The sequence below is a fragment of the Schistocerca gregaria genome, chromosome 4 (genome assembly GCF_023897955.1).
Source record: "Schistocerca gregaria isolate iqSchGreg1 chromosome 4, iqSchGreg1.2, whole genome shotgun sequence".
Classification (NCBI taxonomy): domain Eukaryota; kingdom Metazoa; phylum Arthropoda; class Insecta; order Orthoptera; family Acrididae; genus Schistocerca; species Schistocerca gregaria.
Genome location: NC_064923.1, coordinates 210314250 through 210386338, shown reverse-complemented (window position 1 = coordinate 210386338; position 72089 = coordinate 210314250).

Genomic DNA, 72089 nt, shown 5'->3' with positions numbered 1-72089 from the left:
CTACAGGGGCGTCCTCGCATGTTACCAGTAATTAAAACAGAGAGGATAATAACTGCAGTATGTATATTACTTGAGCCGGCCGCTGTGGTCGAGCGGTTCTAGGCGCTTCAACCCGAAACCGCGTTGCTACAACGGTCGCAGGTTTTAATCCTGCGTCGGGAATGGATGTGTGTGATGTTCTTGGGTTAGTTAGGTTTAAGTAGTTCTAAGTCTAGGGGACTGATGACCTCACATAATAAGTGCCATAGTGCTTAGAGGCATTTGAACTATTTATATATTACTTGAACCTCATACACAAAAATAGTAATAATGACAACTTTAAAGATAATAATAGAAATATTAGAGGCCATAATGGTTGTACTATACTACAAAGATGGAAGTCTAATTGACACTGTGTGAAGTGATTTCTTCACCAACTTTTTCCGAAAGTGGCTAACGACTTTATATAGAAGTGTATTGCAGCAAAACAGAAGGAATCAAATTTGCAGAAATTAACTTATCCGGAATAGAGCAAGTAGTTACAAAGAAAAGTTAGTCAGCAGGCGAGGTGCAGGAAAGATAACAGAAATAGACAGGGAAGAGGAGAGCATTAATAGTGTTGACGATGTGATGAAAATACTGGTTCAGTGTTGGCCAGAACGTGACGTCACAGTATAGAAGAAAACGCATCACACTTTTAGTGTTTTCAGAACAGTTGTGCATACACACTGTAAGAAAATAAAACGGAGGAAAAAATACAGCGCACCACGGGAGATGTATCCGAATTCAACGGAAATCTGTAGATGTCATGTACATGTGCAGACAAACAAACGTCTGTGATTTATTCCAATGAAGGAGCTTCACAAAATGAGCGATTCCGTTACGCATTGGTACACCTCTACACTTTTGGCCCTTATGCAAGCAGTTATTCGGCTTGGCATTGATTCATAGATTCACGGACATTCATTGATTCATGGACAATCTGCGCCAAATTTTGGAAAACAAATGAGAATACAATAAACCAGTTCATAATCTTTTCATAGATGTTACAAAAGCATATGATTCAGTATTGCAATCAAAATTGTACAGAATTCTTTTGGAACTTGGAATACCAAACTAGTATGTTAGACTTATAGAAACGAGTTTGAAAAACACAAAAGGTACAGTACACGTGGGGAAATTGGAGTCAGAAGAATTTGTAATAAAGAACGGACTTATGCAGGGAGATGCCCTGTCTCCGCTACTTTTTAATTTAGTCCTAGAATGTATTGTACGAATGGCAGCAGATAATACAGAAGGTTTGGAGTTAAACGGAAATATTAAGATGATCTAAACATCATTTGCGATAGGAAAGAATCTTTAACAGCAAATGCGAATGCTTTAATCAAGGTTAGTGAAGATGTAGGTTTTGTGTTAGCAGAAGAAAATGGTTCAAATTGCTCTGAGCACTATGGGACTCAACTTCTGAGGTCATCAGTCCCCTAGAACGTAGATCTACTTAAACCTAACTAACCTAATGACATCACACACATCCATGCCCGAGGCAGGATTCGAACCTGCGACCATAGCGGTCTCGCGGTTCCAGACTGCAGCGCCTAGTACCGCTCGGCGACTTCGGCCTGCTTAGCAGAAGAGCCAACACCGTGTTACGAGTGGAGGCCGAAATGCAGGCGTTTTAGCTCACGCAGGCTGGCGTGAAGATGGAAGAATTATACTGATGTGAGGTGTGGGACATAACAAGGAATGAAAATTCAGAAAGCGGATATATTTAGTTTGATACTTAACTTTAATCCATTAATGATGAACGTCGCCCTTGATGGTACATGAGTCTCAATTTTATCTGTTCAGAATACATTCTTGAAGATGTTACTTATAGTAACTGAATATGGCGCCTTGCTAGGTCGTACCAAATGACGTAGCTGAAGGCTATGCTAAACTGTCGTCTCTGCAAATGAGAGCGTATGTAGTCAGTGAACCATCGGTAGTAGAGTCGGCTGTACAACTGGGCGAGTGCTAGGGAGTCTCTCTAGACTAGACCTGCCGTGTGGCGGCGCTCGGTCTGCAATCACTGATAGTAGCGACACGCGGGTCCGACGTATACTAACCGACCGCGGCCGTTGGTATACCACCTAGCAAGGCTACCACGTAGCAAGCCTGGTGTCTGGCGGTGACACCACAGTTGGTCTAAGGATAAATGAAGACAAATTTAAATACCTGGTTACAACTAGAATGCCAAAAGCAGTAGATCAGGAAATGATAAGAGTTGGAGACATGCAGTTTGAAAAAGTGAACACATTTAAGTATCTAGGCGTGGACATCACTTCGAGAAATGAGATTGAATCCGAACTGAAGAAGAGAATACGGGCGGCAAGTACGTGCTACTTCTCACAGAATAGATTACTTTCATCACGGACATGGTCTAGGAATTGTTCTACCAGTTATGCTGTATGGGTGTGTGACTTGGTCTCTCACTATGCAAAATGAAAAGCCGTATCGAGTATTTGAAAACAAAATTTTGAGGATAATTTTTGGAACAAAAGGGGATTAAATTAGCGGAGAGTGGCGAAAAGTGCATAACGAAGAGGTTCACGAACTCTATTCAAGCCCTGACATAATCAGTACTATTAAATCTCGTAGGCTGTGATGGGCGGGTCACGTGGCTCGAATGGATGAGGGCAGGGCAGCGCCCAGAGTACTGGTAGGGCACCTAGAGGGAAAACGTCCTGTGGGGAAACCGAGGCGTATATGGGAGGACAGTGTGAAGGTTGATTTCCGGAGCCTAGGTATTGAAGGTGAATGGAAGGAAATAGCTCAAGACAGGAACAGATGGCGAAAATACGTTGCTGCGGTAATGGACTTTCGAATCCGGTATGACCAGTGAGTGAGTGATTGATTCATAGGGTTGCTGGATATTCTTCTGAGGGATATCTTGCGATATTCTGTGTAACTGGCGCGTTAGGTCGTCAAAATCACGATCTTGTTGGAAGACCTTGCCCATAATGTTCCAAACATTGTCAGTTGTGGAGAGATCCGGCGATGTTTTGCTCCAACAAAGGCTTTGGTAAGCACGAAGACAAGCGGCAGAAACTCTCACTGCGTGCACGCGGGCGTATATTGGTGAAATGTAGGTCCAGGATGGTTTGCCATGAAAGGCAACAAAGTAGGGCGTAGAATGTAGTCGATATACCGCTATTCTGTAAGGTTTCTGGGGATGACAACCAAAAGGGTCTTCGTATGAAAATATATTGCACCCCACACTACCATTCCTGCTTATCGGACCGTATATCGAGCGACAGGCGACATCTAAGCTGGTGTCCCACCGATGTTAGGGTCGTCTTTGATGGTCATGAGCGCTCGATTCGAAGCAGACAGTTCTGCTCAATCAATGCGATTTCAGGGCACAGACGTGTATGGAGGCGCCCCTGACAAAGGTTTGATGCCCCCATACAGCCCCATAACGAGGATGGCTCTCTGTACAGAGCTGCACCCCCTTTGTCGTCAGCCGTGCTACCCTTACAGCATTGCGGTGCGTCGACGATGATCTACGCCCAGTTTTATTTTCCTTCACGTCAAGCAATTCGAGGCTTACTTTTCGCCGACCTCTATGGCCGAGCGGTTCTAGACGCTTCAGTCTAGAACCGCGCTGCTGCTACGATCGCAGGTTCGAATCCTGCCTCGGGCATGGACGAGTGTGATGTCCTTTGGTCAGTTAGTTTTAATTACTTCTAAGTCTAGGGGACTGATGACCTCAGATGTTAAGTCCCATAGTGTTCCATTTTGAGTTTACGTTTCAGGGAAATAATTTCCGACCACACACAGTGGGAGTTTCTACTGCTTGTCTTCGTGTTTACCAAATCCTACCTGACCAGTAAGGTCGCCGAATCTTCCCCGGTTGATACCGTTGAGCTTTCATGAGCAGGCTCCTCGAAAATACTTCTGAAAGGCTTTAAAAAAGCGGAAGAAAATGATAAAATTCCTAGAAAACCACTGTGTTACAGGAAAGTAGTTTCTGTAGATGACTTCGGTACAGCACGTATTCGAAGAAAATTTTTGGAGTATTATGAGCAGGAGGAGGAGATCCCAAAGTTGCGAAAACACTTAATATTTTCAAAAACTGAGGTAAGTTTTCAGGGGAGAAGGTAAACATTTCAGAAAAGTTTGAAATATCTAAGAATAAGAGGACCATTCTATCAGGACGTTACGACATTGTTGTACAGTGCGCGGAATAGTTGAAAACAATCACAAATAACGAAAACGGAACCAGTTACTTAGTAGGGTACATGGACGAAAGGTAGACACTATAACTGCCCACGTCGTGTTGTTCCGACTCCACTGTAGCTTGAATGGATTCTTATGTTTGTTTTACAAGTGCGACTTCTAGTTTCACCACACAAGTCTCCAGGGTTGAGCAGTTATTGCCCGATGACGACACGCAATACAGTTTGTTAAAGCGGAGTTCGCCGTTATTAATTATGTTTTTAGATTTAATTTTATTACTCGTACAGAGACTCAACGTTCCTTAGTTTAACAGCGCGTCGTCAAAATAAGTTTGAAATGTAATGTCTTTGTAATACATAATATTGACTGTTGAGTTATAGTTCGTACCTATTTCGCCATTTTAGAGAAGAGAAGCCTTAAGCGCTTCTGCTTCTATAGTCTCAGTATCAGATGTTCACTAATTTCAATTTACTTCCTATCTCAGTTCAGTGTTTAGCACAAATTATATATCAATGTCATTTCAGAGATATTACGTTGGTTCCACACTAACGGAATAACATGTAATTGTCATTTAACATTACTTTTATTAATAATCATTTTTCTTATGACGTAAATGTTAATGAATGATCACTATCTAGGAGGAAAAAGGGATTGATCCTAATCATGAGACAATAGCATTTAATGAGCCCGCAATCGTTAATTAAATAAAAAATCACGCTCAAGGATGATATGCGAACAACTTTCGTTACGTCCATTTTCAAATATCTGCCAAAACTAATCCTGTCGCCCAAAATTCAAATTAACACTGACGTTAACCCCTTTTGTCGGAATATCGAATCGTTACTATTACGTGAAAGTTTATGATAATCCCCGAATTAATTCCTTTCAGATACGCGCACGACCGAACAGCAGAACGGAACACAAACGACTTGTTTTAACCACCGAACAACGCAATGACGTTACATTACGACAATGTCCGCCCAATCAAAATCTCTTTGACTTTATCTTCTCTACTCTATTAAATTATTCCTAATTACAATTTATGCAGCTATTTAACGGAAACATCGAACAAAAAATAAATAAATTTCTCCCAAAGTAAAATATCCGTTATAACGCATACATATTGTACATTGAAAAAGTATTGGCAGCATGAAGAAGTTTCAGGTGAAATGACTAGTAGTTGAGCTGGCCAAAGAGCTATTGTTCTCCACACAGGAGGAGCAGTTGAGTTCGTAGATGAAGCAGAGGTAATTTACGGTTAGAAAACTAACACCCAAATTACCACGGTGATGTGAAACGGAATTATTATCGTAAATGGTTAGAAGAGCAACTGCTTCAAAACATCCAGTCAGGTAGCATCGATTTTCTTGATAGCGCACCGTAACATACTCTTGAGATACATAAGGCCCCCACTTCTGGAACTCGGAAAAAGAACGGAACTTAATATTTCATTCATAACTAAGACAGTTTGGAACCGAGTTCAGCAAATTTTTCGCACGTAGGCACACATAACCACCCTTCTTATTTCAGTTATTACATTAGAATCCAAAATAGTGTATGATGACCTCACAGTAAACAAATAAGAAATGTGGCGCACTTTACGGCGCGTAGCTCAGTGTTTCGTGTGCGAGCACATTGTAGTAGATATCTCATCACTTGACTGTAATCTATAATTGGACATGTATGTCACGTCAGCAGATATGTCAGATCATGATGTTTGAATTTGACACAATGCTTCGTAGGAGAGTGTTCTTTTGGTGAATCTCATAGCAGCTACGTATATCTGCAATTAAATTAACATGTCTAGATAATTAATTTGTCAGATCAAGATGTTGAAATTTGACAGGTGCCATAATTCATTGAGGTACTATATGAAAGATATTGTCCACAACAGCAACACCAAATAGTGTGATATAGTTGAGTATCCGAATTTCAGTATTCGTCCTCTGTAATTTACCACAATAGGAATCGCACGAACGGATATGCGGATATGATCACAGTACAAGGCAATTTCAATGCAGTAACGTATCACGAGAATCGTAATGAATCTGTGCCATGAGATTCTTTTTAATAGTACTAGTTAACTGTTTTTCCCAAAATGTCTTCGCTAAACAAAAAATATGTATTGTTTTTAAATGTTTTATGTAGTATGTAAACTTTTTATGTGTGTGAACCTTTAGATGACAACCATCTGTATTTATATTGAAGCAACAAGTGTGCTTTTAATTATTTATTTTTTATTGTTTTTTATGATGATGACGGGTTAATAAAAGTGTTGCGATGCCTCTTATTTAACTCATTGCGCCAGTTGGCCGTGTTTCGCAAGCATATCCATAGTACTTACGGAGATGATGGCTGATGCCTGATGGAGATGGCAGCGTTTGTCGACTGCGAGAGTCATCGGTGAACATTTTATAAAGCACAGCCATTTTACGTTTATTACTAAGATCAGTCTCTTTCAAATAATTTTTGTTGCATTGAAACAGTTTATATTGTAGTGCCGCTGTTCACTGACAACTATGTACCACTTTGGTAGCCGGCCGCGGTTGTCTCGCGGTTCTAGGCGTACAGTCCGGAACCGTACAACTTCAGGTTCGAATCCTGCCTCGGGCATAGAAGTGTGTGATGTCCTTAGGTTAGTTAGGTTTAAGTAGTTCTAAGTTCTAGGGGACTGATGACCACAGCACTTGAGTCCCATAGTACTCAGAGCCAGTTGAACCACTTTGGTAGCTCCAGTAGGCCGTGCTTCAGAATGAACCAGCTGGTTACAAAGTAGTCGCGAAACAGACGTACTGCAACTGTTACACCCTGTTAATCAATCATTTATGAAGTAAGAGACATGTTGATCTGAGGATCACACTTTTATTTCAAACCTATAGAACTTGTCTAGGACAAAATAAAACACAAAACTTGCAGAAAAAAGTGTTTCTTCCATTAAATTAACTACCCTAAAATAGTAACCAATGAGACTTCGTCTAAGATAACTCAATGATGGGTTAAAGGCTTCGAAACACGTGAAAGGGACTGAAAACGAAAATTGGTGCTGAAATGGGGTAATGTAATAAGCAGTACAGTATATAATAATTGACGTTGGTCTGGAGTGTGAAAATGAGTATACAAAACATAACGACGACATCGATACGGAAACTGACACAGAGGTTTTAACTGCAACAGACTGCAGTGAAACAAATGTAACACTTGAAGAACTTGGCATCTTCCACTTCAAAACTCTAATAATCATGGTTTATTGCAGTTTTCATTGCAACGCCGATGACACGCCTATCATAGCGCGCCACCCCCAGGTGCTGTAATACTGTGGTCGTCCAATATCTTTTGCAAACACCTAGTTGTGGGCACCTGATACAAAATTTCTGGTGAATCTGTTTACACACTTTCGTTCGGATTCCAGGTTTATTTTCACGCCTCGGGAAACGTCGGGGACAGATCACAGTCCCGGAGTACTCAACGCCTAGGGCCACCGGTCATTTCTGTTTGCCGGCAGCCCTCCTCCACACAAAAGCCGAACACCGACAATCAAAACGTCTCCTTTCCACACCGTCGGCGATTGCATGAAAATTTCACAGCGCTCACCGTAGTGCTGCTTATTGCAGCTAACGAACCACGCAGTATTTCCGGAGCGCAAATTTCGCTGTGGAAGCCAGTCACAGTAATTAAACCGATTACAGTCACGGTAACAAGTACCTGGAGTCTGAATAACGCAGCATTGTAAATGTCACTATACATGTCCGAACAGTCGGATTTTGTGGCCATCTGATGTTAGAATTTGATCGGCAAGTGTGTTCAGTGATGGTATCCTAAATACATGGCCGGACATAATATACTTATTCCAATAAAAAGCATCACGAAAGCAAAAATTGATGACAACAGACATTAATAATTAATGCCAATAGATCCATAGTACCTATTTTCACTTATTTCTGGTAGTAGGATATCCAAAACCTATTAGACTTCTTACGTACCTTGTTTAGATGTTAATACTAAATCTTTCGATTCATACTTGTTCTAAGGGTCCCGTACTTCAATCGGTAAAAACTTTGTTGGTCTCTCTGTGTGTTTGTCCTACTGTTAAGACATCTTTTCCTCAGGAACAGATCGAAGTATCAATTTTATCTTTGTCACGTATCGGTTGGTTATAATTAAAGTGCAGCTACTCACTGACACCTAGTGTGGGCTGTAACTATCGTATGGTAGCGAAACATGATCGATATGCCAATGCGTTAAAGCGGAACCGATATATGGTGAAAAAAAAGTTACATTTTTGTGCGCCCGGTGCAAATCTCGCACTGTGAATGCAAGAAAGACTTATTGGAATGTTTCCTTATGTAACGGATTGTGAACGGAACCTGGACAGAAAAGGCTAATCACGTGAGAAATCCATAACGTTGGTTTTGTTATTGACTGCCGCTTACCAGTTTGTTCGATATGAGCACCGGAGATGTCAACGAGATGCTGGATCCGAAAAACGAAGTGATCATCCGTTACTCGCAGCAGTTCCGGTGGAGTCTGAGCAATCTGTTCCTGTATATCGGCCTTAAGATCAGGTAAAGACTGAACGTTTTCCGTGGTAAAAATGGTTCAAATGGCTCTGAGCACTCTGGGACTTAACATCTGCGGTCATCAGTCCCCTAGAACTTAGAACTACTTAAACCTAACTAACCTAAAGACATCACACATATCCATGCCCGAGGCAGGATTCGAACCTGCGACAGTAGCAGTCGCGCGGTTCCGAACTGAGCGCCTAGAACCGCGAGACCACCGCGGCCGGCGTTCCCCTAGTAAACTTCTTATTTTAGATATTCCTACAGCTAAAAGACACATGAATTCAGACCAGATGACCTTGCAGGCTTTGGATGTGGAAAACTTCTAAAGATAACACATTTTTCACTGGGCAGGCGACATTACGTGCTGACCCGTCTTTCATGAAAACAGTGGTCTCCACACAGTTGCATTCTTCCAAAGCACAAATCGCATGCTCCACAAGGAGGTCTCTCTAACTTCCATACGTCAAATACCTTCCTCTTGTAATCTCTTCAAAGAAGAAAGGACCGAGAATAAAGGTGCTTGTGAATCCACAGCAGACAGTTACGTTCAGTGAGCTCAGTTTTTGTTCGTGCAGTACACGCGATTTAACAGTCCCTCAAATTCGCCAGTTCTTTGTATTCACTGCACCCTTTAGAGTAAAATGTGCCTCTTCACTCCAGTGAATATTGCCTGGCCACATGGTATCGACTTCTATCCGTACCAGGAACCGAAGACGAAATTCAGAACATTGCTGCGGATCGTGATGTTTCAGCTGCTCCACCACCTGGGTTATGTGCAGGTACCAGTGTAATTTAGGCAGAGAAACAGCCCGCATCTCGTGGTCGTGTGGTAGCGTTCTCGCTTCCTGCGGCCGGGTTCCCGGGTTCGATCCCGGCGGGGTCAGGGATTTTCTCTGCCTCGTGATGGCTGGGTGTTGTGTGATGTCCTTAGGTTAGTTAGGTTTAAGTAGTTCTAAGTGCTAGGGGACTGATGACCACAGCACGTAAGTCCCATAGTGCTCAGAGCCATTTGAACCATTTGAGCAGAGAAACTTTCCATACTGTTGACCATGGGATGGACCATTCTCGTGGCACTTCACGAGCATTAGCACTTCCAGTGGCACGTGCCACATGGTCTGTTACAGAAACAGCAACGTCGTCAATAACTTCCCCAACGATAGGATGCCTTTCTCTTCCTAGTGCAACACCAAGTTCACCCGTGTTTTTGAATTTCATTACCTTCTTCTTTAAACCATTAAATGACACAGAACTTCTTCTCAGACCCTTCAGTTGGCAAAATTTCTCAATGCAGCACTGTAATTGCTGCCGGTCACATAAAAGAGTTTCGCCGAAAGCGCACTGTCTCTCTCCTCGATAGTCGTACCGCTCACTCACGTTATGGCTTGTCAAATTGCAACGTGGATGTCATACCGTCAAACAAATAGTGAACAGCGCCAGAGTTTCAGTTTTGCAGCGACTATGACAGCTGTCGTCCCCTTATTGTTCGTCATAATATTCTTGAATGACTTTCTGTCACAGTTCCTCAACACACGCTTAAGGGAGGATGTAGGCGAAATTGGTCAAGAATGATAAAAAAGAATTTTTACCACGACATAGTTCTGTAGCCATTTCTGAAAGTATTTGTATGGAGTGTAGCCAGGCATGGAAATGAAACATGGACGATAAATAGTTTAGACAAGAAGAGAATAGAAGCTTTCGAAATGTGGTGCTACAGAAGAATGCTGAAGATTAGATGGGTAGATCACATAACTAATGAGAAGGTATTGAACAGAATTGGGGAGAAGAGGAGCTTGTGGCGCAACTTGACTAGAAGAAGGGATCGGTAGGTAGGACATGTTCTGAGGCATCAAGGGATCACCAATTTAGTATTAGAGGGCAGCGCGGAGGGTAAAATTCGTAGAGGGAGACGAATAGATGAATACACTAAGCAGATTCAGAAGGATATAGGCTGCAGTACGTAGTGGGAGATGAAGAAGCTTGCACAGGATAGAGTAGCATGGAGAGCTGCATCAAACCAGTCTCAGGACTGATGACCACAACAACAACAGTTCTGTAGCATGTTAGAAATACTGTCTCCAATTTTCACAGATTAATTCGAACTATAAATAATAAAAAAGTTGTCTTGTTTCAATCACTGCGCAGCGCCAAGCCCACTATACTAGACAGCACTCTTCTTGTTTGTGATGTTTTATTACTTCCTGCTGTCATGAAAGCACCGGAAGAGTATAGAACGCTTTGGACCCGTTTACGTCGTGTTATCTTTGCCTCCCTCTTGTAATCTTGTAATCTTGTAATCTCTTCAAAGAAGAAAGGACCGAGAATAAAGGTGCTTGTGAATCCACAGCAGACACTTACGTTCAGTGAGCTCAGTTTTTGTTCGTGCAGTACACGCGATTTAACAGTACCTCAAATTCGCCAGTTCTTTGTATTCACTGCACCCTTTAGAGTAAAATGTGCCTCTTCACTCCAGTGAATATTGCCTGGCCACATGGTATCGACTTCTATCCGTACCAGGAGCCGAAGACGAAATTCAGAACATTGCTGCGGATCGTGATGTTTCAGCTGCTCCACCACCTGGGTTATTTGCAGGTACCAGTGTAATTTAGGCAGAGAAACAGCCCGCAGTACACATCTTTGACATCTGTTATTGTGTGTAGGGCAGAAATATAAATATAAATATTTCTACAGCGACTGTGAAATTACGACTGCGTTCAAGCTTTTTTGTATGATTTACCGTTTAAAGTGCAAAGACATAATTGGAAAGTGTTTAAGAAATTGGCCAAACCTCGCCATTTATGTGTGACTAAACTGTTTGCAGAACTGACTCAACATTAATTCAGCGGAAGATAATTGTAGGGCTAAGAGGACGAGTAGTTCACAGAAGAAACATGGAACTGGTGTAGAGTTTCAGTCCACTAAAGACGAAGTGATACGGGTATTAGGATAATTGATTTAGAAATTGTGTGTTCTGTTATTAGTAATTCTTGTGCATGTGGTAGCTGTGGCAACAAATCTTGAAGAGTATATGACAGCAACGTCATACATGGTGTTGTGTGTAATATTCACTTGTTTTGTGACAGCTGTCAAACTGACATTCCGTCGAAATCATCAGCTGCTATGAATAGCAGTGTTGGTATTGGAAGGGAAGATAGTAATTTATTTCGTGCAATAATGAATATACCATCTTCGTCTGCCTCGAACTCAACAGTAAACAATCATCTCCTGAACTCCTTGGAAACACAATGCATTAGCAGTTTGTCAGCAGCAGCGAAAGAGGCACTTTCATTTAACAAAGACATTTAGACAGAAGTAAATGATCCTTTGCCTTCTACGGATCTATGTGTTTCATGTGATATCACATGGATGAAAAGGAGCCACACCTCCTTACAAGGTGTTTCATCAGTTATAAATGTTGACATAGGAAAAGTTTTAGATTTGCAGGTGATGTCCAAATATTGCTTTATTTGTGCGCAGAGGAAGACGTTAGACAATAAGGAAGAAGACAGGCAGTAGCAAATAAAACACAAAATAATTTGAAGCAAAAACTTTGACGGTTTTAGTGGTGGCATGGAGCCAACAGGAATGAAATTAATATTTCATGGGAGCGAAATATGGTATGCAGTTAAATATGTGAAATATCTTAGAGATGGAGAATCTAGTGCTTTCAAATCTGTTGTAGAAAGCAAGCCATATGGACATGGATGCGAAACTGAAAAGCTAGAGTGTATGGGGCATTTTCAGAAGAGAATGGGCGGAAGACTTCTGAAACTGAAAAGAGAACAAAAAGGTATAAAACTCAAAGATGGAAAGCCACTGGGTGGGCCAGAAAGCCTGACTGACAAAGGGATCCACAATTTGCAAATATATTATCGCAAAGCAATAAGGCAAACCCCTAGAGATATGAAAGCAAAACAGATGGCAGTCTGGGCAATATTTTTTCACAAATTGTCAACTGATGAGAAGCCAGTACATGAATTGTGATATGTCTTTATACAAATATAATTCAAAAGCAGAAAACAAAACCTATTCACATAAACACAGTCTTACTGAAGCGGTGTTAAACACCTTAAAGCCAACTTTCCAGTTTCTACCTCATCCATACTTGTTAAAGAAATGTACCCATGGAACAGAAAATCCGAATGAGAGCTTGAGCAGTCTCATTTGGAAGAGATGCTGAAAATACAACATTTATCTCATGTACTGTTGTTAAAATTGCCACACATGATGCATATCTGGTGTTTAGTAATGGTAACATTAAAAGAATAAGGACCCATACTGAAATAGGATTTGTTGCCAGTTGCAACGAGAAGCTAGTAAAGAAGATACATACTGCTCGTGCTGCACGTTCTGAAGTGTCCGCGAACATATAGCTAAAAGGGCACGCCAGGAACACCAGATAAAAAGGAAACAGGTACACGAAGTGCAAGAAGACCATATGTATAGTTAAAGTCAACATTAGGGTACGAGAATAAGATTTTCACGCTGCAGCGGAGTCTACGCTGATACGAAACTTCCTGGAAGATTACAACTGTGTGCCGGACCAAGGTACTGGCGGAATTAAAGCTGTGAGGACGGATGGTGAGTCGTGCTTGGAAAGCTTAGTTGGTAGAGCACTTGACCGCGAAAGGGAAAGGTCCCGAGTTGGAGTATTGGTCTGGCACACAGTTTTAATCTGCCAGGAATTTTCTTTAAGTTACTAGTTTATGGCGTAAATCCTTACAAAATCTTTTATGTGCATTTCCCGGAATTTAATTTTTCAGTGTTTAGGACACACTTTCCCTTAAACCACTGGAGAGAGAAAAGTGTAGTTTTCTGTGGACATTATTCATGGTATAACAAAACTTGCTTTGATAAAAATGTTTCCTTTTGTATCTCTGTCAAAATTATTGACTTTTCTGTGAAATTGGAATTCCTTTGTTTCATAAGCATAATTTTTAAAATAAATTGTAAGAGCTGTAAAACTGATATTGAAAAACTTATCTGATTACTAATAATTATCTACCACAATATAAAAGTTGTATGTAATGTAATTTTTGTGAATATCTTCCTTGTGTGTTGAGAAAATTTCCAACAATGCCATGGTAACATTTTTTGAGAAAAAATTTGAAAACGTTCCAGAACGTAGCCCATAATATAATAGCTCAACTGCAAAATTCCATTATATTACCCTTCAAGTTCCAAAAACTGTCTTACATTATGTAAACACGTCAATGTTCTCCTACTTATCCCTTAATGGTAATTTTTTTCTGCATTCCCTGTATGCGGCATAAATCATCGATAGGATGTGTTGAAGCGACAAACATAGCGATTACCTGGTTACAGAAGCACCCACCATAAGAGCACCAACAATATGCCCGTGTTCGAAGTCACTTAGACCGGACCCTGGCACTCACAACAACATAGAACACAGTTTTGACCACGACTGACACTTGTAACGTATGGAGGATTTTGCACAGGTGGCGTTAATGCTCAACTACAACAGAGCAACCTGGAGGCTTTATGTTCAAGCATGCATTTCTCGCGGCGTTTTCATCTTTTTGTCCAATCCGTTTAGAAATACACCTCATGTTCATTAATTAGTTTATACGGCAATAATTAACATCATACATCTCACAAATGTTTGCCCACAAGCGACAAAAGAACTTTCGAGTTAAAGTTTTTCGCAAAGGTTTGTTGTGGTTTTGGCAGAGAGCATATCCTGCTTTTGAAAATAGTTTCTATGAAGTTACCGATGTGGCTACTCAGCTCAAATATTTAATTGCTGTCTTTGTAGCTACTGTACAAATGAATGCGTAGAGACGATGTGATCCCATGTGTCTAATGTATCTCCTTTAATCTAGAATTCGACATTCCAGATAACAATTTAGCTGCGAGAGTAGCTCAGTTTCTACTGCAGTTTGCGAACTACTCTTTCCATGTGCTGCTTCATAATGCTGCCCCCATAAATCAGCTTTCGTTTCTCTGTTTCCATGCATGTTAGCAACGCAACTTTGCAATACAAGACACCAGTCTACCCATTGACACAACAATAAACAATGTTGCTGCCTTAGTAGGTCGAAAAATATTACTCTACCACTCTCCCATTTACACCTCTCCCTTTCGCCTGCAATGCCCCGTTTGAAGCAAATACGTTGCACTGCTGTGGATAGCAGACACGTCAACAGATACAATCACTTAAATGTCTAAAGAATTACTAACAGTGGTAATAATCAGCCGGGATTTTTGCAGACAGTGAAGATAGATTTTCTGCCCTTAACGTCGATGTTACGATGTCTCAAAGACTTAGTTGTTAGTATTCAAATGAACAAACATCAAGTTTTGTAAATACCAATGATCATAGAACATCCCTGTCACCAATGTCGATGAGGTAGTCCATGCGATATTCGTGTATCACGAAATTTAAGATGTTAAGAGAAATTTACTTAAGTCACATTTTTCATTCTAGGACGTTAGCCGTTTCTGACCATTAGTTCCTTATTCCTAATAGTTTAAGATGCTGTATTATCAGTGATAAATAGAAATCCTATTACATTATTGCAGCACTTGATACTTTCCAGAATATAATTATCTCGAAAATAAATCTTTTTCAAATCTCGATAAAGGTCCTAAATATTGTATAACTTGAATACGTTATCTCGTCCCAGGTTTTGGACATAACTAAATGCCTTAATACATGACCTGATCGAAAGTATCAGGACACCACCATGTAGTGCAGAATTGACCACTAGATGTCACGAGAGGCAGACAGGCAAGCAGACTAGTACAAGAGGAGGCGGGCAGTATTGCGTTGTCAGTAGAGAAGTCGGAACAGCAGAACAGGTCGATTACGAGAGCTCAGTGACTGCGAACGTTGAATAATCACTGGATGTCACCAGAGTAAAAAATCCATCAGAAACATGTTGACCCTTCTAAAACTGTACAAACCGGCCCTTGGGTATGTGACTGCGAAGCAGAAAAGGAAGGAACAACAACAACAGCTAAACAGCGACCAAGAATACCCCATGTACCGGCAAACAGCGACTGTCGACCATTACGTATGGTGAGAGTAAGAAATTGGGTATAAACAGTGTAAGGACTTTCTCGTGTGTTCCAGTGTGTTACCAGCAGTGCAGCTAGCCCAATGTGCGTAAAGAGTTAGAAGGAATGGGGTACAGGGGTCGACCAATCTCTATAAGCCTTTCTGTAGTGATCTCTAAGCGTGTTGGTCAATGGGTGACTGGACAAAAGATGACTTGCAACAAGTGATTTAGAGCGATGGATCTTGCTAAATACTGTGATAGTCCATACGCAGGATTTGTATTTAGTGAATGAGTGTATCACGTTTCCTGCCTTCATGTTTAGTGTATAACGCGAAATCCTCCTCTAGCATTACTTTTCCTCAACAGTAGTTAACGGTAGCAGGATTATTTTTCGAATTTTGGACAGGTCAATATTACCTCAGTTGCTTTTTTGAAAACTTTCATATAATTTTACACACACATATTTCAAGCTAAAATTTATTAAAAGTAATTATTTTATAATATGTTTTAAATTCCATGTGGTAATCGATATGTACTAGTTCTGAATGTACAGTTAAAATTACTTCTTTTTTAGAAACATTTTAATCTACGAATTATTTGCTACCTTTAAAATTTCTATTATTACTTACACAATTCTATACTGTTTAGTACATTTATTTCTGGTGTCATTTATGAAAGAATAATTGACATTAATAATGTAAAGGAAACTAGCAGAAATTCATTTCTTAAGGAAAATTGTAAATCTTTTCGAATATTGTTATTTTCGCAGAGTGTGGGAGTAGTAAACTTGCCTCTGATGTGAGCGGACGTGATTTTATGCGAACAATGTAATTTCGGCTTCGTTAATGCGAAAATCCAAACTTTTGCATGATATAGTAAAATGTGACAAAATATATTTAAATATAAAATACTGCAACAACAATCTTCAAATTTATTTAGTTCAACCGTGAGGACTTGATGTGAAATTTTCAGCTTCAAGAATCAAACCCCTAGACAAGAAGAACTGGAGCCACCTCAACATGACAAGCTAATTGGAATTGATAGTTTATTATAATCTTCGCTCGTCTCAAATCTTCATAAAGGACTATGCTTATTAATTAATGGAAATCGTTTAACGTGGGCAATAAATGGAAGTTGAGGGAGATTAAAAGAACCAGCAGTGAAGTACCGAGAAGATGTTGTTAAGGTATAGACGTTTTTTCGTGTTTAGGGTGTGGTCCTCTTATTGCACTTAAGAAAACGTTAAATCATATGGCTGTGAACACATTTTAGAGCAAAGTAAACTGCGTACGGTAGGGAAACAGTATTATGACGATGACAGTTTTAGAATGACAGTGCATCCAGTCATAAAGCAGAATCTCTGAGACAGTGGTTTGTGGACGACAGCATTTCAGATATGGACTGACCTGCCCAGCGTTCCAAGCTGAACTCAACAGAACAACTTCGGAATGGGTTACAATGTCATCTATGTACCCGAGCATACAACATATCTGTCTTCTCTTGAAGAAAAATAGGCAGTCATTTCTCCAGATACATTCAGACATCTCAGTGAAAGTGTCCCCATCACAGTTCAAAGCATCTTATGGCTCTGAGCACTATGGGACTCAACTTCTGAGGTCATTAGTCCCCTAGAACCTAGAACTAGTTAAACCTAACTAACCTAAGGACATCACAAACATCCATTCCCGAGGCAGGATTCGAACCTGCGACCGTAGCGGTCTTGCGGTTCCAGACTGCAGAGCCTTTAACCGCACGGACACTTCGGCCGGCCAAAGCATCTTAGCAACGGCTAGATAAAGCCCATAATAATCTCCAACACTTGTGATCAGAAATGTACTCATACAGTTTCAGCAACAATATTCTCAGTAATACTGAAATAAACTATTATCATTTTACTTTAATTTTTGTTGAAACCCTGTTAACTTCTCTACTGTGCAGCGATTACTTCTCGTATTATCAAAACACCTTAACCTAAAAACTTGGAATTTCGAATCTAATAACAGCAGATAATTAGCTCTTTCTTGCAGCGATGCCGCTGCAGTGAAAACTACAACACCTGTTTCAGCGTTAATTAAATTCAGCTACTAATTAAAAATGCTTTGAAGCAGAAGTCCTCTGACGCCATAGTTTACATCTTTACTAACCAAGTGCTGCGTCTTTGTTATTAGAGTACTTCGTTTGTGGCATATTTCGTAACTGTTACACGCTGTGCAAGTGACAAAATCATATTCTCCATCACGACTGCGATCGACATTTTGATAATCTTGATGCGGCACACATAACGTAACCATCTTCCGCCTCAGTTGTTTAGGAAAGTTTTTTTTTCATTTCATGCAGATGTTGATAATGCTTACAGACACTGAAAATGTCTGCTAGTGAAGCTGTGTTTAAATATTTATGAAATCAAAGCTGCCCGTACAACGCAACGGATATTTCTGTGAACCTTCATACGGAATTTCGAAAAATTGTTATACGAAAAGCAGTTGATGAATAAAGGAGAAAAAATAAGGGAAACAGAAGGTATATACTTTTCATCAAGTAGACGAAGAAAACGGTTAATATATGATTGGGGAAGAACGTTGGGAAGGTACCTGATAAACTGCAGTCAGTCGAGTATCAACTTTTGGTGTACGAATAACAGTTATAAAAATTACTTTATATGTTGACAACGAAAAATGTATGAAGGGAAAGAGCTCGATAGAGAAGAAATTTTTACCTTCGTAAAATGCAGTACCCGTTTCCAAAAAATAAAGTGATGTAATTGTGAATTTACGTGAAAAAAGTGAAAAATAGAGGAAACGAAAATCACTTTATTAAACTCGGCAGTTGAAGGTAATACTAAAGATAAAAGACCCATGTCTTTGTCATGAATTTGGTACTGAAACTCGTGAAGAAGCGTGAGTCGTTTCTAACACAAAGAGCTGCTCGTTTATTGTACTTTTTGTTTCATGTGATTTATGAAAGATGTCGACCAAAATGTCATAGAACGTTTTACAGCAAACAGACTTAAACTATTAATGTATAGGATCACTTTGTTGTCAGTGCACTTTTAGAAACTAGCGGTCAGTGCTAACGACACCTCTGTGATTCCTAACAGGTATACCATCACTGTGTTTTACGTTGAGACGCCAGGATGGATACCGTCTACGCGTACGGTCGAAACCATTACCTCACAAAACGACGAGATAAATGTTGAGTAAAACTTTCGTCTGACGCAGCCTGTTACGTCCATAAATTATAATCTATTAGAAGTTGAGGAAGCGATGTTACCGCGTACCATGTCGCCTCTCATACCTCTCTTTCGTGACCTGCCCACAGATTGAATGCAGTTTAATTCTAGTTCCCCTTTTCTTCTTTTTCTTCTTCTTCTGCGCATGGTGGATGTCCATTGCTCACGGCGTTCACACATGTTGGACACTCATTTTTCACTTTCTGCCGCCTATGTTTCCTACTGCCACGGTCATAGGAAGGAAAGTTCTGAATGTCATCTGCGTTTGTCGTTAATAGGGGTTAATGACGAACTACATATATCCTCTGAGTCATTCGCGGCAGCATGGGTAAAGTCTATTGTGTTTTCAATCCACATCATATGTAGAAGTTTACGGGAAAAGCTTAGAAACATCATAATTCACTCTATAGTCCAATATTTAACAGGTACGGTAGTAAACGGCGGCTAAGATCAAATGGTTCAAATGGCTCTGAGCACTATGGGACTTAACATTTGTGGTCATCAGTCCCCTAGAACTTAGAACTACATAAACCTAACTAACCTAAGGACATCACACACATCCACGACTGAGGCAGGATTCGAACCTGCGACTGTAGCTGTCACGCGGTTCCAGATTGAAGCGCCTAGAATCGCACGGCCACACCGGCCGGCCGGCTAAGACACATCTGGGTTTTAATTGTGGTATTGCTACTAAAACAGAGACTGCTTTCCGAGTGAGACAGTGTACAGCGATATCGAAAATCTCCCAGAAAGTTCAGGTGCTGAGCAAGGTCAATCAATAACTTTAAATTTTCCATCCAGTCCCTTACCTGTTAGATGGAGTAGATGCTGAAACCGATAAAAGCAAACAAAGGGAAGAAATTTTAAACAACCACTCTAAAAAATGCATTAATGAATGCTCATCAGTAGCATATGATAAAATAATCCTGCAAACATAAACAATAATCGATTCTGAAAGACAAGTGACTGATAGAAACTTACGAATTTATAGATACTGAACCACCAACCACTTCTACATTGTCTGAGATACTGAAATAAACATTAGCAGCACTGAAAACCTGTTCAACGCAAACAAGGCCGGCTCTGACGATATTCTTAACAGGTTTTACGTTTCTTACATGTTTGTAGTGAATCCCTCACGTTACCGACAGTTTGACGAGAACTGGAACGAGCATAGGTCATTTTTGCTTATAAAATGGGTAAAAAGTGTAGAATTACAGGGCAGTATCCATAACGTCTGTCTGTGTTCTACGGCGCTCTGGAAGACTCAAATGCATGACGCTCTAATATAAAAAGAATACAGCTTTTTGGTACTGTGCGCGTGCATCCAACAAATACGACTCGTGTGGAATACACTCCGCTGTTTTGCTACGTGCAACATGTACATTCAGTCCGCCTCAATTTCCGAAAGGCGTTTGACATTGTTCAGCACTGTCGACTCATTACCATCAAGATAAAACACAGGACTTAAAAAAATATGTGACTCGAAGAACTTTCCTCTGTTAGAGCTGACTATTCTACTTTGTACTTTGGATGAAGAATATTCACTTAAACTGTAATATTGGGGGAAACAAAAGAACTTCAGTAACTCTGATATTCTGAATGTTCATGAACGATGAGGTCAGCAGTATACTCAACTGACGGTACTGCGTTATAGAAGTCAGCATCGTCTGTAAATGACCAGAAGTATTTCTGTTAGTGCTGAGTGGCAGCTTCCGTTATATGAGCAATATGCGAATTACTCGAAACATTTGATAAAGAACAGCTTCATGTTCACAATGAGCTGCCCTTCAAAAGTATTTATTTGCCAAATCAGCATTCAGACATACGACTCATCAATCCCATCATCACTGGCATCTGATACCACAAGAATATTTTATATACACTAGATGGAAACACAAAATTATTTACACATTTGTGCACCACTACAGCAAACGATGTGTTTTTCAAGTATAAAAGCTTTGTTATTGTCAAGAGTGGTGTGAATTTAGAAAGCATAGAATATGGTGAATATTTGAAATCCAGCAACAAAACCCACACATAACCATCGTACATGACCACGATATGGTTCGTTATCTGGCTTACCTTTGCAAATACAGAGAGAGTCGTGTGTACATGTCGTAACTGAAAAGCTAAAGGGGGGCAGAGCTCCTGGTCGTATTAGACATCAGAGGCACAATAAGAAAATATGAAATGGTGGTCGGGACGAAAACTCTCACAATAGTGGCCTCCTTTTACCACTGAGATCACAATTAGATAGAACTGTGACATGCGCTCATTGTGTAGACTATATAGAACACAGCGTTTCGACAACAAGGATAAAATACACTCCTGGAAATTGAAATAAGAACACCGTGAATTCATTGTCCCAGGAAGGGGAAACTTTATTGACACATTCCTGGGGTCAGATACATCACATGATCACACTGACAGAACCACAGGCATATAGACACAGGCACAATGTCGGCACTACTACAGTGTATATCCACCTTTCGCAGCAATGCAGGCTGCTATTCCTCCATGGAGACGATCGTAGAGATGTTGGATGTAGTCCTGTGGAACGGCTTGCCATGCCATTTCCACCTGGCGCCTCAGTTGGACCAGCGTTCGTGCTGGACGTGCAGACCGCGTGAGACGACGCTTCATCCAGTCCCAAACATGCTCAATGGGGGACAGATCCGGAGATCTTGCTGGCCAGGGTAGTTGACTTACACCTTCTAGAGCACGTTGGGTGGCACGGGATACATGCGGACGTGCATTGTCCTGTTGGAACAGCAAGTTTCCTTGCCGGTCTAGGAATGGTAGAACGATGGGTTCGATGACGGTTTGGATGTACGGTGCACTATTCAGTGTCACCTCGACGATCACCAGAGGTGTACGGCCAGTGTAGGAGATTGCTCCCCACACCATGATGCCGGGTGTTGGGCCTGTGTGCCTCGGTCGTAAGCAGTCCTGATTGTGGCGCTCACCTGCATGGCGCCAAACACGCATACGACCATCATTGGCACCAAGGCAGAAGCGACTCTCATCGCTGAAGACGACACGTCTCCATTCGTCCCTCCATTCACGCCTGTCGCGACACCACTGGCGGCGGGCTGCACGATGTTGGGGCGTGAGCGGAAGACGGCCTACCGGTGTGCGGGACAGTAGCCCAGCTTCATGGAGACGGTTGCGAATGGTCCTCGCCGATACCCCAGGAGCAACAGTGTCCCTAATTTGCTGGGAAGTGGCGGTGCGGTCCCCTACGGCACTGTGTAGGATCCTACGGTCTTGGCGTGCATCCGTGCGTCGCTGCGGTCCGGTCCCAGGTCGACGGCCACGTGCACCTTCCTCCGACCACTGGCGACAACATCGATGTACTGTTGAGACCTCACGCCCCACGTGTTGAGCAATTCGGTGGTACGTGCACCCGGCCTCCCGCATGCCCACTATACGCCCTCGCTCAAAGTCCGTCAATTGCACATACTGTTCACGTCCACGCTGTCGCGGCATGCTACTAGTGTTAAAGACTGCGATGGAGCTCTGTATGCCACGGCAAACTGGCTGACACTGACGGCGGCGGTGCACAAATGCTGCGCAGCTAGCGCCATTCGACGGCCAACACCGCGGTTCCTGTTGTGTCCGCTGTGCCGTGCGTGTGATCATTTCTTGTACAGCCCTCTCGCAGTGTCCATAGCATGTATGGTGGGTCTGACACACCAGTGTCAATGTGTTCTTTTTTCCATTTCCTGGAGTGTATATACAGAGATCAAAACGGATGCCTACTGTTACGATTATCACACAGGAATAAGGACAAAAATGTAATTGTACCCATATAATTTGGCTCAACCTGTATCTAAGGATATACCACATTTTTTTCAAAGATCAAATTTAAATGTAGGATGTAGAGATTACACTGACTTGAACTTATTAAATCGTTATGTTCAAAGTTCTTTTGTTACGTACATGTGTTCATTAAGGCAGTTTCAAGGTCTTTCGCCATGCGAGTGTGTATCTCTACTTCTTCTAAGATATTATACGGTCAAAGCGATTGTTTGATGCAAGCTGCACAAACCCCAGTGCACAAGACTTTCAAATGAACATTCATAATAAACAGAAAGAATTCGGTCCCCATATTACATAGGCTAAGCATTACTAATAGACAGTATAATAAAGCGATATCAAATGGGATGAAACCATGAAATGAACAGTAGGGAAGGCGACTGAAAGTGATTTATTGACTGAGTTCTGGAAAAAATGGCTCATCCTTAAATGAAACCGAATAGAAGATAATAATGTGATATATTTGGGAAGTATCTTTTCCTGTTTATCGAAACTCATTCGAGCACCGACTCAAAACTCAATTTAGGATGTCTGGATTTTCTCCTCTTGGATGCTTAGTGGTACTAGCTATCGTCTAAATCTCGGTTTATACAGCAGAAAATAGCTTTATTTATTTGTATCTCTTGCTTCTAATCACTTTTGTTCCTCTTAAGTTTAATTTAACATAACGCAAAGCGTTTTGAGCATGTTCAGTTCATCTTTAGGAGTTTATACGCACAGGAAATTGTCAAAATAAACCGAATCAAATTATTTTAACTCAGAACTGTTTTCTTACTGTTAACTGCTTGAGGGGGGGGGGGGGGATTCTGTTTGGGAATTTGGAATAACAATGGGGTTGGGGAAAGTGGGGGGGGGGGGGGGGAGAGACTAAGCGGTTTAGCTGTTTAGCTGTTTGCGAGGAACTGAAGTCCAGTGATGTCTCCAGCCTGTGTGCAGATGTATCTCGTTGTTTATAATGATGGACACTTCTGGCTTGTTCGGATGCAGACAGTTCTCCATCCACAATATAAATAGTACAGAATGTTGCTTACACAACTTCTTTGCCAGTGTACGAAGAGTGTAAGACGGAACTTTGGGACGCATCAGTCGTAAATGAACAACTGTCATATAGATAAGTAAGAGTACCACAGGATTTTTGAAATATAATATGAGCCGTGGTAAAAATTGCTGTTTTGAAGAGCGCGCCGCAGCGCGTAATGTGAAGCAGTCGCCCACCGTTTCTGACGGTGTCGCCGCTGTGGCAATCGCAGCTTTGGTGTCTCCCTCCGGTGGGAAAGGGGAAAGGTTGGCTGTTCACGTGCATTTAAGGGGGGGCTCAGTGAGCTCGCCAGTCAGTCAGTCTGGGCCAGTCTCTCGTACCCAGCATGGTAGTCTGTTCTCTTATGCATTTGTCAGGCAGTTAGTGTCTTGTCTGTCGTTCGGAGTGCTAGTATGTCTGTCGTTCAGATCAACCTTTAAAGCCGCAAAATGAGAGTCTTTCCACTCCGCCAGTAAAAGAACTCAGCGAGTGGTCGCCCGGTCGGGGTTTAGTTCCTGCATTTGAATCTGCGTGTTAGGCCGCTAATCTGCTCGAGTTTGCTCAGGCAAAGATCATTGGCGGTTGGATCGATCGGTTGGTCAGTCGCGCACTGAGACACAAGATGACTTGTCCGTCTTGAGCGTCGGCGCATGTGAGGTCGCCACGTGTGTCCAGTGGGCCGCGGCGTATAGCGAGGGGTAGTGGCTTAGCGGTCGACACGAGAGCAACAGGAGTCAACCCACGACATCAGTCTAGCCGGTGCGAGCCGCGACGCCGTGAGACGGGAGATCGGCGAGCCTTCCTACGTCCGCTGAAGCGGCTGGCAGCGGACGGTTCGGGAGAGCTATTTGGTGGTGCTCCGCCAGGTCTTCTCGAGAAATGACAGTTTATTAGAAGTTAAGTGATTGGTGATATTTTGTTTGATTTACTATTGTTAAATTCTACTTGTTTTCTGGGTGAGGTCACCAGACGTTTTGCTTTGGGGTCCTCCCCCCATTCTTCCCTGTTTGCCCACCCGCAGGAAGATGGTTGCTTATAAATTGGGTGGTACGTTTTTTGCGGAATATGGGTGGGTGAGAGAAACCTGCTGTTCGGGTTGTTCGGAAATCTCCCTATCAATATATCGTACATTAGTAGCTGCCTCTGTCATGTTCGTCGGATTTGGTGTGTTAAGGAATTTATTGCTTGGTGTGTAACGGCCTATTAACTGAAATATGTTTTGATCTTTGGAAACTTTGATATTATTGACTATGATCTTGAGAGGCGGTATCTGTGTACTGTAGAGCATCTTAAATATTGTTTGGCCAACCTTGTAGAATTTTATATAAGATTGCATTTCATGGGCTTTGATTTAAATGATCATTTTAGTATATAAAGTTGCCACCCTTTCACCGTAAGACTTTTCTTAGTAATTAAAATCAAGCTGCACCTTCGGTGGCAAGGTTAATATTTTAATTGCTAGTGTTTTGTACCATTTCCATCCCTCGTACGGGGGGTGCATAGTTGTGTGTTTGTGTAAATTGTTAAAACGCTTAGTTTAATGTTATCTGGTGTGTTGCAGATTTGCGTCAGTGTTGTCTTTCAGAGACCGTTGTGAGCGGTCGTAGCTAAGGCCATGTCAAAAGGGAGCGGCAAGGTTCTCTGCCCAAAAGCTCATACAGTCAAAACTTGTTTCTTTCTGGATCTGAAGAAATTGTAACTTTGATAGTTAGAGGGTACTTTCTGATTATAATTTTAAATATGTTTCTTTTAAAAAAATGCTTTTAGGAACTATTAAAGTGAATAAAATTTCCATTTGTTAAAAGGAATGTGGTTATGATTTCATACGTTACTCCCTGGCACTACTTCCATGCTTACATAGTGTGATTAAATGTCTTAGTGTTCTTGCTGAATCGCTATTAAATAAATAAATTCTTAAGGATATTCTTTGAAAATAAATCACGGTTCATAATAACTTGTGAATAACTTCCTGTATCTCACATATGCTGTGGTATTAATCATAATAAACAACGAGACAGAGCTTCACGCAAGCGGAAGACATCACTGGACATCAGTACCTGACCAAACTACCTCCTCCCCCACGCCCTAAATACAACAGACCCTCCAACAGCGAACAATAAAAAAAATTTGTCTGTCTAGTTTAAGTCAATTTATCTTGAACTAATAACATGCATAAAAGTCTGATCATGGGCAGAACATGCTCGACACGCGGTTCTTTATGTTAGATTAAATATAAAACAAATAAAAATGAATAGTAGCAAAACAAATGCAAATAGAACATTATTCCACAAAGTCACGGTTCCAAAAAGTAGCCAGTATAGCGACAATTAATCAAGCAAATAGCTTTTTTCTCAAATAGACGGTGATATACTGAACAACCATGGAATAGTTTTTTTTTCGATTTGACGCTTCTATATTTCACTCGACTACTCGTCAATGGAAACACAGGAACACCCTGGACCGTCAGCTGCACACATCAATGTCAGTACACCTAGCTGTCGTCGCCTCAGTGATCGACTCAATTACTCTGTGCAATCGTGCAAAGAGTTCTCGACATGGCGCCCATACTGCCAATCGCTAGCGCCTCAATCACGAGCGGTATTCAGATTTACGTTACGCATCAGTGGTTTATTGTCGGGCTGGATGTCACCGCCCGTATTGTCGTTCTCGAGTTGGTTGTGTACCCTGTCGTCGCATACCCATTTTCATGCGTCATATTGCTGCAGGCTGACAATTACAAACGTGTTTCCTAATATAAGTTATTTGTACAGTTTTACGAACCTTTCATACGCTGCCCAGTTCGGCCACACTGGTAATTACAATGGAGGGTATGTAATACGGATAATTTTTGCGAAACAGCAAACAATTTTCTGTACTTTTCTGTTTAAAAGTTTAAAATAGACGTATCACTCAGATGCTTGTAGGCAGCTGCCGAGCGTGATCGGTCTCGCAGTAAGTAGCAGTAATTAATGACGAATACATATTACCTGCAAAATGTAAGTGGAACAGCGAACAGTGCAGTAACAAAGATGTATATGATTTACTCTATAGTCGCAATTTATTTATTTTGCCTACTGGCTTCCCGTTTCGTGTCAAATACACACGTACTACTGATGCGAGCATGATGACTTTGTGCCAGGTGACGGCTTGAGGATGGCAGTGTGTACCGATACGTGTAACCAGTCAGCAAAATAAACAAACTGTGACTATAGACAAAAGGATATACTTTTTCGGTAACGACGGAGAAGACCACAGTCAAAAACGTTTTATCAAAAAATGTGCGCTAGGATCCAGATACAAACTGCGCCGAGGAAGTTTTGTGAACACTGGGCAACGTAGTTCAAAAGTATTATTGAATGATGAATGACAAGGAGCCCTGGAAATTTTGTTACGTTTAGAACGACCAGTAAAGACTTTGAAAGAAAAAGTACATCAATTCCATGTTACGGTAATAAGAGTTCGACGCACTAAGCGCATAAGAATATACTGCCCACATGAAGAGATGGTATATTGTTCGTGATAGAAATAAAATGCGTGAGTGAAAAATAAATGCATGAGTAAAAAAGTGCGTACGAAGAAGCAGATATGAAACAAAATGATAAAGCATAAGAAAAATTCCAGAGGGAAACAATGTTTTTTGAAAATACTGAATCAGTCTGCTGCATCTGCGGCTTCATTATATAACTGTACCCATAAAGTGGGTACTCAGGAGGCCAATCTGCATTAAGTACTAAGACTCAGCGAAAAAGAAATTATTTCATCAACAGCAAAAATTTAGCCATTTTTTGGTTTTTCGTTTGCAACAAGTGTATCACCACGATCGGCTCTATCTTGGAGAACCAGTGATTTGCTCTTATTTCTTCATGTTTTTGGAGAACTGAAACATGCCAGATTCCTCTATTTATTTATTTATTTACTTCGTTTATTTACTTTGCAAAAACAGTCTCACGATGTTACTTGATTATAATCTCACAATTCCAGAGTAACATTTTCTCGATTGGAGATTTTTTTCTGCCTATTTTCTTCGTAAATCTCTTTAGTTTTCCTTTGTATATTTCATTGTAGCTTTATTACTCACATATATTGGTCTCGTAACGTCTAAGAAACGTATCTACCCACGTATGTTAAAAGAATAACCCATTAGTAACACACTAAAAAAATATCACGTAATAGTAACAGAAACTGGAAAGTCGATTATTTAACGGATAGTGAGTAATTATACACATTATAAAATATTGTGAAGCATATAGTTACGTTTGAAGACTATGTTTGGGTTACTGATGCATTCCTTTTAAAAGTGAGAACTTTTGAGTGAGACATACACCCGATACTATGATAACGAATACCACAAAAGATAAAGACAAAATTATGACACGTAGGAAACAAACAAATTAGAAGTGCATAGTAACCAAAGCAAAATAAATGCAGCCAAAAGGGGAAGAACCTAAAAAGAAATGGTAGCGGAAGGCCTGATACGGCATACAGAGAAGTCAAAACAACCTACGTGAAATTATAATTAAAAGTTTTACTACTACTATTGCAACAGGAATTCGTATCTTACACCTAGAGGAGAGCGCGGATAGGTGGGAAGAATTCACTGAAGATTTCTAAGGAGAACCTGTCTGATGAAATGACGCAAGTAGAATATGTAGTCCCAACGGAAGATGTAGAAATTCCAGTTTTAGAGTTCAAATGGGCTTTGGAAGAGTAGCGATCAACTGAGGAGAAAGGCATACGTAACATTCCTTCGCAATTTCTAAAAGCATCAGAAGAATTTGCAAAGAAACGCTTATTTAACTGGGTTTGTGGACTTTATAACCCCGAGGACGTGCCATCAGATTCGGATAAATATTGTTCATACAATATACCAAGGCAGGGAAGTGCTAGATCGGAATAGGGAACTGGAGAACGGAGCATCAGTTAGATGACGATCATTTTGACATTAGGGGAAATAATGGGACCATAGTAGCAGTTCTCACGCTGTGCTCCATAGTGTATGACTCAAGACACTGTCACAGGAATGGACGTCGCTCAATAACACTAAATCGTGCAAGATATTTCAAATACTCAGAAAAAATATGCATGCTTTAGGGAACATCGTGTGATACATCAGCTGTAATGGAATCAAGAGGGAAAAGTTATAGTGCCAGAAACGAAGTACTCAGGCTAGAAAGGATGACAGGGATATAGTTTTTTGATCCTGCTGTTCAATATACACTGAAGCGCCAAAAAAACTGGTATAGGCATGCGTATTCAAATACAGAGATATCTAAACAGGCAGAATGCTGCACTGCGGTGGGCAACGCCTATATAAGATAACAAGTGTCTGTTGTTAGATTAGTTAATGCTGCTACAATGGCAGGTTATCAAGATTTAAGTGGGTTTGAATGTGGCGCACGAGCTATGCGACACAGCATTTCCAAGGTAGCGATGAAGTGGGGATTTTTGCGTACAACCATTTCATGAGTGTACCATGAAGATAAGGAATCAAGTGAAATATCAAATCAACGACATCGCTGCGGCCGGAAGAAGATGCTACAATAACTGAATCAACCAACGACGACTGAAGATAATCGTTTAACGTGACAGAAGTTCAACCCTTCCGCAAATGGCTACAGACTTCAGTGCTGGGCTATCAACAAGTGTTAGCGTGCGAACCATTCAACGAAACATCATCGATAAGTGCTTTCCTAGCCGAAGGCCCACTCTTGTACCCTTGATGACAACACGACACAAAGCTTTAGGCCTCACCTGGGACCTTCAGCACTGACACCGGACTGGTGACGACTAGAAATATGTTGCCTGGTCGGACGAGTCTCGTTTCAAATTGTATCGAGCGTATGGACGTGTATGGGTATGGAGACAACCTCATCAATCCATGGACCATGCGTGTCAGCAGGGGAGCGTTCAAGCAGATGAAGGCTTCTTAATAGTGTGGCGCATGTGCAGTTGGCGTGATATGGGACCAATAATACGTCTAGATACGACTCTGACAGGTCACACATACTTAAGCATCTGATCACCCTTATCCATTCATGTCCATTGTGCATTCCAACGGACTTGGGCATTTCCAGCAGAACTATGCGACACCACACACGTCCAGAATTGCTAAAGAGTGGCTCTAAGAGAGAGCACTGTTCTCAGTTTAAGCACTTCCGCTGGCCACCAAATATCCCAGAATTTTTGAGCATATCTGGGATGCCTTGCAGCGTGCTGTTCAGAAGAGATCTTAAACCCCTCGTACCCCTATGGATCTACACTCCTGGAAAAGGAAAAAGGAACACATTGACACCGGTGTGTCAGACCCACCATACTTGCTCCGGACACTGCGAGAGGACTGTACAAGCAATGATCACACGCACGGCACAGCGGACACACGAGGAACCGCGGTGTTGGCCGTCGAATGGCGCTAGCTGCGCAGCATTTGTGCACCGCCGCCATCAGTGTCAGCCAGTTTGCCGTGGCATACGGAGCTCCATCGCAGTCTTTAACACTGGTAGCATGCCGCGACAGCGTGGACGTGAACCGTATGTGCAGTTGACGGACTTTGAGCGAGGGCGTATAGTGGGCATGCGGGAGGCTTGGTGGACGTACCGCCGAATTGCTCAACACGTGGGGCGTGAGTTCTCCACAGTACATTGATGTTGTCGCCAGTGGTCGGCGGAAGGTGCACGTGCCCGTCGACCTGGGACCGGACCGCAGCGACGCACGGAAGCACGCCAAGACCGTAGGATCCTACGCAGTGCCGTAGGGGACCGCACCGCCACTTCCCAGCAAATTAGGGACACTGTTGCTCCTGGGGTATCGGCGAGGACCATTCGCAACCTTCTCCATGAAGCTGGGCTACGGTCCAGCGCACCGTTAGGCCGTTTTCCGCTCACGCCCCAACATCGTGCAGCCCGTCTCCAGTGGTGTCGCGACAGGCGTCAATGGAGGGACGAATGGAGACGTGTCGTCTTCAGCGATGAGAGTCGCTTCTGCCTTGGTGCCAATGATGGTCGTATGCGTGTTTGGCGCCGTGCAGGTGAGCGCCACAATCAGGACTGCATACGACCGAGGCACACAGGGCCAACACCCGGCATCATGGTGTGGGGAGCGATCTCCTACACTGGCCGTACACCTCTGGTGATCGCCGAGGGGACACTGAATAGTGCACGGTACATCCAAACCGTCATCGAACCCATCGTTCTACCATTCCCAGACCGGCAAGGGAACTTGCTGTTCCAACAGGACAATGCACGTCCGCATGTATCCCGTGCCACCCAACATGCTCTAGAAGGTGTAAGTCAACTACCCTGGCCAGCAAGATCTCCGGATCTGTCCCCCATTGAGCATGTTTGGGACTGGATGAAGCGTCGTCTCACGCGGTCTGCACGTCCAGCACGAACGCTGGTCCAACTGAGGCGCCAGGTGGAAATGGCATGGCATGCCGTTCCACAGGACTACATCCAGCGTCTCTACGATCGTCTCCATGGGAGAATAGTAGCCTGAATTGCTACGAAAGGTGGATATACACTGTACTAGTGCCGACATTGTGCATGCTCTGTTGCCTGTGTCTATGTGCCTGTGGTTCTGTCAGTGTGATCATGTGATGTATCTGACCCCAGGAATGTGTCAATAAAGTTTCCTCTTCCTTGGACTATGAATTCACGGTGTTCTTTTTTCAATGTCCAGGAGTGTATGAACAGCCCTGGAGGATACATATTGTATGTTCCCTCCATCACTACTTCAGACATCAGTCGAGTTCATATCGCCTCTTGTTGCTGCTCTTCTGCGTGCCTGTGTGTGTCCTACACGATGTTAGGAGTTTCTTTGGCTGTTCTGTGTTCGAAGAAGCAAGGCAGAGACAAAAGAAACATTGAGTTATATGATAAAATTCAGGGTGAAACGATGTCAGTGATACGGTTCACTCAAAACATTGGTGGCCTCTGAAGGGACTAACAATTACAGTACCTAGTGAATGTACTGGTCTGATGAGTGCACATTACAAATTAAGAGCAAATCGAAGAAAGAAAAATGTCATTAGTGGTAGCAGAAATGAGATTAGCGATAGACGTTATTTCAAAACTGGTTATCACTAAGCACTACAAAGTGTATAAATTGTACAACCTTCGAAGCGAAATAATACATAATAGTCGAAGCAAGCAGGAAATAAACATCAGATTTACACAGGACTTTCCTGTCCTGTATAAATGAACTAGTATCGAATATCGGCCTTACGTTGAGCAAGAAATCTCTGAGAATGTACGTTCCGGGTTCAGCATTGTATTTTAGTGAACTGCGGTCCGTGGGAAAAAGGGAAAAGAAGAGCATCGAAGAGTTTCTGTGATGTAGTCTTATAGAAAAGTATTGAAAATAATTTACATTACCAAAAGCAAGAAATGAAGAGGTTTCCTTGACGAGAGGAACATATGGACAAGACGTGAAGTCAAAAGAACGGGATATTAGGGCAGGCGTTTAGAAGCATGAGACAAGTTTCTAGCGACAGGATCAGTTGAGGATCGTCAAAGAAATGGTTGCAGAAGAAAAGAAATAAGTGTGCAGGACAGACAGACCAATATCTGCGTATAAGAGCAAGCAGAAACCCTTCACACGTTGCCAGTCGTCTATAGCTGCAAACAATGTAAGTGTTAACACAAACGATACGACATCAGCTCCATGATAAGGGATTACGTACCAGAAGACCTCTCAAGGGTCCTCAACTGAGTAGTGTTCGGAGAATGGCTTGTGTCACATGGGCCCAAAACCACTCTTTGTGCATTACACAGCAGTAGAACACAACACACTTTTCAGAAGATACGCGTATGCTTCTCCATCCTGACAATACTGAGGCAACGAGGACATTTATTTATTTCTCAAGACCTGCAGCATATTGTTATATAGCACATCGCACATTTCGTGATTTTACATGTTACATCATTGAAACTCAGTTTTGTTACTAGCACATCCCTTTATATTTTAGGGGGAGTTTTGCAAAAGTATAAGACAAAAAAAGTATGAAAAAGTACAAATGTATACATACAATTTTGTCTAAAATTGTTGCTAATTTATGTAATGCTAATAAATAAGACATATGAAATGTTTATATAGTGGAAGAAGTGAGAGATGGCAATAAATTTGGCTTAGACAGTTTTTCTCTTTCTACCGTCTATGTTTTGGGTATACATCTGTTACATTTGTTGTCTTGACTATGGTAATAGTTGATTTATACTGTATTAAATAATTAAGGTACAATGTTTTTCGAAACTTAAGGTAACAGTGGATATCGAAAGTTGATGTAATATGTCACAGTTAACGACAAAGGGTGCAAGGACTCGGTAAAAATTCGAGCCAATCACACCTGATGCAGGGAAGGAAAAACAAATGTTTCATCTTCAGATAGTGTTACATGTTTGAAATAGTATAACAATCGACTACATAGAGAGTTACGCAATGAAGTGGGAAACGGAAGTTCCAAGGAATGACGAGATACGTTTGAAGATTTCTGACGCTATAGATACAGCAATAAGGAATAGCGCAGTAGACAGCACAGTTGAAGAGGAATGGACATCTCTAAAAAGGGCCATCACAGAAGTTGGGAAGGAAAACATAGGTACAAAGAAGGTAGCTGTGAAGAAACCATGGGTAACAGAAGAAATACTTCAGTTGATTGATGCAAGGAGGAAGTACAAACATGTTCCGGGAAAATCAGGAATACAGAAATACAAGTCGCTGAGGAATGAAATAAATAGGAAGTGCAGGGAAGCTAAGACGAAATGGCTACAGGGAAAATGTGAAGACATCCCAAAAGATATGATTGTCGGAAGGACAGACTCAGCATACAGGAAAGTCAAAACAACCTTTGGTGACATTAAAAGCAACAGTGGTAACATTAAGAGTGCAACGGGAATTCCACTGTTAAATGCAGAGGAGAGAGCAGATAGGTGGAAAGAATACATTGAAAGCCTCTATGAGGGTGAAGATTTGTCTGATGTGATAGAAGAAGAAACAGGAGTCTATTTAGAAGAGATAGGGGATCCAATATTAGAATCGGAATTTAAAAGAGCTTTGTAGGACTTACAGTCAAATAAGGCAGAAGGGATAGATAACATTCCATCAGAATTTCTAAAATCATTAGGGGAAGTGGCCACAAAACGACTATTCACGTTGGTGTGTAGAATATATGAGTCTGGCGACATACCATCTGCCTTTCGGAAAAGCATCATCCACACAATTCCGAAGACGGCAAGAGCTGACAAGTGCGAGAATTATCGCACAATCAGCTTAACAGCTCAAGCATCGAAGCCGCTTACAAGAATAATATACAGAAGAATGGAAAAGAAAATTGAGAATGCGCTAGGTGACGACCAGTTTGGCTTTAGGAAAAGTAAAGGCGCGAGAGAGGCAATTCTGACGTTAGGGGTAATAATGGAAGCAAGGCTGAAGAAAAATCAAGACACGTCCATAGGATTTTTCGACCTGGGAAAAGCGTTCGACAATATAAAATGGTGCAAGCTGTTCGAGATTCTGAAAAATGTAGGGGTAAGCTATAGGGAGAGACGGGTCATATACAATATGTACAACAACCAAGAGGGAGTAATAGGAGTAGACGATCAAGAACGAAGTGCTCGTATTAAGAAGGGTGTAAGACAAGGCTGTAGCCTTTCGCCCCTACTCTTCAATCTGTACATCGAGGAAACAATGATGGAAATAAAAGAAAGGTTCAGGAGTGGAATTAAAATACAAGGTGAAAGGATATCAATGATACGATTCGCTGATGACATTGCTATCCTGAGTGAAAGTGAAGAAGAATTAAATTATCTGCTGAACGGAATGAACAGTCTAATGAGTACACAGTATGGTTTGATAGTAAATCGGAGAATGACGAAGGTAACGAGAAGTAGTAGAAATGAGAACAGCGAGAAACTTAACATCAGGATTGATGGTCACGAAGTCAATGAAGTTAAGGAATTCTGCTACCTAGGCAGTAAAATAACCAATGACGGACGGAGCAAGGAGGACATCAAAAGCAGACTCGCTATGGCACAAAAGGCATTTCTGGCCAAGAGAAGTCTACTAATATCAAATACCGGCCTTAATTTGAGGAAGAAATTTCTGAGGATGTACGTCTGGAGTACAGCATTGTATGGTAGTGAAACATGGACTGTGGGAAAACCGGAACAGAAGAGAATCGAAGCATCTGAGATGTGGTGCTATAGACGAATGTTGAAAATTAGGTGGACTGATAAGATAAGGAATGAGGAGTTTCTACGCAGAATCGGAGAGGAAAGGAATGTGTGGAAAACACTGATAAGGAGAAGGGACAGGATAATAGGACATCTGCTAAGACATGAGGGAATGACTTCCATGGTACTAGAGGGAGCTGAAGAGGGCAAAACAGGAGAGGAAGACAGAGATTGGAATACGTCAAGTAAATAATTGAGGACGTAGGTTGCAAGTGCTACTCTGAGATGAAGAGCTTAGCACAGGGGAGGAATTCGTGGCGGGCCGCATCAAACCAGTCAGTAGACTGATGACCCAAAAAAAAAAAAGAGTTACATTTTTAGATTGATTCGATTTAGTGTTGGAAAACCTTAGCTTACTTTTACTATGGTTGTGTGTGCATCTCCTCTTCACTTCCTGTGCGTGATATAGCGCCAGGGCCTCTGTCTGTGTTTGTATCTGTCTCGTGTACTCTGTACTGCGGATCTGTCAGATATGGAGCCTGTCTCATTTTAGCGTTCGGTCTCACCTGTTTCTGTGCCGCATGTTGTGGTTACGGTCACCACTCTTCGTCTGGGATGCTATTAAGCAGAATCCAAATGCCCAAGCACTAGCTAGATGCAAAGCAAGTTATTAACTCAAAGAGTGCTGCGTAAAATGTCCTCATTGTCTGTAGAATATTTAGACCCTAATTGTATCAGCAGTGCTCCACCCTTTATCAAGGTAGTTGAGCCTTGTTTTGAGGTGGTATCATGTATGGCCGCTGGACACCTCTTGCGCCAATACATGGGAGAATGACTATTGTGAAATATCGGGACGACATCCTTGTATGCATGTGGCTACATTTGGTGAACATATTGGAACGGGAGTGTTGTAGATGGGCAAAAATGCATGCTCCCATTGTCTCAATATTATGAAAACCTTCCTAGTAGGAGCAGTCGGATGGAATGGCCTCCGTATTTTCCAAATCTCACTGCGTTGACAGTGCATGCACAAGCTAAAACGAGCAGTTTTCAATCACTCTGTCCCACCACAGATCTTACAAAGCATAACAGGCCACTGTGGACCTTGTGGACAATATCCAACTGGCTTATCTAGAAAATCTGCTAAGCAGTATGCCTAACCATATTAAAAAGTGTTTTCAGTTACGAGAAGGGGCAGCTGATTCATAACATCTGTCTTCTTCAAGATAAGAGTGAGACGAAATTGCAGTGTTCGCAGTAGAATCCTTTGTAAGGCTTTTTTGTGTGGTTACTTGGAGATGAAGAAGCTTGCACAGGATAGAGTAGCATGAAGCGCTGCATCAAACCAGTCTCAGGACTGAAGACCACAACAACAACAACAGCCATGACTGCAAATTCTACAGTTTATTTCGGTATCCAGAGTAGCGGTCTTCCCCAAAAGTCCATACGACTTCATTTCATGAAGCACAAGTAACTAAATTACGAGTTCTCTTGGAAGATGATGTGTTCGCACACACATCGGCCTTATGGATAACTAAAGCACCCGAGTTGCGTGTCATCAAACTTCCATTTCCCCCCACCTCCCAAGATTTGTCATTTCTACCTGTTTTTTCAGCATGACCAAATGGCACCAAGAGAGAAAGTTTACTCGAACATGATTGTTATCTGTTGTGTACTCCACTGTTGTAAAAAAAGACTGAAGCAAATTACTCGTAAATTTATGAAAGAGTAACATTTTAGTCTCAGTGGGCCAAATATATTGAGATCAGTGAGATAATGTTAACTAAACATTGATATCTGACGCTTACGATATTATCGAGAGTATTTTTAAGAATTATCGATATATCTGTTAACTATCGATTATTCTGTGCAGTTATTTCAAATGGAAAATAGCTTTCTCAGAATTTTTTATTGATTAAAGGCCACAATGCAAGCTATGTATATTTCATTTTATAAAAAGTAAGTTATTTAAATTCTGCTCCCTTAGTCCGTTGCGTTTTTCGTTAATTATTTTTCTTGCCTTGGGGAAAGCCCTCCCTGCAGAAACTGTCACTGGACAGCACAAATATTTAGTGGCAATTACATGCAACATATTGTTAGATTTTACCCAATACCCTAATACACAAGCATGCTTGACAATCACAGGTTTTCCAAAATGTTGACTTAAGTCAATTATGGAATCACTGACTGGTGTAACGACATCGACATTTGGCTGTTGCTGATTGGGGTAAAAAGTATATAATCCGATTTCAAACTGGTACACGTATCAGGAGAGGTATTAGCACTGCTCATGGATGCCTCTGTTTTGGTTATTATTCTTGGTACTGATACGATGATAGCAGCATACTCTTTCTGAAGTAAACATGCAGCGTCGAATACCTCTTGAAATGTCCAGAAACAAGTTTTTTATACATAGTATTTAATAATGTCGCAAGCATATAAACAGTCCGTGTTTTAAATGGCTTTCTGTCTTCAGTCCCTCATTGACTAACTTAATCAAGGAATTCAGAACACTTCGTTCTTTTTATTAGTCGTCAATGTGCTTTCCAAATATGACAGCTTTGCAGAGCCATGAAAGAAAGTCACAATAGACTTTGTTTTCAATAAAATTTAGGGAAATGGTTACACTTTGAAACTTGTATTGTTAAGCTGATGCAGTAGGTAAACCACGGTGAATCGAATCCTTGAGATTTCAGCTTAATTTTTTTCATAACTGCAGCGCTATCTGAAAGTACTACTACCGTCATATCACGAATATTGCATTCTAGTAAGATTTGATTGATGACCTGAAAAAGTATGTCAAAAAATAACCGCCAATATATCCGAAATATTGCACAATATTGTTAAAAAATTATTTTTCAACGTCTTCCTACGTGAAACATTACTTTCTTATAAAAAACATATTCTTATAAAAATCAGGCCAATATATTACTTGTTGATACTAGGTTGAGCTTCGGCGTCTTAGAAGCACGGGGAAAGAAGGAAGGGGAAGAAGAAGAAGGTGGAGATCACCAAGAGGAATAGGTATGCGGGGAAGTGTTTTCTGGTCTGCCATGCAATGGTTGGGTTGGGTTGTTTGGGGGAGGAGACCAAACAGCAAGGTCATCGGTCTCATCGGATTAGGGAAGGAAGTCGGCCGTGCCCTTTCGAAGGAACTAACCCGGCATTTGCCTGGAGCTGTTTAGGGAAATCACTTTAAACCTAAATTAGGATGGCCGGACGCGGGATTGAACCGCCATCCTCCCGAATGCGAGTCCAATGTGCTAACCCACTGCGCCTCTTCGCAATAGCTGCTACCTTATGTGTGCATTCTTGCAGATAAACTGCAGCAGATATAGTACAAACTGTACATGGGAGTGAGAAGGTACAGAAAAGTGCACTGAAAATTCGCTCTCACACGACCCCTCCCCCGCAGAGGACAATTTATTAACAACTTACCTCTATAAACAGCATGGACCTGTTAAGGTGCCACCACATTTGATGTTGACTAAGTTACATCATGCAATCTAATTTCCCTCTGCACTCCACACGCCATAGTGACAATAGGATCCGACAATTTTTCGCGGGTCAGTTAAAGAAAAATTAGGTTATACGCAATGTGACTATCGATATGTAAATCAGACTCCCGATAGTGACTACATTGCAGATTCTATGGATTAATCGATGGATTATCGACGTTTTAAGAGACACTGTAGAGAAGCGTGTTTCGAAAAAATAATTATTTTCATAAAGTAACACCATTTACCACGTACTTTCCAAATTTATGTGTACCTTCTGAGGGGTCAGCGCTCAGTTTGCCTCTATGAGGTATTATAATAGTGTCAGTATGGTAATTCGTGATGCACTGTGAAAAGAAATAATACGAGCAGTATCGCAGATGTTCGCATTTAATGATTGTACGCCAGGAGTTTGGATGTAGGGCCATGCGTCTTGCAGCAGTGAACGTAACTTACCGGCAGCATTCTACAAAATATGTTATAAGCGGAAACTAAAAGAATTTAAAAAGCCGTTCGACTGTTTAAGAAATCAAAATGTTGATACAAAATACTGGATGCTACATAAAACTAATTCAAAATGTTCAAAATTTCTGTTCTGGTGGAATTCGCAAAGAAATCGTCATAATGTGGACGAGAGAAAATGGAAAACATCTGAACTTTAGTGATCTTTATCTTCCTGCTTGACTTAAAACGATGTGGAAGAGGGGGGGGGGGGGGGGGGGGGAAGGTGGCATTTCATATGTATCTCATACATACTGGTCTGAGACGTTACTACATATCAAGAAGTTTGCCAATGCGAGCTCAATACATTTTCTGTCTCTGAGTTCTCTTTCACTATAAATATGTGAATAAACATTTCTAATAGTGTTCCATTATATTTATAACAGTAATATCTAATTATGAGGATCAGGGTGGCACATGAGATATAGGAAAACCAAATGGGATCCCCTCGGAAATAAAAAAAATCGGCCCCTAACGTAATGAGAGCAATGATGAATTATATAATGAGCAATAACACGTAATATGTCACAGCTAGACAATTAACGTGCAAACCATTAATTGGCTGAAGAGGGGAAAAGTGTGAGTAATTCTGTTTGCAGCAGGAAAGTCCATCCAGCTCAAGGCAAAATGTAATTAGCTCGTGATTAGAGAGAATAATTTATTTCCCGCCCCGATACATCCAGTGATGATAACCCTAGAGAGTTTGTATGTTCAAATGTTGATAATTCTGCTTCGCCAAATGTGCAGTTAAAGCACTGCGTACGTGTTGCAACTGAGAACTAATTTAATAATTATCCATTTTGCGCAGTGGCCATTCTATCCAAGTCACTGCGAAATTCGATGGAAAGTTCATCCTCGTTGTTTGCTTCTAATGGTAAATGATGATCACTCTAGTTCGTGCGCACATACGCAGTCACACTGAAATGTTCTTAGTATCATTAGTATCAGAACAATACAATCATCAGGTCTCCATGTATATTTCAACAATTCAGTGAAGTAAAACTGTGTGACTGAGACGTTCTTTCAAATTTTATGGACATATGATTTGAGCTAATATGTCTGATAGGAGAAATATAAGCTCTAATAACGGGAGTATTTAGTACCTCTGTGTAGACTTGGTACACAGAGTTTCTTACAGTCTGTGATAGAGGTAGCTCAGATAACCCATATGACACATCACTCCTTCTGAAAGACGAAGTTGTACGTGTCTACGCGCCAGGAACTTACTTTGTAGTACATAAACAATATTAAAGTGAAAATACATATTTCTTGAATGAAAAGACACTTATAAGACCACGAAAGTATGTAACAGAACATCAACAAGCAGGATGCGTCGACATGAATGACGAAGTTAAAAGGCACAGGCAAAAATACTGTACGTGAGCATCCTGACAAAGGAAACAACTTTTCTTCAGTTTGTTGTTCTTTATGTAATGAATTTGTAGACTTATATTGCTCTTAACCAAGTAACGGCCTTATCAGAACTTCCGACAAAGAATAGAGGTGTGTTACCAGCATTTTTCCGATCTGGCACTACCACACATTGTTCACCATTTTGCTCCATTGCAATACAGATATTATTTAGCACATCAGCTGAGAAGACAGAACTGTGTCATCAATTTTCAAAGAGTAAGGTAGTAAGAGAATAATTTCGAGTACTATCCTCACAAGGATAGCATGATGCGAGGTACTAGCTTCTTCAGGGAAGAATGAGATAATGAATCGCCATAATTTTCTCAATGGAACATCCCACTTTTCGTCCTAAGAAAACGTGAGTCGTGGCTTGAAACAGGCTTCTTTGTTATGTATGTACACACACACACACACACACACACACACACACACAAACACAAACACACTAAACGCCTTCCTTATACCTGTTCATACACAGTAACCTAACCTTGCAGATGAATGTGCTACTAACAAACAAATGGCCAATAAGATAGTAAACAGTAACATATGCCTCTCAATAACACCTACCTTAAATGAACTAGGTGTAACAGTTTATAAAACCAATTACCGACACACATGAAACTAGTAGAAATACTGAAAAGGGAAAAGCTTGAAATGATTCTGAATTTCAACCAGTGGGTCTGCTAATGATCATAATCTACAACTTCATTGCCTAATACAGAATATCTATGTCTGTACGTTGTGCATTACCTTACATCAGAATAGGTAACACAGTAAATAGTTCTTTCTTAAACTTGTTTGAAGCAACTAAAAAGAAGGAAAATCTAACTGTACTGGCTCTGGAAGGGCCTTTGCATTGCTTCATTAACTAACTAGCCTAGTACATGAGGGCCCTTAAAGTTTCATAGTTTGAAGAACCATGTTCATTAAAAAACTGCAACAGTATGTACAAAAATGGTAAGTATTCATTTCATTAATTAATAATTAATTGAACCACAACAAAATACAACTCTTTAAATAACAAATTTGCTTTGATAAGCAGTCTTTTGACCTACTCAGATATGTAATTAGGCTGGCGACCGACTTTAATATGTAACAACTTACTTTTGTGCTGGGAGAGCGTCTGTTCCTGCCCACCGTTTACTATTGTTTATACTCCTCTGGAAATGATTCCAGGTTTGATGGTTCTGTTTCTATTATGTTATATCACGGTCACAACTACTTAAAAATTCCTCGCAGAAGTATAACGTTAACATCGATTGCAGTTTGAGATGGTCGATGGTACCATTACAAACAGACAGCAGTTCTGACTGATGTGCCGAGTATTTCATAGGTAAAACGTAAGTATTTTGAGACAGAAAATTTTTATAACTAAAGCAATATTGTTGAGTTTATGGTGACAAGTTGAATGAATTTGGCGGACATAACACAACAGTTAGTAAAATTGGATTTATAGAAGTTACAAGTGAACAGGCAGTGACGGAGATTAGTGTATAACATTTATCTTAGACTAAAAACAGGTAGCTTATAAAAACCATATTGCTCTACCAATATGTAATACGAAAGGATTTTCACATATTGCTTCATTTGTGTCAGTTGGCCTGGCAGTAAATCCATCAATACAACTGCAAAGTCTTCTTCGTTCGTTTGGGCTGCATAAAAACCCCAGAGTATGGAGCGCTATACAGAGCATAACAGTGAGTAAGTGCGGATATCTCTATTGAAGACTGAGGACGAAGTACTAAACAATAGTAGAACAGTATTTTCTTCATTTGCAGGCATATAATTATACTTATTGGGAGGAGTGTACTTTTAGGTTGAGTAGCAGCTGAAAGAGCATGTGACAAGAGCAACTCATTAAGACTTATTTTGCTCTGGGAAGCAGGTCAGGTGCTGAAGTGTGGATACGTGTACGCAAAATGGTTATTCTATATTGACAGGCGTAGACCACTTAGTGGTACAGTTACGGCCATAGAGAAAACAACAGGTCGTAAGGAGAAAAACTAACAAACGTTCTTACGTGTGTACAGTTTTAAGGTACCATATAAACATGTTTCCACTTAATACGAGTTATACCCTCCTTAAGTGGAGACAAGGGAGAAAAGAGATAAAACAGTTATTCGCAAGAGATGTAAAGTGGCATGCAAAGATATATTTGTCAGAAGAAGAGAAAGGAACAATAAAATTCATGTGCGTCTGTAATGCCTTCGCACTGGTGTTGTGGACGAGGAATGCTTGCGGCTGCATTAAGTGACTGCACGAAAAGGGCTTACACCTGCTTTTACACCTATCGAAGATGAAAGGCTAGTATTGGAAAACACTTACCGTGGGTGATGCCTGCAGCAATGTGTGGGGTACGTGTACTAGAACTGGTACATAATTATAATGCTTGTAATTAAATCTGAAAGCTCGTTACTTACACAGGCAGTTAGACGCTCCAGTGGTTTCTAGTGGACCACGAAAATCAATCGCCAGAAATATGCGAAATGTACCATTATTTCCAACTTACCAGCACCCCTCAGCTCCCCCCCCCCCCCCCCCTCCCCATCATCAACATCTACCACTCTCCTCTTTCACCTCACCATATCAGGTATTTGCCAGGTTGTGAACAACAACAATGACAACTGACAACACGTACACAATGGACCATAAGCAAAGATCTATACCGTCGATCAGAGTTATATATCCGCTGTTTGGAATCAGAGAAGATTTTCGTAATTTATCAATTATTCCTGAGATTCATACTTCCAATAATAGCTTTCTACACGCCACCGAGTCATCTGCTTACATTACGTACGAGGAGAAACAGGAACTAATGTGGTATCGATAGCTATCATGCCACAGCGTAGGTGCAAGTTCGTAGGTTGGCACTAGGACACCGACATAGACGACAACGCACTCTAGCCGGCGTTGTGCAGCTCTACGGGTGCCACTCCAGACTCATCCCGTTTGATTCCCAGTAGACGACAAAGCAACATTCATAGTGGATGAGCCACTACAGATTTTGCATTTTTAATCTGATTGCTCATCTCAGCGAAAGTTACATAAACATAATGTAATCCTAATTCTCCCTATAGTAAAGGTGATTTAAATTTAAACGCAGTACCGAAGCATATCACCTTTTAGTGCTCCTACTTCCTACATTCGGCCTACCCTTCAATTTACAGGAGCAAACCCACGCGCCGCATTCCAGGCGGGATACAAAAACTAAAAGTCTCAGTCTAGTGTCAAGAACATGAATAGTGTAACAGAATCAGTAGCTCTACATTTCCTTGAAGGAAATATGTTGAAAGTCTCTGCTAACGGGTTTCACCATCTCGTCTCTTACTAAATAAGATATTGTACGAGCATCCAAGTATTCGTTCATGAATGTTATCTTCTGTTCAGATGTATTACATACAGAGGAATATAATGGTTTTATAGAAATCTGATTTCAAGGGATTTGCATAAACTTACTCGTCGCTGTTGCATACGCAATCTGATTATAGGCAGGGCGTAGTCTTCCGGATATTAGAATCGCATCCTCGTTATTTATACAATGGACCCTCTGATATTTTTCAGAAGCTTCCTATCTTCATCCTCGATATCGTACTCATAGTTACGATCTTCTTATTAGGAATGGGAAAAACCGACCGATTAAAACAGATGCCGGTATTTTAGTTCTGAATAAGCAGTAGTTTTACGTAGTCGCTAGTTTTTTGCTCAATACTAATAACCGGGCAAAAAAACTAAATATAACATAGCCTTATCAGCTGTGATAAAAAATTTTATTTTTAAATGAACCTGTTTTACAGAACTGGTAATATCTCCTCGTAAAATTTCCGTTGCTTTGAAATATTGCGCTGTCATAGGAAATGAGAACAGCATCAGTGCAATTTTAACAACAATTTCGACAGACACCAACAACAAGCACATAGAATAAGAATTGGAGCAGTATTACTCAGACAATAATGTGCCTCCTATAATGTGACGTGGCCTATTGGACGCAACGCACATACATACACTGTACGCCCTGTCTGGTCTGTATGGTAATTTCTCGCTGATGTCGTCGGACGTTAGCTGCATTACACAATGACACCACCCCTAGCACACAAGTATTTTACGATGTGCGGTATCATTGAAATACAACGCCCCATTTGCTTTACAAGATTAAGAACGGGAAGACTCACAACAAACATACAAGGAGAAAACTTAAAACTTAATTGTTTATGCATAGTTAACAATAAAAATAGGAAGTAGCTGATGTGTTGCCTGCGTGTACATAATATGCCTTAATCTGTTTGTATCCCTTGAAAATGGACAAATTAACACGAAAAACTGAATACTCCAAATTCAGTTTTTAGCCTGTAGCAATGAGTATTGGTAATGTCCAAATACTGGTATGATCCTCGATTACAACATGATGTTTCCACAGAGTTTAAAAAAATTGCAATCAATTGTGATTTTTTTTCCGTGTGATATTCAACCACGAAAAACAGCAAAGGACTATTTAGTTTAATATTTTGATTCTATGTATTTTTTATGAAAAAATAAATAAAGATTAGAGTGAAGTAATGGTATTTGGAAGAGAGAAAGGGATCAACGGAAAATTTACCTTGAATGCAGAACCCCTCAAAGTGGTAGAAAATTTCACTTATTTAGGGAGTGAAATATCTTGGGATGGAAGAATAACCAACGAAATTAATAGAAGGTTACAGAAGGGAGGCAGTTTCTACCAAACAATAAAACACTTCCCTATTTTCACCTATGGTGGAGAAACATGGACAATGACTGAAAGGGACTGGAGCAGACTGCAAGCAGTTAAGGGACAAAGAAGAATGAACAGAGACAGGAATGTAGAGATTAGAAAGGACCTTAAATAAGAAAGTATGAGAGATGAATTTGAAAGAAAGAGATTAAGATGGTATGGGCAAGTTAAGAGGATGCATGGGCAGAGACTCTCAAAAATTATGGAAGAACTAAAGATGGATGGGAAAAGACACGGTGGAAAATGGGAGTGCGAATATCTGTGGAAAGGAGAGGTGTGACATGGAAGCAAGTGGAGGAAGAAAAGTGGTGGGAGTACCGAGCCAAATAGAGAGGACTCGTCAGCACCCAGACCCGGCAGCAGCTGGAGCGGGATCCGGATATAGATAGATAGCTAGCTCCTATGTAACTTTAAACTGAGTGAGTCATTATTTTTCAGTCATTTATTAAAGAAGATAATAGGAATGAAAAAGCCGAAAATCGGTTGTTTTGAGCGGTTGTAACAGCAAGGTTAACTGACGTTGGAAAAAAACGTCACAATCGACAATTGGTTGCTTCAACGATAAGAGCCAGTAGTGTATATCATTAAAAGCTCGACATACATATGGTGCAGCTGAGCTTGATTACGAGCACCCAAAGCAAAAGTAAATCATGCCCAGTGTGAATCAGACTGCTTAAGATCAGAGACAAGAGTACACTATTTGGTGAATCTAACTTACTTTCTCTAAAACTGGTAGTGTTTGGATCGCTGTATACGAGAATCGCATAAAAGGATGCAGCGATTGGATATCTACTTCGAAGAATACTCTTTCATCGACATGAGAAAATATTCCAAATGTGCAGCGGTTGTTCAGAGAGTGTGACAAATTTCAGGTATTCTGATACCGGCTTTCATGACGAAACACTCTGTAGTATCAATGGGCCGTGCTGAAGGAAAGATCGCTCTAGTCACCTGGTCGTAGTGCGGTGTGCTAGCTCTCGCAGTCGATAGCCTGCCCAAGTCCGGAACAAGTGAGGTATTGAGAGCCCCTGGTGCGACCCAACTTCAGCCATTAGCGCAGTGCAGGGGTCCTCACTCACGTCCTCCCTCGACAACACCTGCAGCTCGGTCGTCCACCACACAGCCTGGCCTGATAGTTTGCCACGCATATCACTCACCTATTCTGTTGTTAGAGAATTTAAGTGATGACTGAAGTTACAACACTTCATTTCTTACTGAGCGCTTTATCGTAGTATAGCTGTGCGTTGTTTGTTTACTATTTCTTCATTACCTGTAACAAGATAGGGCATCACTATAGATCAGAGTTCCGCAACCATTTATTACTAAAGGTACATCCGGACGGGTCTAGAATGAATACGTTACACCAAAATGTTTGTCCCCTGAAAATTCCGCGAATCTTAAAATAATTACGAATTGTTGCGTCGTAATGTTATCGTTGATATTATAAGTCAGAAAGACTGATACATTTATCAACAATCGGTTAACTTTAATTCACTATAGAGAGCATCTCTATACTTGATACTAATTTTAAAGTAAATACCTATGCCCACACCATCCAAGTGATACGTGAGGCTGCTTGGCTGCACACAGATAGCTGATTAGTGCTGGCAAAAATGGTTCAAATGGCTCTGAGCACTAACGGATTTGAGTCTCTCTCTCTCTTTCGTTGATGTTTTAGTTTCAGTCAACGTCGACAAGCCTAGTTCACGCAAATATGTAGCTGAAAATAGTAATAACACATTAGCTGCCACCTCGCAGACAGGGGGGTATTCATTGCATACTGACAAGCAAAACGTATCCAAAGGCGTTTCGAAAAACGTTGATTTCAATGCTGAGCCTGCTTTCAAATCAGCCAGTTCGTCTTGTAAGCGTAATCCTGAATTATTCGGAAGATGTTTCGATTCCATGAATGGATCACAAACCCAATGAAAATCTTCAGCGCTCTCTCCAAAATATTTTTTGATACTCTGGTGCAAGATTGGTGTAGGTGTATGGTCTCTTACAGATGACAACAAGGTGTTGATGGGCTTCATTAAAGAAATTCTAGAAGTCCATCAACACCTTATTATCGTCGGTAAGCTATCGTACTGTTGGGAACATCTTACACAATCCTCTTTCGGTTGTCTGTATCCACACATTCAACGTATTAATAAATCCTTGGATATCATCAATACCAGTCAGAATATTTTTGTTTCTGCTTTGTATTTTTCTGTTGAGGAAGACATGCTAGCTTATACATCCTTTTATTATCTGCAAATAAAGCCGCATACTCATTCCCGTCAATAGTAAAAAAATGCAAGCACCTCATCTCTAAGTTCAAACATTCTCAATAACACTTTACTAGGAGACAACCATCGTACTTTTGTATGTAGCAGAAGTACAGTCTGCCGTTATTCCATATCTTGACATAAAACGTTAAGCAACTACATATTTAGGAGCCGCGATTTGATGAATTTTTACGGGTTTTACTACTCCGTTCATCACAATTTTCAGAGGAGATGGCAAAGACTGGCGACAATGATTTCGCGGAGGATGGTCGGTTCATATTTTTACTTCGCGCACTTTATCCTCGAATCCTATCACTCAACCTGTCATAGAACCGGCTGTCTGTACAGGTATTAACGCAATATTTCCACGTTACTTCGTTATAGACCACATATTAATTTGTGTAACGAAATATTTCTTCTCCGGTTACTCATTCTGGGAGATCTTCGCAAAAAAAAGGGCAATTTCATCCCCGTCAACATATGGACCGCCAATAACGATGGACTCGTGCATCTAAAGTAAGAACTTACGACTATTCTTTATGTTTCTCTCTCAAACTGACTTAGATGTCATTGGGCATGGCATAACTCGGCAGCTATTGCCGTCAGAACAGAGAGAATTTTTTAAATTTCGGCAGCATCATTATATTTCTTTCATTGATTCTGGTGTCACTGTTTGTAACCAACCGTACGTCATCTGCAATTGCTACAGGTCTGCTTACGTTTCAGTTTTGTATGTTCTATGATATCATCTCCAATGATACTTTTCAAAACAATTTCCCAAAAATTGGTTTTTGTGCACAGGTTTTGTTATGGCCTCCGTTATTTACATTCTTTGGCATCGTACAGATACATGTTTCCCGATTCATCAGTCTCTCAGGTGGCTGTACAGCCCCTCTGGCCTTCCAGCTCCATAAGGCGAGCAAATAAATGCACCCACCTCATGTCATCTAAAGCGCCAGAATGTCGCTCACCATCGCTAGAGTGTACGTAAAGTGTTTGTCGTTAGCGAGATCACGTTATTAATAGCGTCATCAGTTGACTTGCCTCTTCCAAACTCGTACTCGCTGAAGGCTCATTCTGTGTAGCAGTGTACGATCATATAATCCTTTGTATAATAGATTTTCAATATGTCAGGAGAAAGTGCAGAAGACCAACTGGTCATGAGGAATTTGTTATCAAGGAGCTGTGTCCCATTCAGTCCTGCAGTTCTTTTATCTTTTTCTTTCTTCAGATTATTGGCCTGTTTTCTTCTTGTTTGAAGCTTATTGTTTCTATAGCCTTCCCATAGTATTGTTCATAATCTAAGCCTGGTCTTCTGTCTCGTCTTCTTCATCGTCGTCAGGAAGCAGCGTTTCCATTAGCAGGGTCACTGACTGTTTCCTATTTCCTGTTACCGTCCCATCACTTCTTTTGACCGTGGACGAGACTACTGGTGATGGTATTTTGTAGCAGACTGTTTTATATGGTGTCCAACAAGGATATGTTTCTAAGTTAATCTCCACGACTTATTCCATCGTTCCATTTTTGTTTTCCCTAAATCTTTATTTAGACATTATTTAATATGCCCGTTTCTCTCCTCTTGGGTCATGTTGTTGTGGTATAGCTTCCCAGACTTCCTGGCTCTTCTTGTCTTACGTCTTAGTTTCTGCAGATCTTCGGACCAGGTGCAAGGTAGTCCTCTAGAAGATTCTCTCCCGATAGGTATCGACGCATCCAATGCTCTATGTATGTCCAGTGCCAGTTCTTGCGCCTTAACGTCCACACCGTCACCAAACGACGGAGTTCTCTGATTCTGAAACACTCTGTGTTCTTCCTAGTCGTCCTCCTTTCCATTGTATTTCAGTCTCGTGGGGTATGACCTCTCTTCCCTTTACGGTATAGTGTACGACATAGTGATCATTCGATGCCTTTCCGCTCTTAACCTTCCAACCTCACATACGGCGGAGCTCTGCTATTTTATTTGTGTGACGTCTACGTTTGACGCTGCTTCGAGTCTCCTTCGTAGGTTGGCGGATTATGAGATGTATTCAGTACATGTAGGTTGAGCTCCATTAAGACTTATTGTTGCTTCGACAATCACGAGTCAGACGGCCATGTGACAATACCGCGTTTCCGTCTACATCGGTGGTGTACACAGGTTCAAATTGTTCAAATGTCTCTGAGCACTACAGGACTTAACATCTGATTCATCAGTCCCCTAGACTTACAACTACTTAAACTTAACTAACCTAAGGACATCACACACATCCATGCCTTAAGCAGGATTCGAACCTGCGACCGTAGGAGCAGCGCAGTTCTGGACTGAAGCGCCTAGAACCGCACGGCTACATCGGCCGGTTGTACACAAGTGGTTTCTAAGTGACTAACGTTCATTAGCCTAAGCGGATATTCACTCGTCACTAAAATAAAAAGTAAATGGAAACAGCCAGCCGCGGTGGCCGAGCGGTTATAGGCGCATCAGTCCGGAACCACGCTGCTGCTACAGTCGCAGTTTCTAATCCTGCCTCGGGCATGGATATGTGTGATGTCCTTAAGTTGGTTAGGTTTAAGTAGTTCTACGTTCTAGGGGACTGATGACATCAGATGTTAAGTCCCATAGTGCTTAGAGCCATTTGAACCGTTTTGAAATGGAAACCAAGATGTACTCCTCTTTCTAAATGACATTTCCCCACCGATTATGTTTTCTGAATAAAACGGTGAAATTTTTGTCATTATGATGGCCCTGTTGAAGAGTATTTCTGTATATGATGTTGCCCTTGGGTGATTAACTTGCCAGTTATCGGCATACCTGGAACCTGGGACGTGAGTAATTACTTCATAAAGTATAGAGTAGCGTTTCAATAGGGAACTCTCAAGAGATACGTTACATTAGATTAGTTTTTCGTTCCATAGATCCGTGCTGAGGAGTTCCTCTTGGATGTGGAACATGTTATTTTTTTTTTAAATTAAGCTGAAATAACTATACTAATAGTATGAGTATATACAATACATCATTTGTTTGTATTAAAAAATTCGTCAAAGGAGTAGAAGGAGTTGGCCGTTAGTAAGTCTTTCAGGCTCCTTTTAAACTGATCTTTATTTGTAATTAAATGTTTTATGTTTGCTGACAAATTATTTTGAACCCATGCTGATCATGTACTGGTACTCAATAGCGCTTTACGTAGAGTATAAAATATAAAATTTTGAGTCGGAGCAAACCTGATATGTTAAAAATCATCTTCATGCATCCATGCACAAGTATAAAAATTACAGTGGTCTCTATCTCAGCACATTGCATGCTTTAATTACATTCCATGTCTTGCTTTTCTTTACTGTCTGAGGCCACAGTTCTCAGGAGAGCAGTCGAGATTAGAACTGTACGAAACTTGACACTTTGTTTTTCCAACAGACTTTCCAAAATATAGAGAAACAGAAGAAGTAATACTTCTAATATTTTGCAAATATTTTTTTCCTCAGAAAATGGAAGACATTTCAATATGAAGGGTGGGAGATTTGTTTTTGTTGTTGTACTGGTTCTTGATGACGCTGGTGTAGATTAAGTTCAGTTTTGAACGAGATGTCAGTGGTTACAAGACTTTTGCTACTTATTATGTAAGCAGGGATGTAATTGTGGAAGTAAACTGAAACTTGAGGCAGAAAACTGGCAATGACGTGAACTTACATGAGTGCGATGGGTAGCACTTACAAGAGCTCCCACTATTCCATTCACCTAAAGCATTTCCTTTAGCCTTTTGTACCTCATAGTGTTCTGCAGAGATAGAAAATAGACGGTATCGGCTCACCATACATGAACAGAATCCAACAGTGTATTCATTATTACTACCCGAAAAATTTGTTGCTAAACTTAATTAGCCTTTCTCATTTCTAATTCATGCTACGAGGCGACATCCTGACGTAGCTCTTGTAAGTAGTGTGCTGTCTTTGTAATTCGTCCACTATCATGACTATTTAGACTATGTCCCGATATACGCAGCTATGCCCTGATACATGAATGTTCACGACCCAACAATGAAATCGTAAGCACTATCTACGAAGTAAGCTAAAGAATCATAGCAACATTCTTACAGAGAAGCCGCGCAAGGTGAAATAAACATGCTCAGCTTGTGTAACACAGTTACATCAAAAAGAATGTAATCACCCTTAGAAGACTCTCAAAATTACAGTGGAAATGTCGTTAGCTTGGATAGCAAAATACTGTGCTGTGGGATGATTTCCTTTGAATGTAAATACTATACTCAGTTCTCAGAATGATGTAGCACTGAAAATACTGATATAGCACTGAAAATCTCTCAACAAAGTAAGTGAAGGAAAAAATTTGCATGTGCTACTGCAAAAACTGAAGGCTACTACCTCGTTCTTTAGAAATTATTATATGGAAGCATTAAATCACATATTACAAAAATCTGGCACAGATAATCTCCGTCCCGGCGTTATCCACGAAATATCGATACGAAAATTATGTATGGAGAGAACGGGATCGCAGATGACGAGTACCTTGGCAAAGGAAGATATTGCTCACGAAAATTAAATAAATGACTGAGCGGAGCATAAGTAGGTAACAAAAACGCTGATTTGATACTCTGTATTAAGTGCAAGATAGTCTAACATACACTATGTGATCCAAAGTATCCGGACACTCACCAAACAAACGTTTTTCACATTAGGTGCATTGTGCTACCACCTACTGCCAGGTACTCCATATCAGCGACCTCAGTAGTCATTAGACATCATGAGAGAGAGCAGAATGGGGCGCTTCGCGGAACTCACGGATTTTAATGTGGTCAGGTGATTGGTTGTCACTTACGTCATACATCTGTAAGCGAGATTTTCACACTCCTAAGAATCCCTAGGTCCACTGTTTCTGATGTGATAGTGAGGTGGAAACGTGAACGGACCCGTACAGCACAAAAGCGTACAGGCCGACCTCGTATGTTGACTGACTGAGACCGCCGACAGTTGATGTAATGTATGACAGCTGATGTAATGACAGTTGATGTAATGACAGTTGATGTAATGACAGCTGATGTAATGACAGTTGATGTAATGTATAATAAGCAGACATCTATCCGGACCATCATACAGAAATTCCACACTGCATAGAAATCCACTGCAAGTACTATGACAGTTAGGCGGGGGATGAGATAACTTGGATTTCATGGTAGAGCGGATTGTCATTAGCCACACATCACGCTGATAAACGCCAAAGTACGCATCGTTTGGTGTAAGGAGCGTAAAACTTGGACGATTGAACAGTGTAAGAACGTTGTGTGGAGTGACGAATCACGGTACACAATGTGGCGATCCCATGGGAGGGTGTGGGTGTGGCGAATGCCCGGTCAAAGTCATCTCCCAGCGGGTGTAGTACCAATAGTAAAATTCGGAAGCGGAGGTGTTATGGTGTGGTCGTGTTTTTCATAGAAAGGGGTTGCACCCCTTATTGTTTTGCGTGGCTCTATCACAGCACAGGCCTACACTGATGTCTTAACCACCTACTTGCTTCCCACTGTTGAAGAGCCATTCGGGCATGGCGAGTGCATCTTTCAACGCGATCGAACACTCGTTCGTAATGCACAGCCTGTGGCGGAGTGGTTACACGACAGTAACACCCTGTAATCTTCTGGCCTTGCACAGAGTCCTGACCTGAATCCTATAGAACACCTTTGGGATGTTTTGGAATGACGACTTCGTGCCAGGCTTCACCAACCGACATCGATTCCTCTCCTCAGTGCAGCACTCCGTGAAGAATGGACTGCCATTCCCCAAGAAACCTTCCAGCACCTGACTGAATGTATATCTGCGAGAGTGGACACTGTCATCAACGCTAAGCGTGAGCCAACACCATATTGAATTCCAGCACTACCGTTGGAGGGCGCCACGAACTTGTAAGTCATCTTCTGCCAGGTGCTCGGTTACTTTTATTCACACGGTGTAGATATACATTTCGTGGACCTTACAGTACACATGAACGTCAAACCAGTTTCTAGCAGTCGCAGAAAGATACGTTTGACTTACACATTTTCCAGTAATGCGTTAAGTAACCCAAAATACACCTGAGGATGAAAAACTTGAATACTTAAAGCATTTGTTGGAATAACTACGACGTACTCCTGAAATCAAATTTCAAATTACTAAAAGTAATCGATATCTGAGCCCCTGTAATACTACATGTCTACATACTAGGCCACGCTTGCAATTTATCACCATCCCAACACCCGAAATATAAATTTAAATGTCCAAATAGTAGAGCTTGTGAGTAATATGTATTACACGCTGCATTATTAACAACTAAAAATAACTGTAAAACTCTGAGGAAATCTCCAACTTCAGTTGCCACCTACGACGAGCTTACGATATACGGCCGCCGCGTTCAGTAAACAAATGATGAGAAACTGCATCTGCCTCAGGGCATAAAGCGTGATTGGCTGCATCCGAACAGAACTAGCCAAGATTGAAGCCATTCAAAAAGAACAGTGTTTAACAGAGATATATCTTGAAGAGTTAGCTGACCTATCGATACCGATTACAGGATATCTTTGTGAAATGTATACAAAGATCATTGCACGATCTAACGATTAAAAAAAAAAGTTCATATGTGTGTGAAATCTTATGGGATGTAACTGCTAAGGTCATCAGTCCCTGAGCTTACACACAACTTAACCTAAATTATCCTAAGGACGCACACACACACACACACATATACACACACACACACACACACACACACACACACACACACACACACACACACACGGTCGAGGGACCAGCCGCACAGTCCATGACTGCAGCGCCTTATACCGTAACGATAAAATCAGTTCGAATGATGTGAAAGTCAGTTTAACATAATACTTCCTCTGCAGCAGTGTTGTAAGCCCTCTTCTATTTGCGATGGGCATGTGTACCTGAACATCTGTTGTTGACGTTAATTTACTGTCGATTCTAATGAGAGGAATGCCATCAATGGACAGCTCACCGTTACTAACTCTGTGCCCTACCTTGAAACTCATAACTAATCCTATTCCTGCTATACCATTTTCTGAAGCTGTTCCTACCCTGCTAACCAAAAATCCTCATCCTCTTTTCAGTTTTAGTTTACTGACTCCGTTACACCGAAGCTGAGTCTTTGCATTTCCATTTTCAGGTAATCGACCTTCCTTATCAGATTCAGACACCCGACACTGGACTTACAATTTTTAATGGAAGATCAGAATCTCCAATTAGTAAAATATCCATTCTTGTGTATGAATAAGCTACGACTAGAACTTATCTCTTAATATTCATAGCAGTTATATCAAGATCTTCTGTACAAAGCACACTATAAGAGCCCGTTAAGTTCTGTATGCCTCTTAGTTGACAGAAATTCCTCTACGACGCAGAGGCAGAGGCAAACAAATTTGTTAATTCTCTTTATTTTGCTTTAACTGCACTAAAGGATTCTACTGGAGCACGAACTCTGCGGTGGACGCGTTGTGCTTAAGGATGTACGTGCGCGACCGGACACCGTCCCTGTGCAAATCGGAATATGTCTCGGTGGAGTCCTCGTCTGCTCTGATGCCCACTGAAGACCTTTCAGCTCTGTCCAATTGTTTCCACGTCAACTCTAAAGCACGATGAGTTGGTGCCGATTTTTGTGTCTCGTTGTTCACTACTTCTTTCACACCAGAGTCCCTATTCTGGCTGCAAATTATACACAACTCGTCTCCGAGCATAGAAATCTTCTTTTCCAGTGTAGTTACTTGAGAACTCACTGTACGGCACTATTGACGCGTTTTACGGCGCGGTGCAAGCTCCCCTGTAAGATAACTGACGATTCCGGTACTCTGTTATACAGCAGCCGTGTACGTAACGTCAGTGCATCCGCACGCCATACTTACATGGCTGCAGTGATGTTATTTATTAGGGCTCGTAAAAATCCTAGCCATAAAATTCGTTATGGTCGCGATCGCCGACCGGCGGGCTGCCATAAAATTCAACGCGGAAGCTGCCGCCGTCCCGCGAAGCGCCGCCAGATAGGGCGATAACTACTCAGTGGCCCGCTGCACCAGCCAGACCAGGGCAAGTGGCGCTCTGGCCATGCTGGCGAGGCTGTGGTCAGTTTCCAGCGCGGCCAGGATCCAAAGGGACCCCAAACCACCCTGGCTCTGTTGCCGAGCCCGTAGCGTTTCAACAGCGTTCTAAGGAATATTCCGTAAGAAGGCGACAAGGCTCTTCGTCTTAGATCATGGGGTAGGGATGGCGGTTATAACTGAAACGACATGTTTTCGGCTATATTGTTTATTTTCGTCTCCTGTTTAACCCAACTATAAAAACAGGTTTCAGAAATAACTGATTTTTTGTTTGTTATTGATAATACTGCCAACAATAAACGCAGTCTTTGAACAAAGAATAAAAAGTTCTAAGAAAGGTGATGGAGCAAAACATCTAATAATTTTTTATGTATACTAAGATGGTATCTGTTCTTTCGAACTTGTGACCATAGGTGACCATGGAGCTCGCTAGAATGAATTTACAGCCGGCCGCGGTGGCCGTGCGGTTCTAGGCACTTCAGTCCGGAACCGCGTAACTACTACGGTCGCAGGTTCGAATCCTGCCTCGGGCATGGATGTGTGTCACGTCCTTAGGTTAGTTAGGTTTAAGTAGTTCTAAGTTCTAGGGGACTGACGACCTCAGAAGTTAAGTCCCATAGTGCTCAGAGCCATTTTTTTGAATGAAATTACAATGAAATGAACACCCTTAGCTGCTTACAGGCGTTGACATACGTCAACGGGGACAGACTGGGAGTCGAACCCGGGATCTCCTGCTTACATGGCAGACGCTCTATCCATCCTTTTTTTGTTTTCTTTTTTGCTCTATACCGGTTTTTTTTTTTTTTTTTTTGTAAGAAACAGGAAGGCAGCGTAAACACAAACAATCTTTCTTCGTACAATTGTGCTGTCCTAGGGATAAGAAAAGTATCGAAACAGCAAAAACAATTTGGAAACCATAAAATCAACGTAAAGGCCGCCTTTATTTTTTTTTAGCAGGAATAAAGTAAACGACAATCCTAGTCACGGGCGGGAGTGAAAATGAAGTTATCATCTGCATCACAATCCCTGCAGCACGCGGTGTCGCATCATAAACCTGGCAGAAAGTCACATAATCTCGACCATTTCTGCCAGCGTGGGCGGTATGTATTTCTCCTGCGTCGACCATTCGTAGGACCATTATCTGAGGCGGTTTCGGTGTTTACCATCGTTGTGTGTGTGTGTGTGTTTTTTTTTTTTTTTGCTTGTTTCTTTAATTTTTTTTTCACGTTAACATAATCCAGTCATAGCCGGCACCAAAAGGTAGGGGCCAGTTTTCTTCTCAGTGTGCTCTATGCCAATATAATTGAACCGCGCCGTGCTGTCTCTAGTCGCTCTTCTGCAGGAGTCTTCTCAGGTCTGGGACACCCCACCTGTCGGGCAGATTTCCTAAAAATTTGGAAGAATTAGTCCTGTATTTCGTATGACTCCGTATGAGCTCGTGTTGTTCTTGTAAATACATCCAATAATCCATCACAGACTTAATACCCTACGAATACAAATATTTCGTCGCATTTCCAGCGATCCAATTGACCGCATACGCCTTTTGTTTGGGGAAAAAGGTCTTGTTCGGTAGAAAAAGTACATCCGATGCGATTTCTGTGTAGTTAGTGCGCCGAAGGAAGGCCAGTATTCGACGCGCCACCTGAGCCACCGAGGACACAGAGGATAGCGCGCCTGCAGGGATTTTTTCTCTGGCACGCCCCCCGCGAAACCCACATTCTCAACGTATTGTCCCGCACTACATTCGTAGTTCCCCCGTCCATTATACTCATTACTCGCAGCGCTTTGCAGATTCCTGTAAGAGTAAGAGTTCGGGCACACTTAATACATATAAGGCTCACCGGCCACTTGACCATCTTCGAATTCTGTGCGAATGCCAAAACAGTGGCCGAACTCTTACGGGAATTTGCAACGCGCCGCTAGTAATGAGTATAATTTGCGGGGGCACTACGAATGTAGTGCGGGACAATACGTTGAGAATGTGGGTTTCGCGGGGGACATGCCAGAGATAAATCCGTGCAGTCGCGCTCTCCTCTGTGTCCTCGGTGGCTCAGGTGGGATTTTTATGTTTACATCTTGTTCAATTGTTACGTAGTGGTATGTAGAGCGGTATACTTATTCTCTTTCATGGATTATGTGTTTTACCATGGGGTTTGAGCAGCATTTTACTCTGATAAAGCAAGGGGCAAAACTTTATAGATTCTCGTATCTAGGAAAGCCTACAACGAACGATTCAAGAAGAGTTAACGTCACCCCGATCTGGATGATTACCTGACAAAAGAAAGAATGAAAGGCGAAGCTCGAGCTAATCTCCGGTGTAAGATGGCAGGTTTACGTAATCCTGCAATTTATTATGTGGATTTTGAAACCAGAAGGATATTCACGGAAGATCTCCATCAATGTGTGACGGCGAAAGATTTCATAACGAATCTACAGGAGAATGGATCATCTGTCGAACATACTCGTACCGTGCTAGGAAAACAGCTGACTGGTTTAGCACATGAGATTGGGAAAACTATAGGTATTATGCACGCCAATAACATAATACACGGCGACCCAACTACCTCGAATATTCTTTTAAGCAACGAAGGGACTACTGAGAACAGTTTCGTTTTAATAGACTTTGGTCTTAGTTACATATAGTCAAATGCAGAGGATATAGGTGTTCACTTATACATGCTCGAAAGAACAATAATCAGCATGCATCAAAACGCAGATGTATTTTGTCAAGAAGTAGTGAATGCATATAAAAAACAGAACAAGAAGCAATCTGCTGTTGTTTTGCAGAAACTCGAAGATGTGCGAGCAAGAGGACGAAAACGGACAATGGTTGAATAAATTCTGATTGATGGTTACAGCAAACTAGAGAAACTAGCAATAAGTAATGAGACTTTATGGTTGCCCTGTGTTGCGTTCCAAGTACGATACCAAGAAATAAAACTTGACATTAATGTAGGCCTATATGGAAAACTGTGCTTCAAATATAAAGAACTGCAGTTGCAATTTGAAAAAAAAAGAAAAAAAAAGATGGCTAGAGCGTCTGCCACGTAAGCAGGAGATCCCGGGTTCGACTCCCGGTCGGGGCATACATTTTCATCTGTCCCCGTTGACGTACGTCAACGTCTGTAAGCAGCTAAGGGTGTTCTTTCCATTGTAATAATTTTTTCATGATGCGGAGCCACATTCGTAATATATGTATTTAAAGTCAGTACCGCTATTAGACTGTTGTTTATTTACAGTGTTAGATTTATACTTACACAATCATGATTTCGGCTTCAAAGTGCCATTATCAAGTGTTTCACGTGTTACTCCCCCATGTGTCTGATGGTAGCCTCCTCTTTCCTTTCTCAGTCATGCTGCTCCACTTTCTTTTTATCCCCTCTCCTCCTTTCCCCTCTCTCCTCCTTTCTTCTCTGTGTCCATGTACTCGTCGCCCCTTTTATACTGCTCACCTCAGTGTGTCGATGACCGCCTCCCCAACCCTCTCTCTCCACGTTATCACCTCCACCCTATTTGGAGGCAGATGGTTCTTACACCTAGAATATTTCTTTACATATCGTAACTAAATTTGAACCAAATTTCATTGAAATACTTCCAGGGGCTTAAGATGAGTTTTTTTTTACCCATGCCTTTGCCAGCGCAGACAAATTTCAAATATTTTTACATCTGTTTAACATATTTAGCACGTATTTACACATTTGTTACACCTGTATTTCTGACGAATTTCGCCCTGCAGTTTCATGTCTTATGACGTAATATGTCCTGGACGTACAACAAGATGATATATTTTTCTATGTATATTCAACGGCATATTTGGATACGGTCTGCGAAATGTGTTGAGAATATGATTAGTAGTAAAGATCTTATAAGTTAAAACCTGGTGCATGGTGTGGCAGTTTTTCAAATATCTGAGAATTTATGGCGTCATATCTATATATAGTCCAATAGTATAATCTTCTAGGTACATTCAACGGCATACGTCGGTACTGTCTGTGAAATATTTTGCAATTAGAGTTAGTAGGAGAGGTGCAATAAATTTAAACGCTATGTACGATGCGGCAGTTTCTCACGCATGTAAGTGTTTACGACGTCTTATCTCAATAATAAATTTTGGGTATTGCACAAAGTGGTGTCTCTGAATACTGTGTGTAAAATGTATTCCAAAATGGTTCAAATGGTTCTAAGCACTGTGGGACTTAACAGCTGAGGTCATCAGTCCCCTGGAACTTAGAACTATGTAAACCTAACTAACCTAAGGAGATGACACTTATCCACGCCCGAGGCAGGATTCGAACCTGCGGCCGTAGCAACCACGCGGCGCCGGAATGAAACGCCCAAAACTGCTCTACCACAGCTGCTGACTGTAAAATGTTTAGAAAATACAGATTTTAGTAAAGAAGTAGTAAATTAAAACGTCATATTTCATGCGGCAGCTTTACTACAAGAACAGCGAAAATGTAGTAAGCGATAATCCATTTTGCTGCCATTTTTGGGGAATTATCGGCAAGAAGTAGTTTCGTAAAGGTTTGAAATTATGTGTAAAATTTGTTGCGAGCCACTAAGCACTCTCATTCTCAAATAATGGATGAATAATGTATGGGTATTTGCTCGCCGTGGGATACAGTGCTTTTTCATTCGCGATTCAGTCCATTTTGATAGGTTGGTGGTTCTTCCCTCGTAGCAATTCTTCCCAGACGCCCTGCGTGTTATGTGTAGCATTTTTGATTTAAATCGAATAAATTTGGTCATGCTAGAAAATAGAAGGATCGATCTCTTTCATTTGCTAAAGCTTTCTAAAACCAAGATCGCATACATATTTAAGCATTCGGTTTCGGTAGACATTTCAGTAATCTTCAGATCTTGAAAAAATTATGTTATATAATGTATTCATTTAGTGCTGCTTTTTGTCACGAGGTTCAACTCAAAACAAGCACATTTTATAACATAAATATTTGAAAACTTGGAGATTGCAATTGTTTGTAAATAAAGAAATATGTATGCGATATTGGCTTTAGATAGTTTTTACTTGGCTGAAATTGATCCAGTGGTTTACGAGGATATGTGGAACATGCATATATACACAAATACTTAGATAGGTACATTCATTTTTGTTGTGACTGACAATTCGGAGTTTTTCACAAACGGAACTTTTATTGATATAAGCCCACAAGGATGATGAATGGACGTGCAAACGAAAGGTTACAATAACGCAAAAAGTCTCGTAATTGAGGCAAACAAATGTTCACTTCTAATTTTCCACAATGGTTCGTGTAAAACACACACACACACACACACACACACACTAGTACCAGTCCAATTGCGACACGAAGACGTAACCTTCAATTGTCGCAGTACACGAGGTTGGCATCTAGCGTGAACTGAACTTCGGGCCTGATTCTAACCCCTAAATACGAGGGTGAGTCAAATGAAAACATTCAATTTGTAATAAAAGATCGAAATTTTACGCCTTTATCCTGTAAGTTTCTAAGCGTGCTACAAACAGCGTGCAGAATGGCCTGTAGGTGGCAGCATAGTCCAGATGCACACATTCCGTCGCAGCATCAGTACAAAGGTGGCCGACCCACTAGCGAATTGCATCAGGAAACAACAGCGTTCTGTTATTTGGTTTTTGCGTAATGAAGGTGGAAACCTATTGAAATTCATCACCGAATGAAGGTTCAGTAAGGTGATGCATGTTCGTTACAGCAGTAAGTCTACTATTGAAGTAGGAAGTTCGCAAATGGTGTGACTTCAGTGGAAAAAGCTCATCTCCAGGTCAGGCACACGAGTTGTAACTCCACAGAACATTGCAGCAGTTGAAGCCATAGTGAAAGAAAACTGCCGAGTGATACTGAATGACATTGCAGCATGGTTAAATATTAGTCATGGGTCAGCACACCCCATTGTTTATGATGTGTTCCAGTTTCACAAACTGTCTGCAAGATGGGTGCCACGGCAGCTGACTTCTGAAATGAGAGAATGACGTATTGATGCTTGTGAAGAACTTCGGTCCTTCGAACGAGGAGGTCGTGGCTACCTTGCAAGAATCGTTACTGGGGACTGGGTTCACTTCCACCAACCGGAAACAAAGAGATCGAGCAAGGAATGGCGCCATTCCTCATCGCCAAAACCAAATAAGTTTCGAACAGAACCATCAGCAGGGAAGGTTACGCTGACTTTGTTTTGGGACGAAAAAGGCGTTATTTTGGAGCGCTACGTGCCTTGATGGACCACTGCATTATACACAGATCTCCTAAAAAATCGTCTGCGGCCTGCAATCAAGTCAATGCGACGTGGATTGTTGTCAGCAGGTGTCCTTTTGAAACATGACAATGCAAGGCCCCACACTGCCTGTACAACAGTTGCAACAATCACAGACCGCTCTTTGAGTGTCTTCCTCATCCTCCATACTCACCAGACCTTGCCCCAAATGATTTCCATATGTATGGACCACTCAAAGACTCAATGGGTGGAAATAAGTTGCGTTCTGATGAAGAGATACGCCTCGCGGTGCACCAGTGGTTCCGCGGACTACCAAAGAAGTTTTTCTAAAGGAATTTAGGCACTTTGTAAGCACTGCAGGATTTGCATTGAGCGTGGGAGAAATTATGTTGAAAAGTTATACAGCTTTGTACCACTTCTGCACAATAAATAACATTTTAAGAAAAATTAAGGTTTTCATTTGACTCACCGTCGTAGCTGTCTCCAGCCAATAAGGTTTCGGCGTAGTGATACTTCCTGCAGGCCGTCTCTCGAGCTCCCTCTGCAGGAAGTAGCGCTCGGAATGTTTGTTTCCATTATCTTGTATGTAAATAGCAGGTGTTTACCATGGTGCTTTTGGGTACGTCTTAGCCATTGACAACCTCGTCCTCTGGGGTGTTATATGTGATGCTGGCCCTCAGGGGCAACCTTGGCTTCCGGTATAACAATTTTTGTAATATTTATGGATCTGTGCTGTTATATCGGAGAAGAACAGTGAATTCGTGATAAGACTTTTTGAAGTAAAGGAACGGTAGCGTCGAAGTGTGGATCATGCGGACGAGAGCCTCTGTTTCAAAGCGTTTCGCCACGTTCAGGACCCACACCTGCAGTTTCACCGCGACCAGGCGGCGGAACAGACAAGTGTGATTTTAATTACTGTCCACTGGCGACAGTCGACTGCCACAGCGGCTGCGGTGTACTCGGCGCGTTTTAATCAGAAGCGGCGGCGCGCACTCCACTGGGTCAACAGCCACCCAGCGTGGCGTGGCGAGTAGTGTGCGACCGGACGACTCGCGAGCGCCGGCCGCCGGCCGCCGGCCGCCCTGTGATTTATGCGCCGGCGGCTGCGCCAGCGACAGTCGCGTTGTCCCACTAATTAAAACGGCCTGCCGGCGAGCCGAGCCGCACCGCCCAGCGGACACCGCACCCACTGCCGGCCCGGTCAGGTTTTGGTATATTCTGACCGCTCGCTTATAGGCTCTGAGCGGTGCTCTGCTGAAGGGTCAGGCGGATTCTCTCCTGAGCTTACGTGGGATATGTGTGTTGAAAGGTATGTGCTAAGGTATGATTAGTGGGGGTTGCACCCCTCTACCATCCTCCATACCTACAAATCTTTAATCTGTCCCATACTCTGTTATGCTAGTCCCGCCTGGATATCTACCCCCCCCCCCCCCCCAATTCTGAAGTCCCTCCAGATCCTTGAGCGTCATGCACTTCGCCTCGCCTTCCATATACGCCTCCCGTTCCCAATGCGGATCCTCTATGACCTCATTCCTTTCCCCCATCTGCTCCTATTCCTCCAACATACCTGCATCCTCTACACCTCCCGCCGCCTTGATCCCCCTCACCCCCTGGTTGCTCCTCTCGTCTCCCATCCCCCGCCCACTGCCGCGTCCCCCCTACCCTCCATCTCTACACCCTTCATCTGCTTTCCCAAGGTGGCGTTTATCAACTACCCCTCCTGGATGATGCCCTCTCTCCCTCCATTTATCCATCCTATCAACTTTGATCCTCAATCCCCCTACTTTCCTCAGTCCTTTTCCCGGAATCCCTCTTGCCCCCTTCCATCCTCTTTTTTTCCCCCACCTGCCCTCTCTCTGCCCCCTTCTCTCCCCCGAGTCCTTTTGCATTTCCCTCCTCTGCCTCTTCTCATTCCCTCTAGCGTCTGCTCTGCCCGTCTCCCCCCTTATGGGCCCTGTCCTCCTTGGTTCCCCCCCATTTTTCCTCTCCTCCCTCCTTGTTTTTCCCCCTCCTCCAGGTACCCCCCCCCCCCCAACCCCATCTGCCTTTGGGTTGGAAGTGTCATTTTTGTGCCGTATTTTCGTGCGGTGTTTTACAGTGAGTGTTTTTTACAGTGAGTGTTCCATGCTGTGTCTTTTGGGAAGCGTTGCGAACAGCCATCATACTGTCGCTAGGTGTGATTTTTTTTTTACTCTTGCGAACAGGAACCAGACTGTCGACATGTTACTTTTTAATTATGTGTCTACTATGTTACTTCTCTGATTCATGTGTATTTTCTTAACAACAATTCCAACCCCTTTTGCTTTCAGTTTTAACTTCCCGCATTTTTCCGACATTTTACACTTAAAGTCACCGTTTTATGGCCTGGTTTTCTTGTTTCTTTCTTTTTCCCTTTTTTAAAGAAGTCTGTAGGCTGTAGAGCAGCGTACTAAGCTGCTGCCAGCCCACCCCCTTCGGAGGGAATTGAAAATCAATAAAGGAAAAAAAATCTGATCAGCGTAGCTCCAGAAAATTGTCAGCAGTTGCCAACCGCAAGGTGGAACGAGTATAATATCTTTGAGTAGGGTGATCTTTCATGGTTAAGAGAGCCAGGCGCACAGTAAAAAAAGTTAGGATTTGTATGTCCAACGTTTGACGCAGTAAGCGTTTTGTAAAAATTTTTCTATTTTGAGATCAACATTGTGTTTAAATCTAACAGACTGAATCATAATCCACATCCTTTGCTAGAACTGAATATGATACTTTCACTGAATGAAAGGATACAATTTTGGTTAAATACTTTCAGTGTGGTGTCCATTCTCTCGCACAAGTCCGAATGAACAGACACAAACATATGCAGAGTGTTTCACAGTTCATATTATACACTTCTAGAAGTTGTAGAGGGGACTTGGTAGATCAACTTTTATACAGAAACCGATGCCTGGAAACGTCATCCAGTGACGGTACTGAGTGCCTAAGTTACAGATGTCGCGGCCTGTAATTGTATGAATATACTAGGTGATTCCATGATGGTGTTACAGACTCTCTAGGATGATGGAGACGGATAAATGTACTTGTCCCCTTAGGAGGAAAGATACATAAGCAGAAGCGAGCTCGGAGACTCAAAGAAGGCAGTCGTGACACCATTTTGTCCTTGTCTAGAACAGGAGAGAATGATGATTGTTTGAAATGCAGGCCAACCACGACGACCCTTTGGTGACGGATATCGGCGGCCAACCGGCCCGCTGATACTAACTCCAACGTCGGGTGCACGGACGTGTCATTGCTTTGGCGTGGCGGGTCGCACCTTGGTGCTACGTCTGCTCGAGGAACGAGAGGGCTGCTAGCCTCCGCTCTCTGTGTGGCATCGTCCGGCGCCTTGCAAGCTGTCGTCCTGCGTGGCGTGGTCGGGGATCGAAAGCGCGGCCTCCAGGATGCAGAGCTGTCCGAGGGCACTGAACGAGCTGCCCTGCGCGTACAGCCGTAGCTTCTAAGGCTCACTGCTACAACAGCGGCCGGCTGCTTCCCTTCGACGTTCTATATGGGTTCCACGTGTCTCGCTTGAGAGAGCAGTCCGCCGTGTTCCGAGCTATTGGGTGCAGTTGACGCACGAAGCGGCCACATCGCCACATAGCCGTGAACAGGAGCCCCAGAGCGATCGGGCGCCCACACTGCAGACTCAAGCATTGGCACGGTGTGCGACGCCATTGCCTAGTTCAGCAGAAGGTCCGCTGACCGTCTTCGATGTAATAAAGTCAGTGACACACTTGCCTCTGCATGCACCGACGTGAGTCATCCCTCTCTACCAACTATACCCCCTGAACTTTGGGAGGGGGGGGGGGGGAGGGGTTGTAACAGGATATATTAGATGTGTAAATAGCAGGAAGATCTTTAAAGGATACCATTATTGCTTTTGTTTCTGCAAAATTTATCTTACTATAAATCGTGGCTCAATTGATTAGGGTCACCATTTAGTAAACGGTATTTCGAAATAATTAACATCTACATCAGACATGAAAATATAAAGGGAACCGATAACTTTCTCACTGAGTTAACAGTCAAGATAAGTCTTGTTATTACTTTGATACCAACGGTACTCTTAAAGACAGAATTTAATTTCTTAGGATTAGTGTATTCCTGTATCAGGTTGTGAGTAGAACGTTTACTCGTGAAAAATAAAGTATAGTATAGATCTCTTGATCAGCAATTATAGCGGCTGTTTTGTGTAACGTGGTCCAGACGTCTGTCCGTAATAGTCTGTTCGTAACTTTTCATTGATAATTATTTCCTACTCTAGGAATGAGTCTTCAGCTAATTTCTTCCAGAAGCGCCTGGCATCAGGTTTCATAGCACAGTGACATACAGTGTCATTACCGCTGTGTTTCTATTCTGTCCTTGCTTTGTCTAAACTTTTCTTTAGGTCTTTTCCTTGGGGTCCTTGAACGACTAGTTCAGATTGTCCATCGCATTATTCGTTAGCAACCGTCTCTGCTGCTGAATAAAGCCTTCCTGTCCCACACCAAGAAACGCATATTTCTCACAAATTCCTTAAGTACAGAATAAGCGATACTGAGGTTTGCAACCTCAGAGCCCTGTTCACTTGTAGATCTTATTAAGCCTCTTCAACTGTCTCTTCCATTGCACTTTATCACCCAGATCCACAGAGAAAAATAACAATAGGTTTTGGTCAGTTGGCCGAAACTGAGGGATGTAATGTGGTTTGACGTGGAAAGTGATGCTGGGACATTCAGGTATTCATTACAGGTTCTTTGCAAGTCTGTCACTAGCTACATTCCAGAGTGACAACGTCATCCGGAAATACATTTGTTTTTAAGATGCTCAATACGAATTGAATAAGCAATAATGAAATTAAACTGAATGCTTGTTGTGTCATCTGCTAGTTAGCCACTAGGAAAATTGTAAGTATAGCAATGAATCTACACATCAATATGCATATTCATCAGCTTTAACCGCAAAATTAACTAAGAGGCTCCAGTTTAGGCTTTAATCCTCATTTCCTCAGTCTGAGAAGTCCTTACAGATCAGTCTACTAATTGCTCGATCTGTTTTTCAAAAGTCTACATCTGCATTACAGACAGGAGCGCCTGCGATGGTGTACTCAACGACGAACCTGGGTGCACGAACGGCCAAACGTCATTTTTTCGGATGAATCCAGGTTCTGTTTACAGCATCATGGTGGTCGCGTCTGTGTTCGGCGACATCGCGGTGAACGCACATTGGAATACTGGTGTAGCACCCGGCGTGATGGTATGGGGTGCCATTGGTTACACGTCTCAGGCACCTCTTGTTCGCACTGACGGCACTTTGAAGGGTGAAAGTTACATTTCAAATTTGTTACGACCCGTGGCTCTACCGTTCATTCGATCCCTGCGAAACCCTACATTTCCGCAGGATAATGCACGACCACATGTTGCTGTTCCTGTACGGGCCTTTCTGGCCAGCACATTCACCAGATCTCTCACCAATTGAAAACGTCTGGTCAGTGGTGGCCGAGAAACTGGTTCGACACAATTCGCCAAGTCACTACTCTGGATGAACTGTGGTATCGTGTTGAAGCTACATGGGCAGTTTTACCTGTACACGCCATCCAAGCTCTATTTGACTCAATGCCCAGGCGTATCAAGGCCGTTATTACGGCCAGAGGTGATTGTTCTGGGTACTGATTTCTCACGATCTATGCACCCAAATTTCGTGAAAATGTAATCACATGTCAGTTCTAGTATAATATATTTGTCCAATGAATATCCGTTTATCATCTGCATTTATTCTTGGTGTAGCAATTGTAATAGACAGTAGTGTAACAACAACCATGTTGTGCGTATTTAAATTTTAGGGAAGCGCAGTTTGATATTTGACAAGCGCCTTTTTGCTGTATTTTAAGGAACCTTTGTCACAACATATAATCCAGTTGTCAGTATTTCCTTCTGAAGAGGACGTCTCAATATACGTTATGGTAAAGGGGTTTTAAGGAACCTTCCATTTTACAACTGATTGGCTGTTTACTATTTATTCAAGATTTAATCGCATGATACCTGCTTCATCCATGGTTAAAATTTTAAAATCGAGCGATATTTTCAAAGAGTTTGACGGTATGAGTCGTCTTATCAGTACGAAACTGCATGCCCGCTGACGTGGATGCATGAACTGTTTACCTTGGGAACAGTGTCATAACACCGTTGTCCCCACAGCTGTTACACCTGGTCCTAGATCTCCTGGATACTGTCACTCGGACGGAGTCGACGTCCGAGCTGGTCCCACACCCGTTCTATCGGGGACAGGTCTAAGAATCTCTCAAGCCACAAATCAACGTCAGGAGGACAGTCCACAGAGACATGTGTTGGATGTTAACCAGCAGTGTCCATTTCTCACTTGGGACACATGATGACACAGGGGTCTACATCTACATCTACATTTATACTACGCAAGCCACCGAACGGCGTGTGGCGGAGGGCACTTTACGTGCCACTGTCATTACCTCCCTTTTCTGTTCCAGTCGCGTATGGTTCGCGGGAAGAACGACTGCCGGAAAGCCTCCGTGCCCGCTCGAATCTCTCAAATTTTACATTAGTAGTGTCCTCTGGAGGTATAAGAAGCGGAAACAATATATTCGATATCTCATCCAGAAACGTACCCTCTCGAAACCTGGACAGCAAGCTACGCCGCGATGCAGAGCGCCCCTCATGCAGAGTCTGCCACTTGAGTTTGCTCAACATCTCCGTCACGCTATCACGCTTACCAAATAACGCTGTGACGAACGCGATATACCGTTCTTCTCTCAGACTTCCCTGCTACTAATGTGACCCCGAAAATGTATCCCCACCCCAGGACGCCAGGCTCAACACCGTTGTGCCTCTTCAGAGTATTAGAATAATGGGATCTCTCTCCAGGCAACCGCCACTCTCGCTGACAATAATCAGCTGGGCTAGTAAAGGACCATCTTTCACCACTGAACACAGTGGGACACCATTCCTCAACAGTCCATTCTTGCCGCTCACGGCACTGCTTCAGACGCAACCATTTGTTTTTTGGTGTTCTCTGCAGCGTACGCATGGAAAGGTATAGCCCTAGTCAGGCTGTTGCTAGTTCCAGGCAAATGGTGCTGGATAACACAGAATGTTCCAGGAATTACTTGTTCTTAGATGCCAGGCGAAAATTTGAGGAGGGTGCCATGTGCTTGGTGCACAATATGGCGGTCCTCCCTTTTGGTGGCCAGACGTAGTCAACCGGACCTTGGACTACGGGTATGCCTACCATCACATTCTCTGGCAGCTGAGCATGTGAATGCCCCACTGTGCTGGATGTCGGACGATTTCACTAGTCGGTCAAATGGAGGTCCAGAATCAACCTTCTTTCAAACTCGGTCTTACACGAATACACAACACTTACGTATCCATTCAACATCTTACCCTATTCACGCCCGTATGTGCCCTGCTAACAACACCACACACGAAAAATACCAAAGCACTCTGGTGCCAGTTCTACTTGTCCCAGATAACTAAAACCCTTGATCATTTAAAAACTTGCCAGTGGACTGTGCCTGAGGGTCTGACCACTTCTACTGGATGCTTCACTATTTTTGGCAGGCACTTTAGATGTCCCAAGTGTAGAACTGTACACAATAACCTAGTGTAATTCCTCCCTTGTGCCAATCTCAGAGAAGCACTGTTCATTAATCTTAGGGAAACACTGATATCAAGTCCGCAGTATCTATAGACAGCCGACGCTGCGGCGGTATCTCTGCTGGTGAAGGGCCGGCCCTACCAGTCGGCTCCTTGCAGGTCTCCGGGGAGAGCGCCGCTCAAGGCCTGGGAAGAGCATCAACTGCGCGAGATGAGCAGCTCACTGAGGCGGGGCGGTGCGGGCCTGCTCTTAAATTATGCATTTTGTCGGTAGGACCAGAAAGGGGGGGGGGGCAGAAGGTGGGGCAAGAGGAGAAAAAGGAGAGTGCTGCAGCGCGCGGCCAAAGGCCCGCTCTCTCCTCCACTTCGTAGTTCCCCATTATCTCGCAGCAATAGGAGCAGCAAAGAGGAAGGATATCCGCCTGCAAGGCGACCGCGTGCGCTGCGCCTTTGCTCGGGAAACTCGCAGGTGGCATCTGTTGCCTGGGCCAACACTTGACTCTCACAGAGATCCTGAGACGTCGCGTCAGAACATTAAAAGAGTACCGATGCTCGGCGTTTCATTAATCTACCCACAATACTTCGCTAAAGTCTTCCATCCATACAGCTCGTGGCAGTTTATCGAGTTGTATTGTGTCGTGTAAGACGTAATTCACATAGTTTTATAATTATTGATACTAGTTATAAATTCCTTTGTCCAGCCCCGGTAGCTGAATGGCCAGCGTGACGGATTGTCAATCCTCTGGGCCCGGGGTGCGGTTACCGGCTGGGTCTGCGTGTTGTGCGGTCCTCATCATCATCCTATCATCCTCAGGTTGCCGAAGTGGCGTCACATTGAAAGACCGGCACCCGGCGAACGGCCCGCCCTACGGGTGGCCCTAGCCACACGATTAAATAAAATAAATTCCTCAAATGAGAGTGCGAAAATTATGACTTTTATTTTTATGTCCATCTTTTTAGAGCTGGTTCCGGGACTCGGCTGTGCGATACAGGATGTCAGATTAAACACCTTTCAACGGTCTAGTTTCCAGCCTTATTTACTACGCCATCTTCATGATCCTAACCGACGTGTAGGAATATTCTGCTCGATTCTGATGTAACAGTCTGTTGATGATGACTATAGCAAAAATCTACTACATACAGCATTGTTTGATCACAACCGAGGTAGAATGTTCCTATGCGTCGTTTAAGGGCCTGAAGATGGCGTAATACAACGCCTAAACTGGTTGCCATATAAAATAAAATCGGAAACTAGAAGGCTGAGAGGTGTTTCACTTGACATCCTATTGTGATTTTTGGTAGGCAACGGCCTTGCCGCAGTGGATACACCGGTTATAATGAAATCGCCAAAGTTAAGCGCAGTCAGGCGTGATCGGCACTTAGATGGGTGACCATCCAGGCCACCATACGATGTTGCCATTTATCGGGGTGCACTCATCCTCGTGATGCCAACTGAGGAGCTCCTCGACCGAATAGTAGCGGCTTTGGTCAAGAATACTATCATAACGACCGGGAGAGCGGTGTGCTCACCCCACGCCCCTCCTATCCGCATCCACTGAGGATGACACGGCGGTCGGATGGTCCCGGTAGGCCACTCGTGTCCTGAAGACGGAGTGCTTTTATTATGATTGTTGGTGCATAGTTAAGTGTACATATTTCACCCATATAGCTTCTAGCAGTTTATCGAGTTGTATTAAAATGTTTTTAACTGGTTTGATGCGGCCTGCCACTAATTTCTAGTGCCAATCTCAGAATAGCACATGCACCATTCTTTAGCACTTGCACCATTCTTCATGAACTATTGTTGGGTATGTGCCAATCTCCGTCCTCCACTACAGTTTTTAATCCGCTACAACTCCTTTTACTATCGTGGGAGACGTCCCCTGTCGTTTTAACACATACGGTATAAATTTTTTTAAAGTAAAAATCTTTTAGTGCCAAGACCGAAATTTTCCTATCACAACTAAATTACGGTAAGTAGATTGAGTTGCTATCTGCAACCATTCTCAGATCGTTCAGAATGTGAAAAAGGGGTGAATATGCCTTGGAAAGCATCATTAGCTGTAGTCATGCAGTAACAGGCATTCGTATATACGATGATAATGACAGTAGGTAGTTTAAAAGCGCCACCGTGAGCAACCCAAATAGTAGACCGCAATATCTCAGATCAAGGACATTTCCTATATAGCCGTTATATTACTTTTTTTTAAAACAGTGGCGTAATGTCGTTCTTTCTCGTAAATCTATAACTGGAGAGTACTCTTCCCGCCAGCTGGTAAAATATATCGAATTGCGAAGCCACGGAACCGATACACAGAGTGTCTCCACCTGCAAGTAGTACACGTCATCCAGGAACAACATCCTCACCGGTGTTATTCGGTTAGGAGTGGCACGTGTGAGGAAGACCAGAATTCGCTGGACCAAGCGCCAGACGTCTGATTCCGGGCCAGAGACGAAGTGATGACCGTCTTTGTCGGGTACCCCGCGGGAGTCGGCGAATTGAACATCGTGGAGACGAGAACAATATGGTTGTTTTGCCTTACCAACTGAGCTAGCAGAGCACGAGTCACAACTCTTCCTCCCACGGCTTTATTTACCCTGATTATTCACCATCTACTTTCCAAACTTCACAGAAGCTCTCCTGAAAGACTTGCGGTACTAGCACTTGGGGAACTAAGGATAGAGAGAGAGAGAGAGAGAGAGAGAGAGAGAGAGAGTGAGAGTGAGAGACAGAAAGACAGACAGACA